This window comes from Magnolia sinica, chromosome 5 (assembly GCF_029962835.1).
Source record: "Magnolia sinica isolate HGM2019 chromosome 5, MsV1, whole genome shotgun sequence".
In the NCBI taxonomy this organism is placed as follows: domain Eukaryota; kingdom Viridiplantae; phylum Streptophyta; class Magnoliopsida; order Magnoliales; family Magnoliaceae; genus Magnolia; species Magnolia sinica.
In genome coordinates this window covers 20585929-20646876 of record NC_080577.1, presented here as the reverse complement: position 1 = coordinate 20646876, position 60948 = coordinate 20585929, and the positions used below count along the sequence as shown (strand labels likewise).

Here is a 60948-nt window from a genome sequence, read left to right as displayed (position 1 = left end):
TGGACCACACTACAAAAAGTATGTGGGGATTGAAGGTCTATCATTGAAATTTTCTTAGAGTGACAGAAGTTTGGTTTTCCCCTTCATCCAGGTCTCTATATCACCTTAAGAATAAGTTGGATGGCAACTAATAGCTAGGTTTCAACGGTGGAAATCATTGTCCCCATTGTTTTCTGTGGTGTGGTTCACCTGAGCTTTGGATTTGCCTCATTTTCTGACTCAGCATCCTAAAATGATCCTGCAAAATGGTCCACCTGAGTTTAGATATAACACACATTATAGTGGGGCCCACAGAACTTAGTGACGCCAACACACCACGCAATCCGCTACCGGCAAAGACAGGTGATGTACCACTACCAACGTTGCACATGGGATCCTGACCGTTCATTAAGTGGTACCGATCCGATTAATTTCTGGACATGGGTCCATTCAAGGTGGGGCTCAACAGACCAAGGGTACGGATCACTGAACCCATTTGTACAGAATAGAATCACGATATTTGCCATGATTCACCAATAGTCACACACGCGACGCAAAAAAAAAAAACGAAAAGAAAAGAAAAAAAAGAAGAAGAAGAAGAAAAGGAACAAACTCTATAGCAGGAAGAGATTTGATTTCCACACTCTCTCTGTCATTTAAGCAAAAGCCCTGCAAACAAAAGAACCACAAAACTGTAGAAAATTGCATCACCTGCCATCATCATCATCTCTCTCCTCGTCTCCGTACAAAATCGCAAAATACCTAAAATAGTCCAAAACCCTAGCTCGAATCCAAACACTCACCGAAAGATAAGTACCGTGGAACCACGCTCGTGTGTGATATCGCCCACGTGTCAACATCAATAAGCAGGTCCTACATCTGATGAGCGTGGCCGGGGGCTGCCTGACGCCCCCTCGAGAACCAGATCAGCGAATTAACTCCAATAACGAAGCTGAAGGACCAAGACCCACGCGCCAAGAGAAACACAGCTCTGGTGAAGAATACAAGGCCCGTAACGATGGAGAGGGCGAACATTGCTTCAGAAGTCCTGGCCTGAGGGAGGAAACCAGCCCAAATGGCGAGTGTTAGTTCTGCGAAGAATCTGGTGGCGCAGAAGGCGAAGCTACTCAATGTTTCTGCAGCATCTTCCAATCCCTCTGAATATGCATACCCTATCACAGAGACATCCAAGCAGAAGATGAAGAGATAGAAGAAGATCTTGAGAGTCTGGCGAACCATTTCTCTCTCTTCTACTCCATTCCTCCTTCTTATTCGTCCTGCGGCTACCAGCTCGTAGAGGACCTGCAATGGCATTCTGTTATAAGAGAGAGAGAGAGAGAGAGAGAGAGAGAGAGGATTCCGTATTCAGGGAATAAAATAGGAAAACTTTGATACTCTGGCAGAGTATGTTGATACGCTGCCACTATAACTTTTTACACGTGGAATTCTGTTTAATAAATTAAACCGCATAAATTGTGGGTCTTAATTTCGATTATTGATTTATTATAAATATAGATTATTTGATTGTACATAAATTCCCGATTGACTGGAAGTCTGGAATGAAAATATTCGGAGGCTGTTTTCTAACCGTTCAACAAGTCTTACTTTGGACTTAAATCTTATTTGCATTGGTTTCCAAAATTTGAACCGTTTGATCTGAATTACTTTATGCCAAGTGTACAACTACTGAGTGCCTGCGTATCGACTATCACGGCCTGGCCGAGTATCAACTATTAAGTAACTACGCATGAAAAACTTCAATGCTCTGGCAGAGTGGGATGAAGTATGCGCATGCACACAAAAGTTCGTACGCATGGGAAGGTGAAGTTAAAATTAAACCGTTCAGATAGTGAGACCCACTTTTGGTGGTCTGTAAAGCAAAGATTACACAGAAATGGTACCCTAACTGGTTGATAATTTGGTATATCGTGGACGGTCAAAATAAAATATAATTAATGGCTGGAATCCTCCAAACAAATCTCGTCCATCCATTAGGATCTTAAACGCCTAAGGGATTCACTGCCTCTGGAGGCCTGGCAAGCATCATGGGGTCTCAGCCGTTGATTGGCCCCTGATCAGATTTTGTTATGACCAGTAGGAATACCGCACTGGGGTCACCAGAAACCCAGCTATGAGGAATGATAGCATTTCTCTCTTGCAACTTTTCACATGCACACCACGTAATATTCGTTCGGTGCAAGCCGTACCAAAAGATCATCTGGTACGAAAATCAGACCAATCCACTCCTTGAGTGGGCCACCCCATACAATTTCGTATGATTGGATGTCCATTGATTTTGATGATTTGTCCAGTATTCCATCCAACCAGCGGACAGGCTTCTCTGATTTCGGCATTCGACAGTCAATTTTCTCCGATTTCTCCCTTGGACGGTCAATATTCTCCGATTTCCCCATCGGACGGTCGGTTTCCAGACACGCAATGCAAACCTCAGGCTCCAATACACCGCAAACAGCGACAAGATGATAAATACGGTCAGACCAACGTGGCCGCAGATGAAAAGGGAAAGAGACTGCGTGGTGTGCCACACACCACCGACCTCCATGGTGGGTTGATGTCACCAAGTAAAGTGGGCCCACAATGATGTATTTGTTATATCCACACCGTTAATGGCATGCGCACAAAAAATGAAGTAGATCTAAAACTCAAATGGACCACATCACTGGAAGGACCGGGGACAGTCACGCCCACCGTTGAAACCTTCCTCGGGCCAACCATGATTGTTATTTTACATCCAACCTCTTCACGAGGTCACATAGACCTAGATAAGGGGAAAAATCAAATATCGGTTTGATCCAAAAATTCTCTAGCCCAACAAGTTTTCAGTGGTAGGTGTTCAATTCCCACTTCTTTCTGCAGTGTGGTCCACTTGAGAATTGGATCTGCCTCATTTTTGGGCCATGCCGTAAAATGATCTCGCAAAATGGATGTACGGTGTGAATATAACACATACATCATGGTGAGGCCCACAGAACGCGGTGACCTCAACACACCACCAAGGTCGGTGGTCGGTGGTGTGGGGGCACACCACGCAATCCGCTTCCGATGAAAATTGAAAAGGGCCCTACAAAAGCCAGCAAGAGACACAAGGCGCCAGACCGCTGGGGCCAGGCCACTGCTCGGCTCTTCGTCCAGTAGACTGCAGAACCCAAAGAAATCAAAAGACCCGCCCTCAACATACAAATGCTTCTTCAATGGCCATCCATCCCATGGCCTACAGAAATCCAACGGTCTTGACTGGAGGGGATTAGCTGCGACGCCGACCTCACCCAAGACGGTGCGTCCCTTACGCGTGGCGCCTACCTTGATGTATGTATTCTACATCCAAGCTGTCCAGGCTTCAGTTTGGTTGCCTCTCTACAGTACACGCGACATTCATCCAGTCAATCTGGACCTTCCAAATAATGGGCCGTGGTACAAACACCACTCCATTTGAATTGAATTAATAGATTTTCCCTCACAAAAATCGAAACAGTAACGATTTTCACTGTGATAATCCATTTAATGCCAAAAGAAAAAAAAACAGCTGTGTGATTTTTTTACCATGGATCATCCATGGTGGGCCCCACCTGATGGCATCGACGATGCAACTGTGTACCGTAGAGGCACATGACAAAACGTGTCAGAGCTACGCATCAGGAATATGGACGTACGTTCATCTGATCGATGGCCCAAAATCAGGTTGATCGGTCCCATCATCATGTGGGCCACTACGCACCTGAAGAAAACAAGCAGTTATGAAGATTGACCAGCAACCCACTAAACACGAGTGGACCATCTAGCAACCATATTAGCCTGGTGTTCGAACCACAGAAATATACAGTGCGGCCCACCAGATGAAGGGAAGAGATAGAGATCAAAACAAGAATCCAATTCCAAACTTTTTACCGTCCGTAACCATGCCAAGTGATGGATGAGATCATCATCTTGGTGTATTTTCCAACATGGGTCATCATCGGCGAGGACCCACTAGATATACGGGTCTGGACCCACCAGCCGCACCTTCTATGGGTTCCATGACACATACCCCTCGCCAAATCAAACACTTCACTGTTAGCCACCTCGCTAGGGAATCAATATGAAGACCTAGCGTTGAAACGAGGTATCTTTCACTCAGTCTACCACTTGAGCTAGGAATCGATACGAAGACCTCAGCATTGAAACGAGGTATCTTTCACTCAGGCCACCACTTGAGCTATGGATGGTGTTAGTGACAGGGAAGTCCTGTATGAGTAACGAACCTATATATATATATATATATATACACACATCCACTACCTCTCCATTTGGTGGGACCTCTACCACGCCCAGGACCCTGATGCCACCGCCTTTGAATGGTCGGAACTCCATGTTGTCGTCTGATTATCTCCTAGTAGCTGTCATCTATATCCACGCAAGCTAACCTAGGTAAGTATTTTCCCGAACAAAAGTTCATCTCTTACACTTGTATTTTGATAATTATCAATGGTTAGATATTGTTTTCTATGGTGTTGTCCACCTGATGTGTAGATAGGGCTGATTGTTGTAATAAGTCATCTTCATAGTGGGGCCAACCTATTGGAAGGATAGATTCCTCGTGCACTTAATAGGTTGGCAGCTATCCACTGAGGGGACCGTACCTTGTGGTCCAACCAGTTGGACGTAAGACTTCCATAAAAATTACATTTTCAGGTCTTTAATGTCAGGATCTATACATGAAGGGCCTTTGAGGATGATGTGATCTATATAAAAATTAGGTCACACAGACCTCGATAAAGGAAAATACAAATATCAGTTTGATCCAAAACTTTTGTGACTTGAGGTAAGTTTTTAACGGTGAGAGTTCAATTGCCACTGTTTCGTAGTATGGTCCACTTGTGATTTCTATCTGCGTCATTTTGAGCTCATGCCTTACAATGATCCGGCAAAATGGATGGAGGGCTTGGATAAAAATACATCATGGTGGAGCCCGCATAGGCAGTCTGCGTCCATTCATCAAGTAGGGCGCACTGAAAGCGAGGGTAACGCAATAATCAAGAGAGGCTAAAGGCCATATTAACATCAGAATAAGGACACATCATATCAAGATCGAGGGAAAGACCAGTGGCGGATGACGCTTGATGGGAAGGAATGTGGCATTACGTTAATTCAAGAGAAAAACTTCAATACTCCGGCAGTGTGATGGATGATACGCGGGCACTTATAAATTACTTGGAAATTGCGCATGCGGCATACAAGTGGTAAAACACCATCCAAATTATGGTATCCAGTATAGATCTATCATGAAAAAAAAAAAAAAACTTATTCAATTATTTAACTATTAGATTTGTGGACATTTATTGGACGGTCAAAATTGAGACAAAAAAATAAAAATCCAACGGTTCTATTTTCGAAAAAAAATAAAAATACATAACTAGAGGTTAGGATCGTTCAACCAATCCGACCTTGGGACTGTGACTTGGTGACAGTGGACTACACGATCTAGTCGGTTTTATTAGAGTAATATAGGCCGCATGTGCAATTTCCGAGTTCCTGCGTATCAACATCAGGCGCAGCCTGAGTATCATATAACTCCTCGGAAAACAAAGTTAAAGGTATAAATTGTAGAAACCATTCTGACTGAGTAACAGCTCCTATAGAAAAAAGAAAGTAACAGCTCCTGAGGGCTCACTTGGATACTACCAAGTAGCTAGTTTTTCTAACTTAGTTAATAAGTTATTTTTTTTAAAACTTACTCGGTATTTTTAACAAGTTACTTTTCTTAAATAAGTTAGTTTGATTGTTAAACTTAAATAAATAAATGTTTAGAAAATATTAATTTATTTATGTAAGTTATTATTTGTTGTTTTTTCACTTTCAAAAATAACTTATTTCCTTCATTTTCATTGATAACCATTCAGCTTCGAAAATTATTTAAGAAAATATGCTATTTATTGCCATGAACTCTTAAATACATAAGATTGTAAAATCATCCAATGAATGGATAGATGATCTACTGGGCCCCACATGATGACGGCCCACATCAAGGTAGCTCCACATGATGGACGATCCACATCAAGGGTCCGCTGCTAATGACGAATAACCCACATCCAATGTACCCACATCCAAGGTGAGCCCTACATGATGGGCAACCCACACAAAAGATAAGCTCCACATGATGGACAACCCACATCAAAGGTGGACCCCACATGATGGATAGTCCACATCAAAGGTCAGCCTAATAATGAGTGGCCCATATCCAAGGCAGGTCCCACTTAATGGATAGCCCACATAGGAGCTGGGCCATATGATGGATGGTCCACATCAAAGGGGGGCTCACATGTTGGATAACTAACATCAAAGGTGGGCTCTATCTAATAAACCGTGCACATTGAAGGTCGACCCCTAATGATGAATGGCCTACAACCAAGGTGGGCCCTACATGACGGACGACACACATCAAAGGTGGGGCCCACACAATGAAGGATCATCATCAAAGGTTGGCTCCACAAGATGGATGGTGAATGTGAGGTGACCAAATAGACTATCAAATTAATTACTTATAATATTGGAAACCAAATATACTTTTCTACTTTCTAGATGATAAATATATTATTTACCAAATATACTTATCCGTTGATTCAATATAAAGTAAGTACATTACTTACGGCATAAATAGCCTTTCTAAAATAACCTACTATGCAAATCAATCCGAACTTTTGATTAGGGGTGTACACGAACGGAGCTACCTCGGTTAGCTCGCTCGACTCAACTCGAAAAAGCTTGATTCAACTCGGTTTGAAGCTGAGTTTGAGCCGAGTCGAGCTGATTTTTTGAGCTCAAAAATGAGTTCGAGCAAGCCCCAGCTCAACTCGACTCGGATCGATTCCAGCTCGAATTGAACTTGGATCGAACTAGTTCGGTGACTCGGTTACTTTGCCATTGATGTTGCTCACCAACTGTTTGATAAAATGCCTCAACGAAATATGGTTGGTGGCAAGGAAGGTATGTACATGAAACAAATACCCTTTTTTTTTTTCTTTTTTTTTTTAATGTTACTTAGAAGGTGTTTGAGAAAATACCTATAAAACCATTGCTCCTGTTTGTAAAACAGTAGGATCTTGAAGTTGCAGTTCAAGTGTTTGTGGAAATGCCTCAATGGTGAACTGGGCTCGATCTTGGCTCGAACTCGGCCCGAGTTGGCCCCCTGACTGAACCGAGCCGAGCTGGCCAGTCAGGCTTGAGGACCGAGCCGAGCCGAGTTCGAGCTGAGGTCAGTCACTGTTCGAGCTGAGTCGAGCTGAGGCCAGCTCGACTCAGTTCGACTCGATGTACGCCCCCACTTCTGATTCGTGAGCCACACTTTCTTTCGTATACAATGCCTAGTCAGCGGACCAACATTACTGTAGTTCCACGGCATGTCGACAGCGTGTTCTGCCTGATGAGTGGCTCAGATTCCTGACACGTGTTCCCTACCTCATCTCTGACACCTTGACACATGTTCCATTCCCATGCAAAACGCAAAACTACGGGCACCTGGAAACGTACATGCTGCGTACAACAATCCACTGCGTATCACTAATCACTTTCCAAACATGTTTATTGAGAATCAGTTATGCCTGAGCAATTCTAATTAGGGTTTTCCCAACGTTAGACAACTTCTCCAAAGCTTTTAAATGATAGACAGCCTCCAATCAGCAATCTGAACAGTTCATTCAATAGTAACATTGGCCAAGCCATGGTGCAAAAATAAAACACATAGGATGACCCTAAACGACGGATCAATAGCATTAAAAATGAAAAGCCAAGATTAAGCGCAAAACAAAATAGGTTGAACCAACATCTTGAAACATCTTTTTTAATTGATCTCTTTGTATTGTTTATGAATCTAAAGTAGCATTTTGGTTTGATGATTCTAAGTTTGAAATCCATTAAAAATGAGATGGTCATAACAAAATTGGACCCATTCAAAGGGTTAGATCATCTGCTCAGTGTGATTCTTGCACCATGGGCTTGCTCCCTCTGATACCATTGAATGAGCGGTCCTGATTCATGATGGAACACCCCACGTGTAATTTAAAAGGTTCAGGGTGAATGTTTGAGGACTATAGCCAGAACCCTTTTTTTTTTTTTAATGAATCCAAATACCATTTATTGAATCCTTCATTCTCTGATAATCTAAGGGGCCATTTGTATCATAAATTACTTTCCCTAAGCTATTTATGCCTCAAGTAACTCATTTTGGTTTCTACTTATTCAGTAGATGAGTTTATTTAGTAAACAACATGCTTGTCAGCAAAGAAGTAAGAAAGTATGTTTGATTTTCAACATCACTTGAGTACTTATCCCTCAAGTTTATTTCATCCACCTTTAAAAAGTACCTATGAGGATAAGTAATTTTTATCACATAAGTTACTTTTATAATGATGCTTACCAAACTAATTTAAGTTAAAAAATTAACTTACTAAAGTTAATAGATTACTTATTAGGTGGTATCCAAATGGGTTGGTACTACAAAAAAAAGTATATTTTTTAACTCACGTAAGTTAATAAGTTATCTTTTTTTAGTTTGGTTGTTAAACTTAAATAAGTAGTTTTTAAGAAAAACTATTTTTTTTTTAATCCTTTTTTATTGCTTTTCTGCTTTTAAAATTACTTATTTTCAACGTTTTTTGTTTTTAATGGGTGAGGCGGCAACTTAGAAATATTTTTAAGGGAACATGCTCTCTGTAGCAATGAAGCCCTAATGAGATGGGAACCATTCATTTCAGGGGTATATTCTAATCATTGCCTACAAGGATGGTAGGATCAAAAGGGTCATCAGATGGTCTAATCAATGGAAATTTCAACTCCCCCGGTAGAGCGCACAAGATCATCCCATCTATGAAAATTGTGCCATTTGAACGGTTAGAAAATCTTGTGTACGTGTAGCACATCCATGAGCTAACTAAGACCATTTATCTGGAGGGTCATCATGTGCATATTGTACTGTCCCAAAATAAATGCAATCGAATTACAATGGTTGTCCAACCGGTGGGGACTATAATTGGACAGTTGACATACTTGAACAAAAGGCAAAGCAACAATCAAGAACTAACAATGAAAAACCACACCAATGAGCACTACAACCAACGACCACCACAGCCTATCCACATACGACCCATTAGATCAATGGCCTAAAACAAAGTTGTTACTTCCATTGAATGGCCCACACATATGCATTGATGTGGGCAGTGGACCAACCTGATCTTTTGGACCAGGGCACATGACGGGCCTGCTTGATGAATGGAGAGATCTAGCACATTTGGGTTGAGTCCCACCAGAAGTGGATATGGATGAATGGATGAGATCTCTACCTGTGACATGTTGGCACTTTGTCACGTTGTAGATTTATAGTTGACAAATCCATAGATACAAATGATGAATGGCCCGCATCCACGGCTGGCCCCAAATGATGGATGCCCCACATCGTAGATGGGAACCACACGATGGACAATCCATGACAAAGGTGGGCTCCATATGATGGTCGGTGGATATTGGAGGGTCCCGCATGATGGACAATAACATTGATGGTGGGCCCTACATAATGGACAGTACACATCAAAGGTCAGCCCCTACCGATGAATGGCCCACATCCAAGGTGGGCCCTGCATGATGGACGGCCCACATCTAAGGTGGGGCCACAATGAACGGTCCACATCGAAGGTTTTGCCCACATGATGAACAGTGGATGTGAGGGGCGGGCAATCATACTCGAGACATAAATACTAATGATATTGGAAACCAAACATGCTTTTCTACTTTATGGCAGCTAAGTATGTTATTTACTAAACACATTTATCTCCTTAACAAGGAGAAACCAAGATAAGTAACTTATGACGTAAGTAGCTTACCTAAAGTAACTTACAAACCAAAGGCCCTATAAGAGACTTAATGCTACATGTATTGCCCAAACACAAGCCCCCATACCTTCACTTGTTACAGCATTATAATTTATAGGAAAAGAAGTTGCATTCACAATTCAATTCAGTAGTGAATCCATACCTGATGAGGTTATCAAATCCCACATGTGAGTCTGGCCTCGCCACCACATGTGGCATTTAAACCCATACATCATGTGAATCTCTTCAGGAAGATGCCCTGGAACAAGAATCATGCTGGTCCTCATTCAGTGGGCCACACATCCACGTTGAATGTTGACTTCTGTTAGTCTGCATTTTTTCGACTGTCAATTTTTTTTTTTGTGGATTTGGGGCCCATATTATGAGTGGATCAAAGATGGCTCCAGATTGCAGATGCATTAATTTGAAGTTATACTTCAAAGCAGATGCAATTGCATTAATTTGCAACTGCATTGATTTGAAGTTGGGCTTGAAAGAAATGCAACAACCACTTCTTTTTTATTTCTTTTTCTTTTCTTTTCTTTTTTTGGAAAGGTAAATGCAAGTACCACTAGAAGGCTCTTTTCCTCATTGTGGATACTTGGAGACATCAACAGCCGTTTCAGTTGTGATTCACAATTCAATTCAGGCCATGCATCTTAAATAGGCCACTAGACTTCATTACTCAAATCAAACGGTCATTGCTAATCAAGCACCTAGTCATGATGTACTTTTCTATCGATTTCAAACCCCTGAAATATAGATAAAATAATGAATTTGCAGGATGTAAAAAAAAAATAAAAAAATGCAACAACAAAGACAAATCCAACGATTTCTGATTGTGAAATGGATGCTAAAAAGACCCTCCTAAAATGCAGTGCTTGTCTCTGATCAGGCATCGATTGAGAGGACAATATTCCCCAGATCAATATAATAGTTTGACATGAGAACCCCCCCAAAAAAAAAAAAACCAACAGAGAGCGAGAGAGAGAGAGAGAGAGAGAGAGAGAGTTGGGCATACGTAAATCAGCCTACCCTTTAATTTAACCAAAACAAAAAACAAAAAGGGCTGATTACCTGGACGACCCATTTCTGAGAAGTGCTTGCACAGCTTCGATTGCCCACCCACATCAATAGCTCATGTCACATGTACATTTCATGCAGATCAAGTGATAGATGACTTGCAAATTGGACACGATGTTCTCCTTCTGAGCCATGGATCAATGCACTGCAATTCCAAGACACAACATCAGATACCTAGCAGCACAAAAGAGGAACTATCAACTACTGGCTACAACCATTTGGGTTCGAACTTCACATGCAGCCTAGCCCAAGTACCAAATATCCAAGTGTGGGACATCTGGAACATGCATTAGGTGGGTCCCACAATGATGATAACCTCGTACAAAAACCCAACCAGTCCACTTATAAGCTGGGCTGCATGTATATGTTGAATCAGACTGTCAGCAGTTACGATGCAGATTGACTAATGTTTTTGTACACAGTGGCCTGCCAGACAGGTGGGCTAGCCTGATCTTTGTGTGGTGCAAATTGCATGGCTCTGCTGTCCTACAAGATATGAAAAAGCGTGAGATGCACGTAACGTGCAACAGGTTTTAGGTGATCATTCCTCCAAAGCAAAAGTCCAATTTCATGTTTGCAAAGATGATAAGTTTCCACCTCTTTGTGAAATTTATGTAAGCATGGTAAATGGCGGATCGTATCTCCAGTGGACGGGGTTTCAAGGCAGATAGCACATGCTTCTTCAAAATTATCAGTCTGCACATGACATGACAAGCAGTAAATAAATAGATTTAAAAAATAAAAAATAAATTTAAAAAAAAACAAAAAATAAAAAAACATATGATAAAAATGACCTTCAACTAATGCCTACACAACACAAGAAGCAATTATTACCTGGATTGTTGACTCTGGCAGGCTGTTGATCTGATTGAGAGATGCACCAACATGCTGATGGTTGTCATCGTCAAGAGCCAGTAACATCTCATAGTCATTCCTGCAAACGCAAGAATAACCTAGATCCATCAAACAATGCTTCACAAAAAATCGATCTCTTCATTTTGGAGAATCATATTAGTTAAAAATTTAAAATTTAAAATTTAAAAAAAAAATTTAAAAGAAACAGTTCAGCATAGTCATATTGATTTAGTCAGTCATCTAAAATTTAAATTCTTGGATACAATGCCACACTGCCAAACACAACACGAAGTAACAGTGGTAAAAATAAAACATAGATGTGGGGTAGTAAGAGAACAAAGAATTTTGGTGACCATGATTACTTTGTGGTAGTAAATATGAGGCTGTGACTCCAGCTGCAAGAAAGTTGGGAGTTGTTGTATCTGAGTTGTTATGAATGTATCTTCTATCCTGGGCCCCCCTTTTTTTTTGTTCCCAGGTTTTGAATTAAACGTGCTTCTTTTAATACAATTTTGTTAAATCATTGCTCAAGGGGAAAAAAAAAGGCCCAAAACAAGCATAAAACGTGAGGGAAGCACCCATCCTTTAACCAGACAATCAAAGTAAAAGAATCATTTTAAATACAGAGGATTCCTACCCTTTACCAACATGACTTCATCTTATAATCTTAAAGTTCCAACAGTGTCAATCTTGCCCAAATATTTACAAGAAAAACAAAGCTGACAATAGGGTCAGCAGGTTCGAGATCTGAAGAAAAACATGAGCAGCGGGATATGTAAAAATCCATCATGGCAATTGATAAGAAGAGCCAGTAAATAAACTGGTTCAAGCAATATCTGCTTTTAAGCAAAACATCTGCCAAAGAATTAGCACCCTTCAACACATGCCTAAAGGAGACCAATGTCAAAATTTTCATATTCTTAATCTCATTCACTACACATGCACAATTCAACTGCACCAGGCAGTTCCCAGGAGCCTAAACAATGGCAATCTTAGGGTTGCCTTCAATAATCAATATTTTTGAAGGGAAACCAAATTTATTTAGCAAATGAAGGATGATAAGGCATCATCTGAATACAGAAGAAAGGGGTGACCCCCCAACAACCCTTCAAAAGCCTAAAGAAATGCAACGCCAGATTCAGCCCAATCAATTACAAAACCCCTTAGCTTTTACAAACACCACTTCAGCCTGACTGGATTTCTCCCTGAAAGTAAGATTGTTGCATTCCTGCAACACCGTCCAAAGGATGGCCAGCAGTACATGTGAGCCACACTAATAAGCTCCTCTTTTTCTCCATCTACAACCATACCAAGCATTTAGGAGGTCCCCAACTGATTGTGGCATTACCCACTCCATTTTGAACAGAGAAAGTAACTTCCAGCAGATATACAAAGAGAAGGGACAGTGAATGAGCAGATGATTGATTGACTCTGCATCCCCAAGGCAAAAGACACGAGCATTCACAGTAGGGATATTCCTTTTTCGGAGGTTATCCATCATCAGCACTTTCTTCTTCCCCACCAACCAAGCGAAAGCAAAGACCCGAGGAGGAGAATTGGACACTCCCGGAACATGTATATATATATATATATATATATATACCAAAAACTAGAGTCGTGGGGGAACCTAACTGCATTAGGGAGAGGTAGGCCGATCTCTAAGATGTGATTCGGAGGTGGGTGACAAGTGGTGCAGGGTTGGCCGTTCTTCCTCAGCCAAAAACTGATAGCTTCTTCACCTTTGAACCTCCAAATTAAAGAAACAGGCTCTGGGCCTTGAGTGATGAAGTACTCCATGCAAGCCAAGTAGAAAGATTTCACCGAAAATCTTTCCATGTTGTCTACTTGCCGCACCCAATTGTCCTGATTTGAAGGAACAATGTCCACTTTCTGGATAATTGACATGAGAGTAGAGAACTCTCCTGCACTGGTCAGATTACAGCATAAAGTAGAAGCCCACACCACATTTCCACCCATAACCAATACAAGAAGAAGAGATGAACACCCATCTAGCTAGCCAAAAGTTCTTCCACGTTTGATTTGGCAAACAAAAGAAAACACTTCTAAAAATCCAATTGAAGAATCTGCAGACAAAGTGACCTTGATTTGGATTTAACAGTGTAGGAAATACAAAAAAGGATCTGTCCAAATATCAAGTAAACTTGAACTCCAGAAATCATCAAGACAGGTCAGGTCAAAAACTCACCAAATAGACACCCATTCAACAAAGAACACATACCTAGTTTGCTAAATTAAAATAGCAAAACAAGTCGTTAATAAATTAACAATCTTCAATTAATCCGGGACCATGTCCTTTCTTAAACCATAGGTCATCAAAACTTTTTTTGCTATGTCCACCTGCATCCTTTTGACCTTACCCCTTGCCCTTTTAGAGCCTTTAACTTGAACCAACTCACTCCTAATAGTAGTTCTTGGTCTCTGTTGCACATGGCTAAACAATCTAAGTCGACCTTCCCTCATCTAATTACCTATTGGTACTTACTCCTAAGTTCCCCCGAATGCATTCATATCTAAGTCTATCCTTCCTCATCTTGCCACCCATCCATCTCAACATCCCCATTTGAGCCACATTCATCCTATGAACATGTTGTTCCGTGACGGCCAAACATGCTAATTAATGGTTATAGAGCAAAAACAACCATCAATTCCACTATGAGAGATTACCATGAGAGCTAACCCAATAAATGACAGGCTCCTAGGAGAAATTACAAAAAAAAATTAAAAATTTAAAAAAAAAAAAAGAAAAAAAAAGACCAGGGTAGGATTTAGTGGCAATATTGTCACAGAATGGATTGCACAACTACACCCAAATAGGAATCTGGACTCTGGAGTAGGTCCACGTTCTAAACCAATATCCTGTTGGCTGTGAAAAGAAAGCAAAAACGGCTAAGAGACTCATCATCGAACCAGATGTTAATGAAGTCCACTGTATGGATTGGCTGGCTGCATAATGAGGAACTAAAACAGGCATGTGGGAAGAGGCCCACACCACAGTCACCAGACATGGAAAATGGTTACTGGTTCAGGGATGGAGTCATGAAAAGGCTATCTGATATTGTTTTTTTCTTTTTTCTCTTTTTTGCTAGAAAACATAATTGTGGGATTAATTCTAACATCATCATCATTATAGTAAGAAGGCAGGTTCCATGGGGACGACCCATGCTTGAAGGGCTATCAACGATCTGGTCTGCATGCAACAACAAAATGTTTTTGCAATAAATTGAGAAGGCCAGATGAGGGTGGTTGGTTGGGCTCAGAAAAGAAAAATAAACATCTTAGACAAAAAGAGAAGTGACTTGGACTGGGAGTTTTGAGACGGGAAAGGCAGGGCTCAATCCAGGAGAAAGGAAACATAGAAGGCTTCTTGCTTCAACGGGCTCTCTAGCTGCCTCTATCACTTAACTCTTGTCACAAACATTTGCTCACCAGCATATGAATCAAAGTCAGTGATTCCTTTCTCACCTTCCAATAAATTACCTTTCATCATCCTCATTATATAAGCCTTATCCCAATTACTTAGGGTCAGCTTCGCTGTTTTCAAAAAAAAATTAATTAGGTCAGATACATGAATCCATGCTGCCATTCCACTCTATCAAAGATCATGCTTTCAGTTAGACCATACAGGTCAGTAGGTCTTTTCTTACTACCTCCATCCATGTCCTTTGGGCCTTCCTCTTGCCCTTTTAGAACCATCAATTTGTATGTTGTACCCACTCACTCCTCCTAACCAGTGTGGATCTTGGTCTTCGTTGCACATGACCAAACCATCTAAGACTACTTTCCCTCATCTACCTATTGTTGCTACTCCAAAGTTCCCTCAAATGCATTCATTTCCAATTCTATCGTTCCTTGTCCTGTAACTCATCCATCTCAACATCCTCATTTCAGCTACACCCATCCTATGAACATGTTGTTCCTTTACTGCCCAACATTCCTTCCCTATATGCATGGCAAATCTTATAGCTATCCTATAAAATTGCAAGCATTCGAGTCATCCCCCATCCTAAGAAGGACAATCCCCAATCAAATCATAAATACATGGTCCTACACACACCAAGATTCTGCCCAACATTCCTTCCCTATATGCATGGCCGATCTTATAGCTATCCTATAAAATTGCAAAGCATTCGATTCATCCCCCATCCTTAGAAGGACTATCCCCTATCAAATCATAAATACATGGTCCTACACGCCACGAATCTTGCAGGTAAGCAACATGTATGTTTGCCAACAAGCACAGCCCATCAAGTGTCCCGTTGCGGTAACAGTAGGCGTAACAGTGCCCACCATTACATATACGGTGTAACGGCTGTTACGCCCCCTGTATCGGTCAGAATTATTTTTTTTGTCAAAATAATCTAAAAAAATATCTATTAAATCCAAAAAAAAATCTGAATATTCCAAATATGCATTCATTTATGATTTTGAACATGTTTATGGTAGTGTAACGGTCCACTCTTTGGTTAGAAAGTTGTATCGAAGAGAGCGTATGGTAACTAACATCTCCATACAATCTCAGATAGACCACTAGTGGGTGAGGCCCTGAACGTGGAGCCCACCTTGATGTATGTGTTGTATATCCATGCCGTCGATTTGTTTTGCTAACTCATTTTAAGGCATGGTCTAAAAAATGAGGCAGATTCAAATCTCGGGTGGACCACACAATAAGAAATAGTTGTTATTGAACGTTCGCTATTAAAAACTTCCTACGGTCCACTTTAATATTTATTGGCCATCCAACCTGTTGATTATGTTATATAGACCTGAATGAAGGGAAAACACAAATCTCAGCTTGATCTGAAACTTTTGTGGCCTCCAAGAAGTTTTTAATGGTTAGCGTTCAATCACCACTGTTTCCTGTGATGTGGTCCACCAGCCTCCTTTTTTAGCTCATACCAAAAAATGATCTGGCAAAATGGATGGACGGCATGGATAAAACCCATACATCATGATGGGGCCCTAGGCAATCTGTGGGTGAGGCCGTGAGCATAGGGCCCACCTCAATGTATGTGTTGTAGATCCATGTTGTACATCTGTTTTTCCATCTCATTTTATGGCATGGTCCCAAAAATGAAGCGAGTGCACATCTCAGGTGGACTGCACCATATGAAAAGGTGGTCGTAGAACACCCACCATTAAAACTTGCCAAGGTCCAATGTAATGTTTATTTGCCATCCAACATGTTGATAAGGTCCAATGGACCTAGATGAAAGGGAAAACACAAATAGCAGCTTGATGCAAACCTGTGGCCCCCAAGAAGTTTTTAAAGGTGAAAATTCAATCCATGTGATCACTTGAGATTTGGATCTGCTTCGTTTTAGGGATTGTGCCCTAAAACTAGCTGGAAAAATTGATGGATGGCATGGATATACAACACATACATCAAGGTGGGTCCCACAAAACAGTGCGTGCATTTAGCATGAAATACCACCAGTTTTTTTTTTTAAAAAAAAAAACATGGCTGTTTCACGTAGCCTCCTCTCGTTTAAAGAGGACGCGGATTGGCTGGTGTACCACACACCACCGATGTGGCTGGTGTGTTGATGTCACCAAGTTCTGTGGGTCCCGTCATGAGGTATGAGTTATATCCAAATCGTCCGTCCACTTGGTGAGCTCGTCATAAGGTTACGCCGAAAAATAAGACAGATCCAATAATCAAGTGGATCACACTGTGAAAAGCAGTGGAGGATTGAACGCTTGCCATTGAAACCCTTTTTGGGGTCACAGAAATTTTGGATCAATATGATATTTGTTTTTTTTCTCTTCATCCAAGTCTGTGTGACCTTATGAACAGATTGGATGGAAAGTAAACGTTACAGTGGGCCCTACGAATGTTTTAACGGGGAAAATCATTGTCCCTACTGCTATTTGTGGTTTGGTCCACTTGAGCCTTGGAAATTGCTCATTTTTTGGATCAAGATCTAAAATGACCTCTCCAAATGGACGAACGGTGTAGATATGATAAAATATATCATTGTGGGGCCACTATAACTTTGATCTCCTTTGAACCTCGTGTCAGTGCGTCTTCGCATGACACGTACCCACACTAGCCAATCCGCTTACGTTTAAAGTGGAGAGAGAGAGAGAGAGAGAGAGAGAGAGAGAGAGAGAGAGAGAGAGAAAACGAGAAAAAGAGGGGGGAAAGAGGAGAGAGAGCCAGAGAGGAAAAAATATGAAAAAGAAGGGGAAAAAGAGTGGGGAGAGAGAGAGAGAGAGAGAGAGAGGGCATCACAGCCAGAAGAAGAAGAAGCGGAAGCGGATGAGGATCCGTAGCTGTAGTCGTAGCAACAGCATGCACAGCCACAACAGCTACAGCTGTAGCAGCAGCATCCGCAGCCATAGCCGTAGCCGCAGTAAAAGAAAAGGAAGTAACAAAGAACGTAAGTTCTTTTTTTTCTTTTTTGGATTTTTTTTTTAGTTTATTTTTTTTTCTCATTTTCTTTTCAGTTTTTTTATTTTTCTTTTTTCTGAAAACACTAATACGGGGTAATGGCCGTTATGGTCTATATCGGCTATTATGGTTTGCTTGTTCAAGGCCACCCCGTTTCAACCCCGTAACGCGTAATGGTATATGCCATTACTGTTATGTATCGGCTGATATGTAACCGATTTGGCACACCTTGCAGCCCATACTTTCTCTTTTCCATGTATCCCCAGTAGATGAGTTCATTGACCAAATTACAGGGCCAGACAATCTAATCCATGGGGCTGGCATGATGCATGGTTTGGCTGTCCTTTTCTCCAGCCAATTGGCACATATGTTTGCATGTGGAGGTGCTTCTGGGCAAAAGAAAACAAATTCTTAGTGAAAATCCATGTCCCACGAATTACAGGGTTCAACTCATCAATAAACGCATGGTTTTCTGATGCACAAGATTCCCTATATGTGGACCCTGTGGTTCTGAGATACAAACCATTAATATGTTTGGCCACTAATGGATGACTGATGTTTCAGAAACCTTCCAAGTTTAATGGAGCAAATCCTTATTTTTGCACCCAACAAATAGACGGTTAAGATAAAATATATATCAATGAAGCACATTAAACAATGGATGGGTCAAATATGCAAAGGCCATGCCCTTCTGATCTAGGAGATTTTCAGGGCATCCAAAGAAATCTGATTTTCTTTTAAATCTGATTGGGGCTAGTGGATGGGGGTTGTTTTGGTAACCTTCTTATTGGTGTTATACCAACCATTACTTTTGTGGACAAAAAAGTCAGAAATGATACACATACAATGAAGGGAAAGGTAAAATATATAGGGGTTATGATCTTCAAATCTGGGATATTTCCGGGGAATTCCCAACAACACATACTTTCGATGATATCAATGACTTGGATCATCCCAGCCAAGAAACCTGCGGACAGCAACCTGTATGTTTGCTAATGAGCAGGACTCAGATTTGTAAAAACAAGTGGTTAACTTCCCCTTTTGAAAACGAGAATGCTATTTGAGTTGTTGGACTCAGTTTCTTTTATTGAAGAGGAATGCTAATCCTAGATAAGATCTTCAAGCACCAAACCCAAACAAACACATGTAGCAATCGGGATCCAAGACGTTCATCAGATGGATACTTCAATGGATTTGTCCTATCCTAAAAGAAACAGCGAGCCCACTTATCAGGTGAGATACACATGTATATCAAGTGCAGGCCCTTGGGTGAGATACACACATATATCGAGTGTAGGCCCTTGGTTATCAATATTTTAACTATCGATTCTACTGCATTCACGTGTACCTGGCAATGGACAGGCAGGTAGGGCTCTCAATGGGTGCCCATATCCACGCGCAGCTAAAGTATTCGGCCTGATTTAATCAGATGTAGATCCAAATTTCAGGCCCAATTTTCTTTGGGAAATGGGAAACTAATCAGGCTCTGGCAGGATATATGGGTAGGAGATCAAAGGTTGTGCGAGGTATTCCCACAGCTAGTGGGGATCGCTTTGGAGGAAGATTTAAGAATGGATAGATGCTTCTCGGTGCAAGGAGGGGAAGTCATTTGGGCTCTGCTGTGTAGAAGAAATCTCACAGATGATGAGATTGAAGAATTTCTGAATTTGATGGGTTGCTTTCTAAGTTGCATCTGGTAATGTCAATGATGTGGAGAGAAGAAAAATCTGGTACTTTCTTGGCGAAATCCTTCTACAAGCACTTTAGTGGGATAGGGATCAATGAAGAAGAAAGTCCGACATGTTATGGGGTTCCTTCGAAGGTAGCAGCATTCACTTGGCTTGTAGGGAGAAAGAAGGTGCTAACAGTGGATAATCTTCACAAGAGAAAGATGATTCTTCCAAATGTTTGTCTTATGTGCTTTCATGAGGAAGAATTGGTGGATCATCTTTTTATCCATTGTTCGTTTGCTAAAAGGTTGTGGGATTGGTTCTTCGAGTCATTTGGTGTTGTTTGGGTTATACCGGATTCTATTGATCACCTATTTTTTATGTGGCACGGAGCGGTATAGGAAGATTTGGGAAAAAAGTATCGCGAATGAGTTTACTAGCAGGTATCTGGTTCCTTTGGTTAGAAAGGAATGATCATTGTTTTTGGAATCAGAAAGGGAAAGAACCAGAGGTCTTCCGTAGGGCTAATTATCGTGTGATGAAGCAGGCGATATCTTCAAAGGCGATTGACCATTTTCCAGATAGTTGGATCGAGTTGTGATCTATTTTCTCTTTGGGCTTTCGGGTTGTGTAGTTTTTGGCTGCAGCCTCTTTTAATAAAATCATTAATGTTCAAAAAAAAATCAGGCCCTATTGATAGTCAGCTTGTGTTCATCTCCATAGATTCAGTAAGGTCAGGTACCTTTCAGTTACATTTATTATTTGAAACCATACAAAAGGCATGTTTCTACTTTCTAGCATGCACCAACATGGGTCTGGCCTCAAACATAATTCTGAACCCGACTTCCTAGACCCAATTCCAGATACAAATTCAGTCTCAAATTCTAATTTGTGCTCAAAACTAGACTCCACAGGAGCAGATGGGGTACCCTAATCCGATCGGATTCAGATCCAGCATCTCATATATGGTACCCATGTCTGAACATGACATCCGACACTGATTCCCTTGGTTGGGATATGGGTACACCAGTGTTCGACCCAAACTCAACCATTGACAGCCCTGTGGCAAAGATTCCCGGCTCAAGAACATTCACATTGCGGATTATAAAATGAATGCTCCAGATCACACTCATGTGCACCATAGGAACATGTGGGTTGTTTGTGTGTGGATCATGAAGATGAGGCATCTGGAATTAGGACTCATCTACCATACAGGTGGTGAACACACGCATCAATCCAGACCATCAAAATCACAAGACGCAATATGGATAGAGCATAGCCAGAAAATCATGTTGATCCAGCATAGTTATTCATCCAATTTGCAGCCATCAAATGGACGGTTAAAAATACAATGGTAAACAATCCAAACTGAAGGATTGACTATAGATGATCAGTGCGACTTTTGAGGCTATGCACCATCCACTATAGAGCCAACAAACTGGACGCCTATATTGAGGTACATATGCCACATGCAAAGCACAGCTATGATGTCGCACTTGATTGGTTGATAGAATAGGGGTAGTTTTGTAATGTAAATTAATAGAGGCATCTTAGTCATGTAAAATACTGATTAAAAAAAATAAAAAATAAAAAATAAAAAAAGAAAGAAAGAAGAAGAAGAAGAAGAAGAATGCATTATTTAGAAAAATAGAAAATAGGAAACTTTATTTTGCCTTTTTACAGTAGCATAGATATGTGTGAAATACAGAAACATGTATCATACATGTACAAGGCATGATGACAAAGGAAACAGCTATAACAAAGCCCATATGGAGTTCCCTGGTAATTACTCATACTGAAAGGGAGAGTAATCTTTGACATCACATGCATTAACTGATCAAATCATTAAAAGCACCAGGAGTAAATAAAGATGCCTGAATGAGCTTGTCAATCAAATATTCACTGTAAAAAGTTGTCAAGATATCAAGAGAACTAAAAAATTGCATAAAATAGTCCAAGTCGCCAGTTATTAAAAGCCACATTCTCCAATATAAGTTAAATTAATAAATGAGCAAACAAACAAAATAACATCTTACTCATTAAAATCACGCTGGACTTGAAAGAAGTGACTGGCCATTGTCGCGCTATTCCTGTTGGCAACTGCTGCTTCCAATGCTTCCAGGAAGTCAATTCTCTGTTCGACACAGAAGTTTTGAATTAATACGCAAAGGAACACAAAAACAAGCAAATATTTCTGGTTTTAAGTAAACGTCATGGTAAAGGCAATGAACAATTGAGCAAGAATGCAAAAAGAAAGTCAAGATTGAGTAAAGAGAAACAATATCAACAAAGTAAAAAGAAGTAGAAGCTGTTTAGGCAAGAAACCACCTTACAATGGTATCTACAACCTGACCCTCAACAAATATGGATATGACCAAATAACAAACACCAAATGTTTAGTAATTATCTTGTCCCATCTGAAACCTTAGAGTAAGTATGGAAGGATATTCGACCACTAAAATGCATCAGGACATGCTAAAATCAGCTAAATGCATCTTGAATCTTGCTAAAAGATAGTGTTGCATGTTCAAGCTTCAGGTGCAAACACGAAAATTTCATCGGCCTGAACCTCCCACCGTAACGTGACTCATTTAGTTTTACTTCCAAAGAAAAGAGCACACGTGTGTTACACCAGTATGCAGGAGATTGTGTACCAATTGCCCCCACCCCTCCCATTCATGGTGGCACTGAAGCTATAGGCACATTAAAAGTGGGATTCCCACCCAAGCCCACTTGAATGTGCATCGAGATTACCACCCACCATGAATGATGGGCACGAACGATTGCCAAAAGAAAATCCATGCCAACCCTAAATTATGCATTTACTAAGACAATAGGGATGTCAAATATGTAGAACAATTTTATGAGAAAATACAATGGATTGCCAACAGAATAATTAAAAGCAACATTTTAGCAGATGGGCTTGTAAAGGCTGGATCTCTGGCAACTTTGCTTGAAGCACCTTTTGGACTGATAATAAAGTTGTTCAGTATGAACAACAAGGAGCAAGTGATGCAGGACAAATAACCACTTGCTCTAAAAGCTCAAACTAATAGCATGGTGAATCAATCCCTTTATCTCATAGCCCAGGCCCCACATCGCATGGGTTAGGACCTTGGCCAAACCCCCCTCGTGGGCCCCACTTCACATGGGTTCCGCCTCACACGAGCCACCCACCTCACACGGATGGGGCCTGCCTCACACGAGTCACCCACCTCACACAAATAGGGCCCGCCTCACATGGGCCACCCACCCTGAGCGTGCCCCTGCATCCCACAAGCCACCCACTCGAGTCCGGTGTGATAATGCAGGACAATTAACCACTTGCTCTAAAAGCTCGAAGTAATAGAGCATGGCGAATCAATCCCTTTATCTCATAGCCCAGGCCCTGCATCGCATGGGTTAGGACCTCGGCAGAACCCCTCCCTCGTGGGCCCCACTTCACATAAGCCACCCACCTCACACGCATCCCCCCTCCCCTAAGTGTGTCCCTGCATCCCACAGGCCACCCCACTCGAGCCCGGTGTGAAAATGCCCCTACATCAGCAAGGGGTATGATCCCATATTAATTATTGTTATCATTGTACGGCATAAATTCACGCATGGGGCCAAGTGGACCCACCCATGATCATGGTAGTCCACCATCTATTACACATAGCCCCAATATATTCACCCTAATTGGAGATCACAAGCATTCAAATAACTGACTGTAGAGTGGACGGAAAGACCAATTTTGGTTTTATTGTCCATTTTGCATGCCCCGAATCATATGTTATCCAATCGAGGTTATTTTGTGCAACTGATGGCGGGCCCCTCTTATCCGATCGTCCAACTGTGTGTTCATAGTGGGCCCACTTGTATACTAGGAATGGACTCCTTGAGAGCACTTCAAAGATATGCGAGCCTACTTTTGAGTTTTAAAACACGCATGCACCCACAAACGCATACATCTACTTTGAGCATTGACAATTATATAGGAAATTTGTATGAATCTCACACATACACATGTGCCCTTATGCCCGAGCACACGCACGCATATATTCTGTGCTTCCTTTTTTTATTGCTTGCAGCTTTTTTTTCTTGACATGTAAAAAAGAAACACATGTGCCCTATGAATCACAAACACGCATATGGATGCATGAAATAACCCAAAGCCCTTTGTTTAGCCGCTTTAGCTACAAGTGAAGAATTGAATCATCATGCTCAAATTTCAAATATCTGAAAAGATCAGTTACAGTGTAATGTTACTATGCAAAAAAAAAAAGAAGAAAGACTACATCAAACAATAAAGAGAAAATCAAGTAATGAAATCCTTGTTTCAAGATATGCCAAATGAAAGACAGTCATAGAAAGCATTACCGTCTCTAAATTCATATGTGGGGGAAATTGAAAATTCCTTCCTCTAGAAGATGCAGCAGGAGAATGACCATAAAAATTTCTCCTTAACTGTTGCATTCGTCTAGAGGTATATGCTGGAGCACGATTTGTTGGCCGGGCTGAAGAACTAGGGAAAGACTGTGACGAGTGGCCTCTATATGAATGTCCAACCGATGAGTCTCTCTGCAAAAAGCCAAATCAAATGAAATATTCATTATTCATAGAACCATTTCTACAAACTTGAGATAGGTAGTTTAGAGAAGTACGTAAAGTACAAGGTATATAAAATATAAACAAGAGACACTCAATATGGACATTTGACTTTACAAAGATTCATAGGACGGTAATTATTGAAGATATATTTTCCATTAGAAAAAAATGTTTCAAATATTTAAAGTACATGAGGTCGAGCTCTATGGGCCCCACCGTGATGTGTGATGGACATCCACGCCATGCATTTGGTAAATCCCCTCTAGTTTATGGGATGTGACAAAAACTAGCTGTAATCAAAACTCAAGTGGGCCACACCATCTGAAACCAGGGGAAATCATGCCTAAAACATCTAAAAGTACTTGGTGGAGCCCACCTGAGTTTTCGAATGGCCTAAAATTTGGTGTGGCCCCTCATCCAAGTGGGACACACAAAATGGATGGGCTGGATGTGTGAACCATATCTCATTGGGCCTTATACACAATCAGGAAGGTTTCAATGGGTGGGCATCCACTCTCAACTGTTGTCTGTGGTGTGGCACACTCTGTCATGGATTGGCCTGATTTTTAAGCCCATGGCCCACCATGGAAGGGTGCATCTGAGTGATGGGGTGGATGTCCAACATAGATCATAGTGGAGCCCATAGAGCTCAACCTCATGGGAAGTTTGGGGCCCTCCATAATGTGCAATGGACATCCATCCCGTTAATCAGATGCACCCTTCCGTGGTGGGCCAAGGGCCTAAAAATCAGGCCAATCCATGACTTAGGTGGCCCACATCACAGACGACAGCTGAGAGTGGATACCTGCCCATTAAAACTGACATGATCATTTATAGGGCTCATTGAGACACGGTTCACACATCCAGCCCATCCATTGTGTGTGTCCCACTTGGATGAGGGGTCACACCAAGTTTCAGCCATATCCAAAACTCAGGTGGGCCCCACCAAGTGCTTTTAGATGTTTTAGGCATAATTTTATACGGTTTCAGATGTTATGGCCCACTTGAGTTTCACATACGGCTGATTTTTGGGATATCCCATAACCTAGAGGGGACCCACCAAATGCACGGTGTGGATGTCTGGCATAGATCACAGTGGGGCCCACAGAGGTCGACCTCATATTACCATTTCATATATATTCTGGGGGTCAGTTATATTCTGAAACCCAAAGGCCCTTCTCTTGCACGCAAGGGATCTATTTGTAGGCCTTGGGTTAGGTTTTTTGGTAATTTTGGTGAACTAAAAATCATTTTTAAGTGGCGTGACAAACAGTATCAGAGCATGCAATAGGGGGTAAAAACATAATTTAGGATGGCTTAAATAAATGGGGTTTAAAAAAACAAAGGCTCGAAAAAATTGGGCATCATGCTTGCAGAAATCCATTAAAGGGTTCAATAGGGGGTAAGAACATAATTTAGGATGGTTTAAATAACTAAATGTAGTTTAAAAAGCAGAAGACTCAAAAAAAATTTGGGTGTCATGCCCGTGGAAATTGGATTTTTGGGATTCTGGAAAACTGGAAAAAATAATATATATATATATATATATATATATATATATATATATAAGGCGCAGAAGTTTTAATTTTATTTTTTTTCCGCCATGCTTTGGCAAGGCTGGGTCTCACACTTCTTATCATTTTAGGGCACATTTTAAAATGTTTTTTGTCTGAAAAAAGGGTTCAGGGTTATAGTTTTTCCAGCATAAGAGTTAATCCCTGCATTTTTATTTTGAACAGTAACAAAAAAATCCATTAAGAATCAAGCCCGGCGTAATCCGACTTGGTTAGATGATCTGGATAGTCTAAATTAGGTGGGGTGTCTACAAGTTGGCTTCATCTAGGGGCTTCAGAGATGTCCACTAACTGAAGAAATACGCAAAGAGTTTGCTCCATCTAACTAGCTCTTCATTGAGGAATTATCTCCTCTTCATCAGCTTTTTATTATCCATCAAACCATTTTCTCCCAAGCCCAATGGATATTAAATCTTCTCAAGCTCAATGGATACAGTGTGATGAGAATATATACAGTTTAGAAAGTCTTTAGGATAGTAATGGGCAACTAACTTTCAAGCTTAATGGATATTAAACCTCCTCAACTTGCAGATGATTTTTTGGCTGTTATATTTCATTAGTGAAGCTCAGCATGTAAAGGGCCCACTTACAGGATGCAATAGGTGACGATTCCCAATAGAAGTAAGACGCTGCGCATCTTCGTCATGTTGTAGTGTCCATGCTAGACTTGCATCCATCTATTGATTGGCAGACAGCAGCATTTTGTCAGAAATAAGTCCTTTTTTAAGGCTTGTCAGATATCTCTTAACATCATGAAAGAAAGTAGCTATACACATAGTACATTAGAAAGCAGGAGTCAAAGAGACTAACAAAACTTTGGAGCTGAAATGACCTACTTTTTCTTGAACAGACGTATATAAAAACAAAAAGGAAACTCCCATGGGTAAATTGAGCACAAACCTCTCCACCTTCCATTCCTGGCGATTCGGAATAGAACTGCTCTTGGAGTTGACGAGCCAATATCTCATCTGCTTCAACTTGTCTAGCCCTTGTGCCAGAGTCATCATTAACCAAGCGACCTGCATCTTGTTGGTCTATAAATATTGCCTCAGGAGAACATGGCTCATCAACTTCTATAACCGGTATCAAGTTGCCACGTCGCTGAGAATTGCGAGTTCTGGTTGGTTTCACATTTGAGGGTTTCACATTTGAGGGTTGCCCAGACGATCGGACAAATGAGACTTCTGGGCCATCAAAAGTCAAACTAGAGCATTCGCCAAGATTATTGCATGATGCTGGAGTCTTCCTTTGTCTTTTCATTAGCTTTTGCTTGCCCTTCTGTCTTTCATTATTTTCAGGGTTTGACTCAGAGATAACGCTTGAAGATGCTTGAACTAGACGTGTATTAGGTCCAACATGCTGTAGAATGATGGGATCCCCATCTTTATGAAAGTCAAATTCAGGGCTAGCATTTACCTCTGTCAAGTAATTCCCATCTTCCATTTTGCCTCCATGGCTCTGATTAAATGAATCACAGCCACCATTATTTATCGTTGAATGACCTCCAATGTCATGAGATGAGGGCAAATATGCCGCCTTCAAAAGATTACGAGTGTTTCTCCACCCTCCGATTTCTTCAGCAGATCTAAAAATATCATCAATGGCATCATCTCCAATGCCAGAATCCTTCTCCCTGGGAATCGAGAAATTCCTGCAGAATAGTCGACTATCAAAGGAAGGACCGCCATAGGCCATGCAATCAGGGTTTAAATGCATCCATATATACAATTAGTGTACTGAGAGTATCACAACTACGATAATCAGTAATAAATAAGAGAGTGGCTAGAAGGAGCACCATAAGCAATGGATATAGAAAATTGATAATCAACTAGGGTGAATGCTATTCACTATTCTAATAGCCAACAACTAGACAACAGGGCCATAATACTATACTGCACATCCATTAAGCAGATGAGGTGGATAAAGCACTACAAAATACAAATCAACTCATGGCGCTACAAAAAGTAAGGGTGCATTTGGGAATTCTTAAATGGTTTTAGGCCCAATTTTCCATCAAGCTCATTCTTTGTCCAACAAGACACAAGCTCAATGGCAATTATTGGCCATTCCGCTTAATGCAGAATGTGCCTTCCGCATTTTCCGAATGCAGTGCCTGCCATTATATCATGTGGGCACAATTTTTTCCTCTTTTTTTTTTATTGTTTTTGAAAGATAACATGATTTTTTTAATATTTCAAAAGCTAATATGAATTTTATTGAAAAAAAAGAAGAAAAAAGGGCAATGATGAGGAATCAACACCCCGCAACATCATAGAACAACAGACCAAAAAAAAAAAAAAACCCTCAAAAGGGCAGCAGCAGTCAAAAGACTTGAGTGACTTGGCCCAATCCAACCATGTCCAATTTAGCCTTCCTAAACACCACATGAGCTACGAGCACAATCAACGAAGCATCTATTGTTTTGCTCAGCCCAAAATTGACCACAAACCCACGAGAAGAGTCTCCACAGAATTCTCCCTTTAGGGCCTAACCTGCCTATGTGCCATGCCATGAAAAAGGAGCCAAACGAAAAATGCATCACCCAACAGCACTCACATCATACAGTCTCCCCTCATATGGCCCTAGCAAAACTGCAGAGTAGAAATAAGTGATCCAACAACTCAACATCCCAAGGACAAATGCTACATGCATTAGTTATATTCATGTCTTTTCCAAAGACCATCAACTGTTAGTACTTTGTTCTTACCCACCAGCCATACAAAAGCAATGACCATGGGTGGGCCTTTATATGACCAAATAAACTCCATCAGGTTTTGGGACTCTCTAGGATAAAGATTGCACAGTAATTCATAGAAGCATGTGGGCAGCTTGCACTGGAACAGAAATCTGTGAGCTCCTAAGGAGCCAGCTTACTTTTGATTTGTACATCCATTTTTATGTCTGGCATGTCATTAGAGAGTTTGAGTTGTAATGATGACGTTCCCTTCCCAGTTAAAACAAATGAGCATTCATGTCAAGGACTACATTGTCAGATGAGGTATTTTGCACTTAGAAAATCCAAAAATAATGCTAAAGAAATAGAAGAATTTTCATGTGAATCGGAAACAAATTTGCTGAGAGCAATACTTGAAGAGTGAAGAAAATAACAGTTGAAAAAATTAAGACATGAGAAGTTGCCAGCTACCTGCTCGACAGAGATTTAGTTCTAGCATCACAATCGTTTTCGGGCATGTGTTCGTTCACTATCCCTTTTCCCTTCATTTTATCAATCTGGTTGCCTTCAGAACCAGGACTGATGATATGTACCTGACATGAGGAATTCCCATCAGGAAGGTCGTTGCATGTCCTTTTGTCATTCTCATCTTGTTTATCATCCCTGGCATTCCTGCCGTAGTCAGATGTGCTTTTGCTCTTCGCTATATTATATGGAGAAATACACCCATTGCGTACCAGCCGCCTCTGCCCGGTTTTCCTGGGTGAAGCGACAGTCAATGATATTGATGCGGATTGTGCAGTTTTAGGTGGAGGTTTGTGGAACAAATCAATCCCTTTTCCCTTATCATTACCCATCAATTCAGCATTAACATTTACATGATTAATACTTACACCAGCTCCATCTAATGTACCATCTGTTTCTCTTTTACGGGCATTACCAGATGCTTTAGAATAATTGTCAGCATCATACAGAGGAAAAAGACCATGGGTTGCTTGCGACTTGCTTCGTGATTCTCTGATTGATCCAGAAGAGATAACTGATCCTGTATCCACCTCTTTGGCTCCAACTTTTTCAAATCTGCCAATGGAACAAGGCCTTTCAGGTTTTCCAGTATACTCGTGTCGCTCAGAACTATCCAAAACATGATCGGCATCCTGCCAAGTGAAAGATCGAGGAGGAATCTCAGTGCAAAGGTCCTTTTCTGAACTAGAGTTTCCATGGCATGGAAGCATCCGACGTCTCGCATCTCTAATTTTAGTGGGAAAGAAACTATCAGAGGGAATCTTCTGGCTTAAACCAATCTTTCTTCCTCTATTTCCACCATGAATTTTGACATCAGAGGCTGAGCTACCATTGATATCAGAAGTGCTGCTGCAAAGCTTAGATCTGTCAACTAGATGATCAGTGGACCATTGTGAACTGGAAGGAATGCGTAACAGAGGTTTGTTCTGATAAGGCGCAGACTCTGTATGTTGAGTTTGTGCGGAGAGTTTAGTCTCATTCCTTTTGGAAATCTGATCAGCCAATCTCATTGTAGACTCATCGAAACCATCAGAAACAGATGCACTATCTGCAGCAGAATCAATGAGTGAACTGCCATGCTTAATTTCGTTATGATCATCAAGATCTCTCTGGCGACGAGAATATGAGTTTTTGCTATTTCCATTATTGGTGTTTAGCCTGCGGCTGCCCCTGAGCCCATTGAGAATTCCCCTATTGAGTAAGTCACCATTTGCAGCATCGCCACTAACATTCAAACTAATCTTCTGCCGTGAGGTCAGTCTATCAGGAGTGTCAGGAACATCCATCACCTGATCAATGTCCATAAAGTCCATATTCTGCATACGACGATTAAAGATCCCAAAGAATCAACGCCTACCAATAAATTCAATTAGAGATCAAAACCCAGGAAGCCCACTAGAAAGCAAACATCATTCCCCATGATGAAAGTTTCTTTCTGTTTTCTGAAGGAAAGGGGATTATCTCAAGATCAGATGGTGATGGGCAGTGGGCCCCACTTGCTTCAATGTTGTGGGAGGCGGTGGGAACAGGTGGCCCATTTCCACAAATGAATGGATCTTGATTAGATGATAATAAGATTCAACTATATCGAATTCCACAACAGATCATTCCCTTTAAATGATAAAGCAAAGCATTTATCAATTATGAAATCACAGACCCATTCCTCTTGGAGTTCATCTGGCCACCCGTTCCACCCCTTGAATCTGTAATTCACCCAATCCAATATCTGAAGTGCTTGGAACTGTTCGATATGTGGATGCCATGGCAGATAGACCATGGCTCAATAGGACAATAATAACCATCTAATCAATGTAGTTCCGAAGCCCGTGGAGCTGAAGCCCAACATATGAACAGTTCTGATCACCATGCTTGGGTAACATGTGGTGGAGATCGGGAATAACAACCATTCAGGTGGCAAGGCACGCAATCAAAAGTATCCACCTGAATGAGGAAGAATTACTGGGTTTGATAATACGGACATATACGGCATCCAATGCGCACCATCTGTACAAATGGGACCATGATTCAATGATCGAGACCGTCAATCTGATGGGATACCCCGTTACAAGGGATAACCAAGAAAAACTTTCCCGTTGGAAGATCCTAGCCATCAAATCACCGGCTTTTTCCGGACCGTTGCTATCTTTTCTTCTTAAATGTCTACTTGTAGGTTCTCGATCCGGGAGAATTTCAGGGCATACCCCATCACCAGAATAACCAATCAAGATCAACGGTCTGAATTGCCAACGTGGGTCCCACTTGTATCAACCGGCCGCAGCAGTAAACTATACACGTCCAGACCTGTAAAAATTAATCTGAAAACAGGTAAATGAAACAAGGAGAAGCTCTCCTGGATGAAACCCTAATCAATTCCATGAAAAATATATTTATATCATTTTTAAAAAAAATAATTTAAAATGGAATAGAGAAATCAATACCAGATTGGAATCTTGAAACCTCGTTTATTGAAACCTCGTCGAGTAATAAAAACCCTAGGAAATAGGAGAAATGGAAGAGATGGAATTTAAGAAGAAGAGTACCTCTGGCTTCGGTTCGAACAGATCTAAGCCGGCGAAGAGCAGGGAAGTAGAATCAACGGTCGAGATCTCTAGAGATGGAGGACGAGCCATACAGCAACCACATACGGTGATGATGAGCCCTCGACGCTCTCCTCTTGTATATCTGTCTTACCCAAAACGGGCATCTGCAGACACAAGGAACTGCGCATTATTGCGGAGTGCACGATAAGGGCGCGTGCAACGGCCGCGTACTTTAGATTCTGGTGCGACCGCCGTGTGTCTGGATTTTGGAACGGCCACGGGCTCTTTTACATGGGCTTGGGCCCACGCGTATGGTCATAGGCCAAGATATTGCTGGGTGAGTGGAGATTTTTTGTTTGAATTCTTCACCGAGATGGTACACGTGTCAGGTGCAAGGCTCACTGCTTAGCTCAGTTAGGGGATGGATATGATACGGTAGGCCCCAGCACGGTGGGCCCACCAACATAGGGCCCAGTTGGCTGCAGGGATATGATACGGTAGAGACGGTAGAATCGAAATATGGTATAACCACCTTTCCTGGATGCATGTGGTAGGGACTCTTAATCTATCTTTCCATCCATCAGTTACCTCAGATCGTGTTAGTACATAGCCAAGAAGCAGATCTAAAGCTCAGGTGTCCTGTTCTTAGTAAACCGTGGGGATGGAAAGGCCCACCACCGTTGAAGCCTTCCTCAGACCAGCCTTCATGTTTATTAGCTAACCAGCTCAGGTGATTCCTAACTGGATGAAGGGAAAATCAAAACCATCAGTCTCATGAAAAACACCTGCTGCCTCGAGGATATTTCAATGGTGGGATTCTATTCCCGCTGTTTCTTGCGGCGTGGTCTATTTGGGCTTTGTATTTGCCTCATTTGCGGTCTCATGTCCTTGAATAAGTCTGATGAACAATGTGGATATCACAGGGTCATCTTGGTGGGCACACAGAGGCTTAGAGTCCCTGCTAAATGCATTGAAGAGATGGTTAAGAGATAGGTTATGCCATATTCTGGCTCTTGGTGGGCATGTGCTTAGGGTTACAACGTTTTAAGACTCGGATTAGGCAGTGACCCCTCCACTACCCAAGTGGGTCATGGAAAATATGTAGACCCACCATGGTGTACGAGTTTTATTCACTGAGTTGGTCTATTTTGCCCAAGTTGGGCATGCAGTTGAGTTAGACCGAGTTCCTTTGCCTGGAGTGCGCATCGAGTTAAGTTAACCTGAGTTAGAGCTGACCTAACCTGGCCTGATTTTGAAGTAGGCATTACTCGAACTCGGCTTGATTCAATATTGAGTCCAGCATCCCTGACCCAATCCGAGTCCGGGTCTGCCCTATACTAACTTGGACTAAGTCCGACCGGTCACATCAATCGAGTCAGGTCGAGTCAGTACCAAGCCAGGTCAAATTGATTTTTTTTATTTTTAAAGTATTTAGGGTTTAGAGTTTAAGGTTTAGAAATGGATCGATTCGAGTCAATTTGGTCGCACCCGATTCAACCTGGATTAACTACAGTCAGCTCAGACTAAATATAAGCACCTGACTCATTCCAATTTATAGATTCAACCCTACCCAATCCCAACTTCATAAAACCTCCAAATTAAAATACTTTAGCATGATGTATTTCACAAAAATAAATGAAGATCATTAAATACAAGTTTTCCCAAATACCGCCGAGCGAGTTGGCCGAGTGGGTGTAGACGAGTTGCTCAATCGAGACAAATGGGTGAGCTGTCGAGCTAGTGGTTATCGAGTCAGGATCGTCGGATGCAGGAGATGGAGGGAGTGGAGGAGACAGAGGAGGGTGGTTGTAACGCCCTGAAATTCAGGGGTCGAACACAACTCAGCTCCCGAGTTTCAAAACATCACTTATGCAACATATGTAATGATGAATGTATGTTGTCTGTATTAGTACATAACACATGAAGTAGATTAAACCAAACTGCAAACATAATCCAGGGATAGGTGAAAGACGCGGGTAGAAGACTAAAGAAATATATGTGTATATGTATAAGTCCCTGTGATATGTATGCTCTGTCAGGTCATAATTACAAGTGTTTGTCTCAAAAGATAAGTATCAAAATACCATTACAAAATAAACCCTGAATCCCCGTAGATCGGGACACGGCTCACATGAACCCGCCTGAGAACTGCGTAGAGGAGAACGCCTCCTCATCATCCTCATACTCCTGCTCTGCCTCGGGGGTCACATCATCATCTGCATCTATGACAGAGTCTGATTGGTGTCAAAACACCGTCCCAGAACGTAGGAGAGAGTGATCAACTCAGTGGAACTATGCAGTAAAAGTTAACATGTTATCAATTCAATCAAGCAGTAATGATAAGACAATACAATCAAATATGTCATAATTACTCTTGTTAATGCAAGGATGTATGTAGCAATGATGTATGTCATCGCATGCACTCCCTCAGCGTCTTCATCTTACGGTACGCATGACAACCTCTCGCAGTGCTCTACGACACCAAAGCACATGCAATGCGGTGCATGCATATGATTACCAAGTTGTTATTAGTCTTTTTCATACAGCAGGATTGGGAAGCTAAGGTACCTTCCTTATATCGATTCCCACACAGTGATCCATTCTAAGGTCGTCAGTTCTAGACAATCTCATATGATCATATGGTTCTAGATCGCTGCAAAGGGCTCATCACCAATCAATGCATGCCTAGTCATACCTTAGTTGCTACACTAAGGCTCATCACCTCAATGCAATATCAAGGTATGCTCGAGGGCACTATAAAGGGCTCGTCACCAATCAATGTAGGCCGATAGCGCGAATATAGTGTCTCATACCACCATAATCAGCTCACGAGTCTGGTTTGCTCACTGGTCACTACGGGGAGGCTCGTCGCCCCATCGTAGGCCGACAGCTCGATCACGGTGTCCCATACCACCATGCCCGGCTCATGAGTCTTAGCGGATCAAGGTACAATGGTTAACGGGATTGCATTGGTAAGTTTGGTACCCTAGATTCAAACAGTAGCGTCCATACATAGTGAACATCCATCGGGCCAATCGGGTTGCTTGACGAGCTCGACTAGCACGAGCGCACGTTGAGTTGAATGACATGAAGTGCGCAAACACTCCGTGTGGCCAAACCACTGCTGACAACCCTAATCTGACTCGGGTTCGTCAAACACGTCCTACGTGGCGAAAACAACCTTAGCCACGAACTCAAAATTTATTACCGATTGCCTGGACTATTTCATAGTCCCACACCTTCAATTATAACAGATATTCATACCAGCAATTCAAAACAGTAAAAGAGCAACAATTTCAATCATACAAGCATGTGAGCATTTGATGGATTTCAACTTAACATGAATTCACACCTAAGTAGTGCCTGAAGTTAAACAACAAAGAATGTAAATTGCATGTAGGAAATCATACACATCAATAAGATAGTTGAGAATCTCTTCTCAACGCCCGTAAACAGGATAATATATTACACACTTGATCATTCAAACATTTCTACAAACACTTAAACTACATATTCCAACATACATGACGTATGTTGGTGATAACACACATTTGGACAATTCCTTTCGCCAAGGAGTTGACACACGTACAACTAACACAAATACACGACAATTAATCATGACAAACACATGCTCGTATTTCATACGTATACGATACTTTCTACCTATACATGGAATACACAAATCTCAATATAGTTCATATATATCAGAAACGCAATATAAACATCACACTTAACATGTGAAATTTCACCCACAACAATAATAAACCATCAACCGACTTTGAAAGCGTTGAAAACCATAACTTATACGAATATAGTTTGCACCTTAAACCAGAAAGTGCGCAACAGATCTGATTTAGACAAGAAATCTCCGTCAACGGCGAATAGGTAACCTAAAGCATAAATTAGGTTAGCTATAACAACACTTAGACCATCATAAGTTCTAAAACAGATTAGGGTTTGATTGACTTACCCAAGAATGAGATTAGAATCGTCGGAATAACGATTCAGATAAAATGGAGTAAGTACGCCGATTAACTGGAAAGAATATCAAGATGATTCACCAACTTCTCTCTCGCTTTCTCTCTCTTTTCCTCTCTTTCTTTCTCTTAGCTAGGGTTAGAAAAATTCATATGGAGTTGAGACTGAGGGTTTAAGGTCTTTATATAGGCCTAAATTTGATGGAAATAGCCCTAGGTCCAAGGTATACTTAGGTTATAATCAAATCGGGTCTATTTCGATCTAAAAGAGCGTTTCTAGAGGTCCTTTTTCTGAGTGTGGTCGGACTTAAGCTCACTAATATTGGATCTTAAGCAAATTAAATTTTTAGTCCGATCGGGTTTCCAGACCGCTCATGGCGGACCAATTTCAATTCAACGGTCACCGAAACTCGATCAGGGCCACAAGCACTTTGACATGTGTGGGTCATCTTTCCTGATCCGAGGGTGAAATTGGGTCAGAATCCAACGGTCAGAATGCTTAAAATCGGCGCGCAAACGACACGACTCAGATTTCATAAATTCATATTTAATTTCTCACATTTCTCACACTCTTTACTCCAGACTTAAGCAAATCGCCTCAGGACATCATCTGGACTTGATTTTAGAGGTGATTGTCAAGCCCAACAAGATGATCATAATGGTCTAAGATTATCACTATCGGACTTTTGACGTGCGGTCCAGGTCCGATACAAAGTTTTCAAGTACTCCCGATAGCAACTGGATTTGGCGTTGAATCCTAGATTTCAGGGTAACGTAGCGCTAATGATTATACAAGTTTTGAGTCTTACAGATCGAATTTAAAGTGATTGGTGCTAAGTTTACAAGTAATCGAGTTTAGCGCTAGTTAACCCACATTTAACTTCTAAAGAATTTGAGGTAGTACTCGGGTCTTTGCACGAAATATTACAGGTCATTACAGTGGTTATCGAGCTCGGGGGAGAGAGAGAGGAATGCTCACATGCGCACCTATGAGAGAGAGAGAGAGAGAGAGAGAGGAATGCTCACATGCACACCTACTTAGGTGAGCACCCACGCGCACCTTTGCACATGTGTCCTAGGCACAATATTTGCAGGGTCAACATGATGCGGCACCCCTTTAAATATCACCGGCCCAACTTTTAGCCTGACACTAAACTCTAGTGGGCCATGGAAAAAGGAAACAGTTTCCTCCCTCGATTTGCATTTCTCTTTACTGTGGCCCACTAGAGTTTTGGATCAGGCCGAAATTGAGCCAATAGAGTTTCAAGGGGTGCCACATTAGGTTGACCATTTAGATTATGTTCCCATAACACGTGTGTAAAAGTGTGCATGGGTGCTCACTTAAAAAGGTGCACAAGTGAGCATTCCTTATATATATCAGCTTGATCCAAAAATTTTGTAGCCCAGTGAAGTTTTTGGAGGGCATTCAATCACCATTGTTTCCCGTAATCTGCTTTATTTAATATTTAGATCTACTTTATGTTTTTGGCCCATGCCCTAAAATGAGCTTCTAAAATAGATGGACCAATAAAATACACACATCATGGTGGGGCCCACAGCACCATTTCAGTAGTGGAGGGGTAACCACTGAGTCCCAATCCATAAAACACAAACATCATGGAGGCCCCACGGGGCTTTTCCGCCACCGACTTAGGCAGCGGAGGGGTCGCTACTCGCTACCAATCCAAGTCCCTCCTTATAACCCAGGCCACCGGAATTTCGCGTCAACCGACCAGTTAGGGCCTTTGGTTCAATAATCCAAACCATTGATACAAAGGATCCGTCAGGATGGCCCATGCAGCAAAAATCTCCCTGGTGAGGAAGTCCTGACACTTTGGTAGGTGCCCCATCGATACATGGCTGAGAAGAAAATACACAATGATTCATTTTCAACAGATTTTTAAAAAAAAGACCAAAATATGCTAGCTAGGATGAGGCCCATCTCATCAACGGCTCTGATTAGTGAAGTGACTGAACCATGGGCCCCATTTGTTACAAACTCTCAGCGCCCCGTATACATTGCACACAGATGACTCTACCTTGTCATCTATCAGTGGTCGCAATGATCGCAACCGCCCTTATGATAGCCCTACTAATTGATGTTTTTGACTTTTAATTAAAAAAAACAGTGATGGGATGATCCAACCGGCCCAATCCTTGCTGATTGACCATGTGCCATTGGATTTACTATAATCGTCTCGTCAAGACCGCGAATCTAGTGACTTGGATTGTATAATAACGAGGTTTCTTACAATGCATCCCAAACGTATTACCGTAGGACACACTGCAAGTTTAGCCATTGGATTTGAGTCCTTTTCACCGACGGAAACTGTTCACGTGGGAGTGCTGCCCTCGCAAGTAGGACGCCCAAAGAAACTCTCAGACCGAATATCTTAATAGTTAATTATAAAATGGTTATATTAGCCGTCCATATTCAAAGTTTAAGAGCCAAGCTATCTGAGGGTGGAAATGATCCTAAGTTAGAATATTTTAATTATACGTATGAACATATAATGTGAGACCCACCGTATAAACGGTTTGGATAATTGAAAGATGACCCCAATTGAAAGGTTAGAGTCTTTCTCTCTCTCAAGATATCTTTAGACTGCTAGTCAGATGGAGGGGTGCACATCGAACCGGTAGAACCGTGGAACTGAACCTGAATTGACCAAACGGTCCGGTTTGGTCCGATTCTATAGTGCATCGGTTCCAGTTCTAGTTTTAAAAATTAAAGAACCGTTTAGTTCGGATCAATTCCGGTTTAGGGTATGTAGAACTGAACTGAACCGTGAATCCGAACCATGGAACTGAACATAGAACCGAACCTAGAACTGTGAGTTTACAATATATTTTAGTTGTATATTTGACTCACGATTTATGGTTTACAATATACCTTTTGATTGTTTTCATAAATATATTTTTTCACACCATATACAATATTTAAACCATTCATCAAATGGATCACAACGCAAATAGACATGGGCTAAAGTATAAAACAGAACATGCAATTGGGCTATATTATAAAAAGCTCAGAACGGTGGAACCAAATTGGTTTTCACGGTCTGGTTCCGGTTCCAGTTCGGTTCTTAGGTGCTAAAGGTCCGGTTCCAGTTCTGAAAATCCTAAAACCGTAAGGAACGATTCGGTTCCGGTTTCACCTCGGAACCACATTGAACCGAACCGTGTGCAACCCTAGTCAGATGGCCATGCCATACTTAAAAAATGTAGTACATGTGGCCATCACATGGGCTATTCGGTAAATAGATGAGTTTTCTTTTTTCTTTTTCTTTTTTTGTAATTCTTAGAAATGAGATTACTTAAATAAGAAAAAGTAAATGAAAATAGTCAATTTCAATGTAAGTGAGGAAAATGAAAATGACATTTTCTAATTAAAAAAATTACAAAAATATAAAAAGGAAACTATGATTTTATTGAAACCGTGTTTCCTCATTTTCCGTTTCAAAGAATCCAAACAGCACTATAGTTACGTTGAGGGACTGATTGGTGGACTATTATTAAAATCGTTGGGTCTTTTCATGACTTGACATGCATGTGGGGCCCACCAGAAGACTAGTTAACCCGTCAATGTTAAATAAGCTTGGTGGGCCAACTCTACTGTCTGGTACTTCAGGCAAATCCAACTCCACGGCAGCCCAAATGGACCAGGCTGGGTCAATGAGCCAGCTCCTTGGAAATTTGGGGCTCTGAGAAGGAAATGTATGAGCTCAAGTTTTTCTGTATTCATGCAAGGCTGCCCAGCCAATGCAGCTCTGCGCCATCTGGGCCATTCATCGTGTGGGGCCACGCTGATCATGATCTGGAAAAAAAATAAAACACGCTGGGAGACTCATAATGCGGCCATTCAAGCATGGGAAACATGGATGTCTATAAAAAAAGATGGAAGATGTTCTATGTTTGGTATTGTCTTGGAAATTACAATGTGCAGTGAAGTCTCCCACGAAATTCATTTTAACATACGCCAATTAATTGAGGTAAGGCTTTTATGATTTCTAATGACAGCATTGAGTGCACTGATCCCAGCTGCTCATCAGATGGGCAGGTTGTTATGGCCCACACATCATGACAAGAAGGCCCAATAAAAACAAAGCAATTACGAACACTCAACATTCATACACTGTTGCGTCGAAAGCAACTCCTGTTATTGAAACAATCTCTTTCCATCCTTAACAGAGAGAGAGAGAGAGAGAGAGAGAGAGAGAGAGAGAGCAAACATTACAAGCGTCCTTATGAGTTCATTTTAAGTAAGATATTGGCAAATCTAGATTGGGCTGCCAAACCCACCCAAGGTTTCTCCATCTTTCCTCCATTTCCTCAAAAGCTCTTCATACTCAGCTTTCTCCAATGCTCTTGCTCCTACTCTACTTTTGCAAACTTGGGTTGCCTTCAACACCTCATTTTCAGCTGCCCTCAACACTAAATCCAAATCCAAATCAAAACCCAACTCTAAATTCAGTTTCTCTCCCAGCTCTTTCATTTCTTTCTCCCATGGCACCATTGCATTCGATATTATTTCAAATTCCTCTGTTTTCCCCTGTTTCTCTTCTAACATTCTGAGGAACTCATCCTGCACCTGATCAACCTCAGATTCTTCATAAAATTCAGACCAAACACATGGGTTTTCTTTCTCATCTCCTTCTTCCGAACAACTTGAATTGTCTGATGGTGGCCTCCATGATTGCGTGCACACTATTCCTTTCTCAATTGTTATGAAACCTTCATCATCGTCATTGGTAGCCCGGCAGCGGCTCTCTGTCGAATTCTCAATTGTGATGAAGCCGAGATCAGATTCAAGCGACGCAACTCTTCGGGTGGAGCCCGCTAGTGACCGGTTCTTTCTGTATTTTAAATCAGGAAGACAGGAGAAGCACTTGCTTTTGTTTTGGTTGGGGCCTACATTGCATTCGTAACAACGGTTAGATGAACAATGGAATAACATCAGAAAACAAAGTCCAAGAGAAATCACCGAAGAACAAATTACATATTTGATATACTGTCGATCCCCTTTAGTTCCACTGTGACCATTTCTACCTTCCAATCACCACAATTGCCCATTGATCTGGAGCATCCAATGGAGGAGCCATGCCCAGTATCAGATTTTCCTAGTAGTCTAATCAATTGTCTGGTGGAGATCAGCAAAAGTTGAGGAAATTTCATCAAGAGAAAAGTCCATTGATCAATGATCATTTGCCAATTGAAACCATCTAAGAGGTGAAGGGTTGATTGGATGGTCTTTTATCTTAGGAATTTGGCTTGATGATGACAGTTATTTCACTTCAAATTCCAAATATAAGATGAAAAAGAAAGCATAGAAATTTTTTAGAAGAAGCTAAATACTCACCATTTGAATCGCACTGCATCTCCTGGAATCCGCGGGTCTCCGTGTCAATGATCGTGTAGTAAAAGCTCACACCGAGTATTGCTCCAGCTGCAACTCCACAAAGATTGAAGCTCATAGTCTTCCCACTGAATTTCGAATTCGAATCACCCGCCGACATCAACTCACTCAAATTCAAAGTGAAAGTTCCCAAATCAGATTCTTTTGCTTCAACTAAAGAAACCCATATGGTAAAATTCTTCATAGCACAAGGCATTTTGATATTACAGTAGTGTAGGAATATCTCATCAAAGCTAGCCTTCCCTTCCAATGCAGGAACTGGCAATGTTTCCTCTCCTTCCCACCCTTTTGTTCTCCATCCCACAACCACAGCTCTACCATTCATAGACACTGGTAAGTCCTTTATCTGATGAACTTGCAAGCACACCAAGCATCTCGATCTCCGCCGTCCAATTTCAGGCAGGACTTGGAATCCTTTCCACTTCCGAAAGCAAAACACCCGTCTTTGGTTCTTCATCGCCTTTCTGGATGGAAGCCGATGAGCTGGCATCGATATGTTTTCTCCTTCATTTCTTGGTTTGGTCGATGGATGTGAACCACGGTCGGATTCGTCTCGTCGATGCTGTCGGGCCTGTTGGAGGAGGTGTAGCTCCTCTGGAAGATTAGCTCCATGTTGGGATTTGCTCTTCATTTTTTGAATTTGAAAAGATCTGCTGTGGGAAGTTCTCGATAACAGATTTCTTATAGGAAGTCTTGAGTTATTCCATTGTCCATATGAATGGATATGATGCATCTCACTCCTTCAACTACAGAGAAATGGACTAGATTATGGTGTGCGTTTGCCACAATTTACTGTCGATCCAGATCATCCAAGCCATCAACCTTGGTGTGGATGGACTACATTGACTGAAATCATCCAATTAGTGGCCATTGAGATGGACGTTTGGAAATAAATTGGCCAACGGTCCAATCCAATGGGCGAAATCAGACGGTTGAGATTGTTGGGTGAGTGCGATTTTCGGGCTATGGTCCAACCACAATGGCCCACAATATTTGGACGGTCTAGATTGGCACATACACATGCCACGTGTAATATGGATGGTTTGCCACACTCGTTTGCCAAAAGAGATTGGATTAAAGAACTGTGAAAGCAATGACTACTGTTGGGAAACCGACCTGTAAGGTGACTGATTTGATGAAAAAATTAAAGAGGAATGGTTGGTTTTGCCACAAAAAGAGGGGTGTTTGGAGATTAAAAAAGACACTGTTTGGTAACATAATCATGATTTCAAGTGATGTTTCGGTGAGCAGGAGATGATGATAGTTTCCAACATGAATGGTATATAATTTTGGGTGCGGCTTCGGTGGATCCCCGGATCCACTGCGGTGGGTGAATCCCTGACTGTGGGGCCCACCTTGATGTATTTATCTTTGATCCATTCCGTCCATACATTTTTAAATCTCATTTTATGGCATTAACCCAAAAATGAAACAAATCAAATTCTCAGGTGGATCATACCATGGGAAACGGTGGTGATTAATAATTAAAAACTTCTTGTGGGCCATAAAAGTTTTAAATAAAGGTGATATTTGTGAAATCCCTTCATACAGATATTTTTGACCTTATCAACAGGTCGGATGGAAAAAAAAAATTCCGGTGGCCCCCAATAATTTTTAATGGTGGGTATTCAATCATCAATGTTTCTTGTGTGTGGTTCACCTGATATTTAAATATGCTTCATTTTTGTTATAATATCCTAAAATGATATTTTAAAACATATGGACGGCGTGGATTTAATTTACAGACATCAAGGTGGGTCCCACAATCAGGGATCCACCCACTACTGTGGATCCCGGGATCCACCGAAGCCGCGCCCTGTAATTTTATGCTGTGAAAGAGTTCGTGGTTCTTACACATACAGCACGCAATTGCACTCGTGTCACACGTGTAACTCAAATTCAACCGTACAAGTCGTGGAGTGCACTGTTGATATATCATAACCCAAAATCGGATTAATTGAACCATGCCAAAATCCATGGAAATTTGTTTGTTGCATTTGGAACGCTAAGTATTCTCATCTTAACGGTCCATTATTTGAGCAATGTAATATCTGGGTTATGATTCATCTAAAATGAGGCATATGATTTGGACGTTTTACATACGCTATCCAGGTAAGGGTGTCAATGGGCTAATCTTGGGCCTGCCAAAATTAAAATTTCCAATAGGCCCAGCTCAAAAAAGCTTAAAATCTGTGCTGAGACCAACCCACGCCCGGCCCATTGACGGCCCTATACTAAAGCTCTTTTAATATATCTCAATTCGTCCGGGGCAGGGCAATAGGGGAGTGGATTAGGTGCGGCCTCGGCCTCACCCAACATGGTGCGGGCCTGACCAAGGGGCATATCTTGATGTATGTATTGTATATCCACTGTGTCCATCCGTTTTTTTCCGGCTCATTTTAGGGCATGAGCCAAAAAATAAAGCAAAACATGTGTTGCACACAATTCAATTAGATTAGGTCGCATGTGTGAGCGGGTGTCTAAATTAGATACACATGTAGGAGTATGATGCGCGGGCGTCTTAGAGTCTGTTTGACTCAAGGGTTATTAAATTGTTGGTGTCCCCAGGGCACCGAGATGTTTGAGCAATTTGTATAAGGAGATGAGGTTAAGTTTGATTCTGATTTCTCTATTTATAAATAATAAGTTTAGTATTTATAGTAAGTCGCAAATTCTAAGAGTTTTAGTCGAAGTTTTATTATGATTTCTCTCCCATTGCTTGGTATCCCTTTTTAAAGGGTTGTGAACGCGTTTTTTATTTTTCATTCATCAATCAATTTGCAATTTATTAAAATTTATTTCTATTTTTTTGCTTTCTTTCCTCGTGGATTCGAAAAGTCTCTGTGAGGAGTCTAGAGAAGTTCCGTGGATTTAGAGTATTTATCCTCTTAAGGAAGACGGTGCTCGACCTCACGTCCTCCCCTGCATCACTATTGGTCCCCAATCCACCTCGACTTATTTTGTTGTATGGTGTGTTAATGTAATGTGCGCCATAGATGCATTCCTAGTAAGTTGGAGCAAAAAAAGCCCAAGAGAAAGCGGAAGTACTCCATCAGAATCGGGCTCATTCCTACCTATGACATGACGTAACTGGGCCCTAGGCATGTCCGATTTATAAAAATTTATATCAGATATAAAGAAATTGCCGTTTAGAATATTGACTATAAATTAGCCGTAACTTTTGATTCGAGCATCATTATAAAATGAAAAGCCTATCAATCTTTATGTAACAATGCTTTTGAGGTCAATTGACCCTCTATGCCAGTCAAATTCATCTGTTTTGCAATAAAACACACTTTTTATTCAAAAGTGTGATTCTAGAAAAAAAAATATTATTTGTTTTCATCGTACTTCCTTATTCTTATTTTTTTAGGATTTTCATATTTTTAAAAAAAGTTGCTTATAATAATGCTCGAAATGATCCGATAAAATTTATTTAAATGTGTAACGCCCTGAAATTTGGAGGTCGAGCAGCATGACTTCCAAGTTCCTGGGTGTCACTTGTATCCTAATTATAGTAATTTTGCATATAATTCAATTTAAAATGAGCAATAAAAGAATCGACTAGAACATAAACTACAACTACAACTAATCTGTTGAAATAAAAGCAGCTAGAGAATACGAGTCTACAAGAACTATCAAACGGGTCGCACAAGGCGTCGCCTGGCAAAATATATATATAAAATGTCCAAAAGAAATGGTGCCCTATATCTCCTCGCCCAACAACCCATAATCAACCTACACAGTCTATGGGGACTCACCCATAAGCTGGAAATAGGAAAGCTCATCTTCCTCGTTTATGCTCACCTCGCTCGGCTCGTCGACCTCCGCCTCACTTGCATCTAATGAAGTGTCTGGTTGGTGTTTTAAAACACCATCTCAAAGTGGGAGTGAGTAGCTAACTCAGTGGGTGTCATTAGCTATAAGTTACATCAAATAACAATTCTATGATAAATTTACTGAAAAGCATACATTCACAAATCTTTAACTAATATTTGTTAATGCGTATGCATGAATTATGTATGATGCATGACCTCACCAACAATACTCCCTCAAGAGACTTTGTCTAACGTTCGCACATGACCAACACTCCCTCATTACGACCTCGACTGTCGAATCGCCAACCTAACTAGTGCGATTCGATCATAGACGTGTTAGCTGAGTGTTTAGTTAATTCCGTTCATCCAACAGATTTGAGGAAACTGATACACCCCTATGATATCAATGCCCTTATCCATTTACAAGGCTAGGGCCCTGCGATCCTTGATCCCATTGAGTTCCTCACCCCCGATGAAAGCACGTGAGGAGTGCTGGGAAATGGGATCGCTCGCGGTCACTACGGAGAGGCTCGTCACCGCAGTGCAGCCCGACAGTTCGAACATAATATCCCATCACACCATGCTTGGCTCACGAGTCTGTGGATCAATTCTAGCTGTTGTCAGTGGGCGTCAATGGGCGAGGGGTGTTCTAGGTTCCAAATAGGCATGAGCAAACATGGTTATCGAATATGGTTGGTCAGTCGGTAGACTAAACCGCCTAAATTTAGGCGAACACGTAACACACGACATTAAGCGTAAGCAACCCACAGTCCTACTAATGTCATCCATTCGCATCCGCCCCAAATCAGTTAGTTTAGTCACGAGACGGCTCGACCTACGGGGCCGCCCTCATAAAATGCGGATTCCTGACCAACCCAGAGAATGGGCTATATTCAATAACATTTCTAAGCAGATACGATCCATCCTCAAGTACAGATGGAAGTAAACATATAATGAATCAAAGCATAAATTTCAAGATGTTAAAATGAATACAAACTACTCTTAGTAGTTGAAATTAGACGCGTGTGCATGCAGTGTGGGATTGCCTAAGAGACAAAAAGATCACAAGTCATTCATATTGCAGGAAAATAGTTTTATGCATGCAACAAGGAAGAATATGCAGGAAATGAGATGCAAGAACGAACATACAACATGGTTTCCAGGTCCAGACAATTGGAAGACTAATCTAACATCAATGAATCAGCGCATGCATGTCAGGTAGACTTATCAGACAGAACCCTAATTAGAATTTCCTCTAAGTTGCACATGCACATCAATCTAGCATCTACAATCATTAAATTTATCTTAGAATTGGTACTTGACCACCTAAGGATAATGGTCCGCACTTATGGATCGTTGAGAGCTTGCGGAATCGACTTAGTGATGCCAAACTCGCGAGTTGATTTGCTGAGGTCCTGAGTCAAATGCATCCGCATGTTAGGGCACATGCAAGGGTCTAGCTTAATAAAATAAATTTCCTAGAGAAAATGGGTGATTGCCTCCCAATCAGGTGGAATTTGCTTTTGTGGTTGTGGATGAGAGATTCTTTGGGGAAGAGGAAGGAGATTCTCCAAGGTTCCAAGTCTCTTGGACCCCACCTCCTACTACACTCTCCTTCTCTCTCTCTTCTTCCTCTTCTCTCTCACTCTTCTCTCTCTTTTGTTGCTAGAGCTTGTTGTGGGAGTGAGTGAGAGAGGGGGTTTTATTCCCTGGATTTGGGCCAAATGGTCTTGAGTTATATTATTTCCCCTTAAATGGCCCCGTGGGACCCAGTTCTGACTATTGGGGCAGCCCTTATTAGGGGTACACATTTAACCGTTGGAACCATGTAACCAGACTGGAACTGTTGGATCGGTCCGGTTCCAGGGTGCTAACGGTTCGGTTCCGATTCCCAAATTTTCTGAACCATTGATTACGGATCGGTTCCGGTTTAGGGTCCTGTAGAACTGAACCGAACCATTGATCTGAACCATTAACCGAACCGTATATCCGAACCGTAGAACCGATCCATGACAGGAACCGTGGATCCGAACCGTCGATTCGATGTATTTAAAACTTTAAAAAAAAAACCTAATGCCTAAGTCGTTTAACGCCCTGCCCTCTCTCTCGCCGCACTCCCTGCTCTCTGGCCTCTCTCTCGCCACACTCCCTCTGCCCTCCCTCAGTCCCTCTACTCTCTCTCTCTCTCTCTCTCTCTCTCTCTCTCTCTCTCTCTCTCTCCGTCCCGGTCCCAGACACCGACACCCCCTAACCCGAAGGCCGTGCAGCGCGTCTGAGCTCTAATTATCAAAAACTAGAGGGGAGTTGAAAGGGGATTGAATCCCCATGATACATCAATGAGCAGACAGCTCCTTCCATTGCAAGCTAAGCAGGCAGGTTTTCCAAGCAGCCTCTTCGTTATATCGTCCCTGAGCTCATTTCATGCAAATGTTTAACTTCCATGGTTTATGATCTCTACTGTTTAGCCATGCATGAAGATTTCTCATATCACCTTTGGCTCAGAAATTTCTACAAGTCTGGGAACAGTCTGATCCCTTCCCTAGGGCTTTTGTTTCTATGTCATGTGTCCTTTGCCTTGACGCTCTGGAAAATACTGCTATAATTTTATCCTTGTCATCCAGAGAAAGCCACCGATACTGAAGCAGCTCGAAGACGTATCCAACTGGTTGTCCAAAACTTGAGCTTCCACATGTTGTTAGTCAACGTTTTCACCTAGAAGTGATTTTTATTTTTATTTTTAAGCTTTTGGCAGACATGTTCAAGATCCATAAGCTCAGAACCGTTAGATCAAAGCTCTCTGTAATTCCATAAGATGGGCTGGATTTTTAAAAGCCCATAACCATGGATTTGATTCACGGCCGAACCATTCTTCATGGTCCGGTTCCGGTTCGGTTCTAAGGTGCTAACGATCCGGTTTCGGTTCCAATAGTTGCAGAACCGTTAGGAAAGGTTCGGTTCCGGTTTACCCCAAAACTGGACCGAACGACCCGTGTGCACCCCTAGCCCTGATGGCCCCCTGGCCATGAAATTTGTAGGATAGTTACCCTAGCCCGATGAAGGGCTGTGCAAAGTCTGACAGCAAATGGATGAGGGATTTTATTGCAAGGGGCTGATTTGCGATCAACGGTCACCGTTCTACGATCGGGGTTCAGATTTTGTGGACGGGTGCAGAGAAATGTATTCGGCCTTTGATGTAAATTTAGAAGAGATCCGACAGCTGAAATGCCTCATTTCTCTGTTTCAATCAAGAGGGCCCTTGATTTAAAATTTCAAACTTTTAGCCAAGGCTGGGGTGAGTCGCGCTTGGCAAGTGCCGACTAGATAGTATGAATATTTTATTTTTAGGCACTCTCTGGGGGTCCGTAATTCGTGTCAGACCACAAGCCCAGCGGGGTCCACGACCTTCCGAAGTTTTAGATTTTTTTACTCTTTCTTGGGTGTTGCATGGCGGCTACAGGCAGTTGCCAAGTACAATTAGGCGAACCGGCTTTACGGCTCACACTCGGTCCAAACATAATCAAACTCGACTGCATTAATGGGATAACCCGGGTTAATTCGTTGGTGGTATTCCTCACACGAGTGGTCCTTCGGCAGTTCCCACATGGACGCCTTAGGACATTGTTCTGGTTGGGTCAGGTGTTACAATTTACCCCCCTTATAAATAAATTTCATCCTCGAAATTTGTACCTGTCTATATTGCTGGAGTAGGTTTGGGTAATGCTTGCGGACTTCTGCTTCCGTCTCCCAAGTGGCCTCCTCTTCATCATGGTGTGTCCACAATACCTTGACTAACGGAATGACTTTGTTGCAGAGCACTTGTTCCTTCCTATCAAGTATTTGAGTGGGTTGAAGGATATATGTGGCATTTTCCTTGAGCTCCACATATTCCCACTTGATGTCATGCGTAGGGTCGGGGACATACTTCTTTAACATTGAAATATGAAAAACGTTATGCACTCCGGCAAGCGATGTGGGTATGTCACGCCCTGAAATTCGGTACTCGAGTTGGCTAGACCCAGGTCCGAATCTCAGGTCATGATTCAATTTTAAACATTCACAACCACACTTAATTAAAACTCATTACAATAAACAATATTCATCAAATACAATCTTTAACTATTACAGCCTAAACTCACTTCTAAGTTCTTATTATACATTTTTTTTTTCATCGGTACAAATAAAAGATAAGTAAATTGATGATTGGATCTTCACTCCACTTTGCCTTTGACTAAACTCTGATGCCCTGAAACACTGTTATTATGGGTATGAGCACAACCGCTCGTGGGATCTTATCCAACCAAATATGAATTTCTAGATTTATATCAAACGAATAAATAATAAAAGTACTTTCTGAAATTCCAAAACATGAATCAAAATATTAAATATTTCATATGACATGAATGCGATGCTAGAATCATAAAGACGTACTGAATGCCACACTATCATGAATTCAAGAATAAAATTAAATAATCATCACATCTTACAACACCGTACCTAGGTGTATGACCACGTTGCATTAACGCCTACACACCAGTACCTCATGGTGAGGGACTCATTTATACGTTAGCTAGTCAGACTACTGCTCCAGTTGTACCTCTGACGTATGTCCGCGCACACAATTGTACTCATACGCCGTACACAAAGGAGACTCCGAAGGATCCAACGGGTTCTAGGGTCTTTCACCCAAGGGACACGATTGCCCTACTTGCTAGCTTTAGGGTCTCTCACCCAAGGGACACGATTGCCCTACTTGTTGGCTTTAGGGTCTTTCACCCAAGGGACACGATTGCCCTACTTGTTGGCTTTAGGGTCTTTCACCCAAGGGACACGATTGCCCTACTTGCTAATACCACAATCATTTCCTCATTTTTCTTTCTTTTTCTATAATTCCATAATCAGTAGAGATGAATGCATGTCATGAATTATTCCAAAATCAGTAGCGAAATAATTTAATTATTTAAATCTCGATACAACAATGCAAGTTCTATACAAATGTGCAGAAATTCGATGCCGTAAAAATTCAATTCTTAAAATTTACTGAAACATCAAGATATTTTCTTTGCCCATTTTTTTCTAAAAGGAAAACCAAAATTTAGAATCAAATTAATTAATATTATTTAAACCAATTAATTTAAATCAATTACTTTAACACAGATTTAAGGTATAAATCTTAACACCAAATTTCAGAAATAAAAGTTAGATTAAAATCTAACTCTACAAGTTAATCAGATTCAGTAAATGCTAAAATTTAGAAAAGTAGATATTAGGTATAAAGGAATTTGACAATATTAATTTGAAGTCATTATATCAAATAAATAAATAAATAAATAAATTTTCTAAAATATATAAAATCAGAAAGTTCATAAATGGAGGAGAATCACCCACCTGATATTTGGACCGTCGATTTCTGGACTAAACCATACGCCCACGACTTACTTAGCGTCGCATGATAGACCTGACCCACGCTTACGCTCTCAACGAGTTTCTCCCACTGACGCAACACATGGCATTAACTTGCTGTCTACACTCGCTGGATGCATGAGAAGTTGAGTTTCAGGACACCATCTACCAAAAGAAAATAACACCTAAGTGGTCTATTTAATGAATGGTTTGGATTTCAGGTTAGTCTATTTAACCATAGCTGTTTCCAATCAAGGTTTTCTACTGTTTGTGTTGTTGGGCTGATATGGTATATAAGATAAATTACTGTTTTACCATCTAAAATATCAACAATATAAATTTTTATTTCTAATTAATAATTTTAGATATCATTTTATTAAAACTTTAATAATTTAAATACTTAAATAAAATATTATTTTTACTATTATTTAATTTAGGAATTACACTGAAATAATGTATAAGAAATTTTATTTAAATTCTAACTTTAATTAAATTATTTTTTTTACTTAAATAATGTTAAATATTAGCATCAAAATATTTATTATTTTTATTCACTAAATTATAAAATTAAAATTTTTATTTTATTTATCACATAAACTTGACAAATACACACACACACACACACACACACACACACATATTGAAATAACTTGATTATTTTATAACAATTTTAATTTCTTTTTGATAATTCATTGTGAATGTATATTTAGGTTTAATCGATAAATTATTTAAATTTTAATTTAAACAAAAATTTTGAACTACAAGGAAAAGGTATACATATATTTTTTTTAGTTAAAAATCTAATATTATACTTTATAAAAATTTTAATTTAATAAAGTTTTAAATATACATTAATCACTAGAATTCCAAAGTATAAAAATCTAATCAATTTAGTTTTAATTCCAAAAATTTGAAAATTTTCTTAAACTTAAGTTCATTTAAATTTAATTTAATTAACTCTTCAAATTTTAGAAATAAAATTTGAATTTTAATCTTTACATAACAAAAATTATCACACTGATTTATATAATATAACATTAATAATGTAATTAAATTATTATTTGATAATTTAAAATTTATTTTTATTATTATTATTTTATCTAACTATTTAAACCTAAATTCAGAATTTTATTATTATTTATTTTTAAATCTAAATTAAATAAGGTTAAGAAAGATATTAATTTGAATTTTGAATACTATTATTATTATATAAATTATTTGTTATAACATTATGTCAGTATGATTAACCTTGTTTTATAATTGACTATCTAAATTAATAAATTTACTTTTGTTTGATACATTTAATATAATTATTATATTACTTTTATGTTAAATTATTAATATCATCATTTACATAATTTTTTTTTTTAGAAATAATAAATTATATTTATTACACTTTTATATATTATCAGATAAAACTTTTTTTTTACTTATAACATAATCATATAAATAATATTAAATACTTATGTATTAATTATGTAATATAATATTATCTTACATATGTTTATTTTAATTATGTTATATATTTTGTCATTATTTTTTTTAACCTACAATTATATTGTATTACTAATATATTATTATGTAACATAATATTTATATTTTACTATACATTAATGATCTTATAAACCTTTTTATTTTATTTTATTTTATTATATATCTTATTATATATCATATTAATACTAATTACATATTACAATTATATAATTTATAATTTGTTATTATTATTATATATTATTATTTTATTTTTATAATCATATTTGCTTATATATACTTATCAATCTTACATCACTTATATTCACCATTCTATATAATGAATTATCAATACTTTAAATAATTAATTATATATTCTATTTGTACTGTAAAATATTGTAGGATATTATAATTTATTTGAAATTTAATTTAATAATTTTTCCTCTTAACAAAACATTTAAGAATTAATAAAATAATCTTAAATAAATTATTTATTTTATTCTGTAAATTTATTTTATTTTATTTTATTTATGTATAAATTATTTCAGTATTAAATATTTAAAATAGAATAAAATAGAAATTTCTAAATGCGTAGATTCCCTACATAAAAAAAAAAAAAATTAAATTAACTAACAATAATATTTCTACGAAAATTTGGATTAAATAGATATAATAAAATTGAAAATGGTAAATTTCAGGTTAAGATCACCTACCTTAAAGTCTGACGATCCGGCCTCGCTTTAATCTCTCTCTCTTGATTTACAGCGCTCTCTCTCTCCCACTCTAATTTTGATTCCTTCGATTCTTTCTCCTTTTTTTTTTTTTTTTTTTTTTTTAATAAAAGAATGCGTAATGGAATGAATGAGTGAAAATTATGGGACGGTTTCATTTAGTGGGAGGTTCGGCAGCCATTAAACGGAAGGAAAGTGGAGAAGGTGGTTTAGTCGTGCGAAAGATGTAACTTTCATTTTTTATTTTATTTTTATTTTTTAAGATATAGTGGGTCCCATTAACAATAATTTAAATCTAATCCGTCCATCATCTCGGCCTGGCCAAGAGAAGATATAAAGCAAAAAAATGAGGCTGATCTGAAACTCAGGTGGGCCACACACAAGCGGACGGTGGGGTTGGTTCCCACAAAAAAATGGGTTGTTCTCGATTTTTATTTTATTTTTTAACAACAATCTAGTGGTTAAGATCAGATTAATCTAGTGCATAATCGATAGTTGATGTTTGCTATATTTGGATTAGTTAATAATTAAACACGTGGTCTTAAGTATATGAATTGAGAGAGTGCATTATAAATAAACTTAAATATATTCTACCAAAATTATGTAATCATTAATGACATTAATTAATAGTTCACACTAAGCAAAACGATCACACATCAACGGTCACAATTTATATGAGCCGATAGATGCATATGTGCATGGGTGCGTGGATGTATGCATGGGTCTATGTGTGTATACTCCAATGAAGGCAATTATACATACATGTATGTGTACGCACGTGTACCAAAATTCTGGGTCATTACATTCTACCACCCTTACAAGAATTTCGTCCCCGAAATTCAAGCACACCCACCAAAAGGGCTGATAAGGATACTTTTTATAATCGGTTATGTGTCTATATGTTTACTACATTCCATGTATAGTAGTTTTGTGTGAGTAAAAGCGTGTGTAAATTACTATACAAATTTGGGTTATTACAATCTACCCACCTTACGGGAATCTCGTCCCCGAGATTCGATCGTACCCACAACCACACTTTCACTGCGCACTCTGATGTGCTTAAGCGTATGCAACTAAAAGGATATACTAACAACATACACAAGTTAAGAACAAACAACATTTACATCACAAGCAATAATATACAACAAGGATAAACATAAGTTGCACCCTATCGTTAGTATGTTTAGGTTTGTACAAACAAATATAATTTCAGGTTCTCTAAAATCCACTCGTAAGCTCGGTTACAATCTCTATTTAAACTCATAAAAACTTTAATTAAATTCTATTTAAGCACAGTGATAAAAGCTAATATCGATTTCTCTAAAATTCATACTTAAGCACTAGTGTAACCCATACCTAAGGTCCTCAGTATAGATCTAATCCCTAAGCTCTGATACCAATCTGTCACGCCCTGAAATTCGGTACTCGAGTTGGCTAGACCCAGGTCCGAATCTCAGGTCATGATTCAATTTTAAACATTCACAACCACACTTAATTAAAACTCATTACAATAAACAATATTCATCAAATACAATCTTTAACTATTACAGCCTAAACTCACTTCTAAGTTCTTATTATACATTTTTTTTTTCATCGGTACAAATAAAAGATAAGTAAATTGATGATTGGATCTTCACTCCACTTTGCCTTTGACTAAACTCTGATGCCCTGAAACACTGTTATTATGGGTATGAGCACAACCGCTCGTGGGATCTTATCCAACCAAATATGAATTTCTAGATTTATATCAAACGAATAAATAATAAAAGTACTTTCTGAAATTCCAAAACATGAATCAAAATATTAAATATTTCATATGACATGAATGCGATGCTAGAATCATAAAGACGTACTGAATGCCACACTATCATGAATTCAAGAATAAAATTAAATAATCATCACATCTTACAACACCGTACCTAGGTGTATGACCACGTTGCATTAACGCCTACACACCAGTACCTCATGGTGAGGGACTCATTTATACGTTAGCTAGTCAGACTACTGCTCCAGTTGTACCTCTGACGTATGTCCGCGCACACAATTGTACTCATATGCCGTACACAAAGGAGACTCCGAAGGATCCAACGGGTTCTAGGGTCTTTCACCCAAGGGACACGATTGCCCTACTTGCTAGCTTTAGGGTCTCTCACCCAAGGGACACGATTGCCCTACTTGTTGGCTTTAGGGTCTTTCACCCAAGGGACACGATTGCCCTACTTGTTGGCTTTAGGGTCTTTCACCCAAGGGACACGATTGCCCTACTTGCTAATACCACAATCATTTCCTCATTTTTCTTTCTTTTTCTATAATTCCATAATCAGTAGAGATGAATGCATGTCATGAATTATTCCAAAATCAGTAGCGAAATAATTTAATTATTTAAATCTCGATACAACAATGCAAGTTCTATACAAATGTGCAGAAATTCGATGCCGTAAAAATTCAATTCCTAAAATTTACTGAAACATCAAGATATTTTCTTTGCCCATTTTTTTCTAAAAGGAAAACCAAAATTTAGAATCAAATTAATTAATATTATTTAAACCAATTAATTTAAATCAATTACTTTAACACAGATTTAAGGTATAAATCTTAACACCAAATTTCAGAAATAAAAGTTAGATTAAAATCTAACTCTACAAGTTAATCAGATTCAGTAAATGCTAAAATTTAGAAAAGTAGATATTAGGTATAAAGGAATTTGACAATATTAATTTGAAGTCATTATATCAAATAAATAAATAAATAAATAAATTTTCTAAAATATATAAAATCAGAAAGTTCATAAATGGAGGAGAATCACCCACCTGATATTTGGACCGTCGATTTCTGGACTAAACCATACGCCCACGACTTACTTAGCGTCGCATGATAGACCTGACCCACGCTTACGCTCTCAACGAGTTTCTCCCACTGACGCAACACATGGCATTAACTTGCTGTCTACACTCGCTGGATGCGTGAGAAGTTGAGTTTCAGGACACCATCTACCAAAAGAAAATAACACCTAAGTGGTCTATTTAATGAATGGTTTGGATTTCAGGTTAGTCTATTTAACCATAGCTGTTTCCAATCAAGGTTTTCTACTGTTTGTGTTGTTGGGCTGATATGGTATGTAAGATAAATTACTGTTTTACCATCTAAAATATCAACAATATAAATTTTTATTTCTAATTAATAATTTTAGATATCATTTTATTAAAACTTTAATAATTTAAATACTTAAATAAAATATTATTTTTACTATTATTTAATTTAGGAATTACACTGAAATAATGTATAAGAAATTTTATTTAAATTCTAACTTTAATTAAATTATTTTTTTTACTTAAATAATGTTAAATATTAGCATCAAAATATTTATTATTTTTATTCACTAAATTATAAAATTAAAATTTTTATTTTATTTATCACATAAACTTGACAAATACACACACACACACACACACACACACACACACACACATATTGAAATAACTTGATTATTTTATAACAATTTTAATTTCTTTTTGATAATTCATTGTGAATGTATATTTAGGTTTAATCGATAAATTATTTAAATTTTAATTTAAACAAAAATTTTGAACTACAAGGAAAAGGTATACATATATTTTTTTTAGTTAAAAATCTAATATTATACTTTATAAAAATTTTAATTTAATAAAGTTTTAAATATACATTAATCACTAGAATTCCAAAGTATAAAAATCTAATCAATTTAGTTTTAATTCCAAAAATTTGAAAATTTTCTTAAACTTAAGTTCATTTAAATTTAATTTAATTAACTCTTCAAATTTTAGAAATAAAATTTGAATTTTAATCTTTACATAACAAAAATTATCACACTGATTTATATAATATAACATTAATAATGTAATTAAATTATTATTTGATAATTCAAAATTTATTTTTATTATTATTATTTTATCTAACTATTTAAACCTAAATTCAGAATTTTATTATTATTTATTTTTAAATCTAAATTAAATAAGGTTAAGAAAGATATTAATTTGAATTTTGAATACTATTATTATTATATAAATTATTTGTTATAACATTATGTCAGTATGATTAACCTTGTTTTATAATTGACTATCTAAATTAATAAATTTACTTTTGTTTGATACATTTAATATAATTATTATATTACTTTTATGTTAAATTATTAATATCATCATTTACATAATTTTTTTTTTAGAAATAATAAATTATATTTATTACACTTTTATATATTATCAGATAAAACTTTTTTTTTTTACTTATAACATAATCATATAAATAATATTAAATACTTATGTATTAATTATGTAATATAATATTATCTTACATATGTTTATTTTAATTATGTTATATATTTTGTCATTATTTTTTTTTAACCTACAATTATATTGTATTACTAATATATTATTATGTAACATAATATTTATTTTTTACTATACATTAATGATCTTATAAACCTTTTTATTTTATTTTATTTTATTATATATCTTATTATATATCATATTAATACTAATTACATATTACAATTATATAATTTATAATTTGTTATTATTATTATATATTATTATTTTATTTTTATAATCATATTTGCTTATATATACTTATCAATCTTACATCACTTATATTCACCATTCTATATAATGAATTATCAATACTTTAAATAATTAATTATATATTCTATTTGTACTGTAAAATATTGTAGGATATTATAATTTATTTGAAATTTAATTTAATAATTTTTCCTCTTAACAAAACATTTAAGAATTAATAAAATAATCTTAAATAAATTATTTATTTTATTCTGTAAATTTATTTTATTTTATTTTATTTATGTATAAATTATTTCAGTATTAAATATTTAAAATAGAATAAAATAGAAATTTCTAAATGCGTAGATTCCCTACAAAAAAAAAAAAAAAATTAAATTAACTAACAATAATATTTCTACGAAAATTTGGATTAAATAGATATAATAAAATTGAAAATGGTAAATTTCAGGTTAAGATCACCTACCTTAAAGTCTGACGATCCGGCCTCGCTTTAATCTCTCTCTCTTGATTTACAGCGCCCTCTCTCTCTCCCACTCTAATTTTTTTTATTTGATTGATTCTTTCAATTCTTTCTCTCTCCTTTTTTTTTATAAAATGATGCGTAATGGAATAGAGGAGTGAGAATCATGGAACGGTTTCATTTAGTGGGAGGTTCGGCGGCCATTACCGTACAAAACGGAAGGAAAGTGGAGAAGGTGGTTTAGTCGTGCGGAAGATGTAACTTTCATTTTTTATTTTATTTTTATTTTTTAAGATATAGTGGGTCCCATTAACAATAATTTAAATCTAATCCGTCCATCATCTCGGCCTGGCCAAGAGAAGATATAAAGCAAAAAAATGAGGCTGATCTGAAACTCAGGTGGGCCACACACAAGCGGACGGTGGGGTTGGTTCCCACAAAAAAATGGGTTGTTCTCGATTTTTATTTTATTTTTTAACAACAATCTAGTGGTTAAGATCAGATTAATCTCAGTAATCAATAGTTGATGTTGGCTAGATTTGGATTAGTTAATAATTAAACACGTGGTCTTAAGTATATGAATTGAGAGAGTGCATTATAAATAAACTTAAATATATTCTACCAAAATCATGTAATCATTAATGACATTAATTAATAGTTCACACTAAGCAAAACGATCACACATCAACGGTCACAATTTATATGAGCCGATATATGCATATGTGCATGGGTGCGTGGATGTATGCATGGGTCTATGTGTGTATACTCCAATGAAGGCAATTATACATACATGTATGTGTACGCACGTGTACCAAAATTCTGGGTCATTACAGGGTAGGGCCAGCAACTGGGCCCACACGATCTAGGATTTGAAAGGGCCCAATGTATCATGCCGTGAGCTTTCCTTTCTTACCGAAACGCACAACTCCCTTCATTGGTGAAATCTTGAGAAATACGTGATCCCCTTCTTCAAATTTCAAGTCTCTGCGCCTCGTGTTGGCATAGCTTTTCTGTCAGCTTTGGGTTGCTAAGAGGTGGCGCCGGATGATCTCAATCTTCTCGGTAGTCATTCGTACTAGGTCCGACCCTAGCAAGTTTTTCTTGCCAATTTCTACCTAGTAATGTGGAGCCCGATACGAGCGCCCATACAAAGCTTCATAAGGCGTCATGCCAATGCTAGCCTGTAAGCTATTATTATAGGCAAATTCAGCGTAAGGGAGGCAATCATCCCAACTTTCCTAAAAATCCAGCACGCAAGCCCACAACATGTCCTCTAATATTTGGTTTACTCGTTCGGTTTGCCCATCTGTCTATGGGTGGAAGGCGGTACTAAATTTTAGCTTTCATGGCTTCTTGGATGCGTGTCTAAAAAATCGACGTGAATCGGGTATCTCGGTCTGACACAATTTCTAACGAGATGTCATGAAGTCATATTATCTCCTTGATGTACAACCTGCCTAAGTTATCGGCGGAGCTAGAGGCTTGTTTTGGAAGGAAGTGGGCTGATTTCGTTAACCGATCCACAATCACCCATATTGAGTCATGTCCCTTCCTTGTTTTGGGTAACCCGAAGATAAAGTCCATGAATATGAAATCCTATTTCCATTCAGCCAAGGGCATGGGCTGTAAGAGACCTGGTGGTCGGTAGTGCTCGGCCTTGACCTGTTGACAAGTGAGACATCGAGATACATAATCCGCTATTTCCCCCTTCATGTTGTCTCACCAATAGTTTCTCTTTAGGTCCCGGTACATCTTAGTGCTACCCAAGTGCATTGCCAGTTTGGAGTTGTATGCTGTATTCATGACTTCTTCTCATAGTCCATGAAGATTTAGGACACAAAGACGGCCTCGATACCGTAACCCTCCATCAGAACCGACTCTCCACTCGGATTCTGCCTCATTCCCCACTTTGCCTTTCATCCTTTTTAGCAACTCATCACCTTCCTGGGCTTTGATGATTTTATTATCAACTAGTGGTTGAACCTGAATGTGGGCTATGGTTTCGTATGGTTCTTTCATTGTTAGCTTCATGTCAAAGTCCCATAGAAATTTCATCATATTCCATTCTTTCTATCAATGGGGCCGCAAACTCTAACGCTCTCTCGCGGCTCAAGGCATTCACCACCAAGTTGGCCTTGCTTGGGTGGTAGGAGACCTCAAACTTAAAGTCCTTTAATGTCTTCATCCAGCGATGTTGTCTCATGTTCAAATCCCTTTGGGTGAAGATGTACTTAAGGCTCTTATGATCACAGAAGAGTTCAAATTCCTCCCCACAGAGATAGTGTCTCTATATCTTTAAGGCAAAGACAACCGTCGCTAATTCGAGGTCATGGGTAGGATAATTCTCCTCATGCTTCCTTAGTTGCCGGCATGCGTATGCAATTGCCTTGTCTTCTGCATGAGTACGCAACCCAAGCCCACTCGAGAGGCGTCAGTATAAACGGTGTATTTGACTCCTTACTCAGGTAACACGAGTACCGGTGCCGATGTTAATTTATCCTTCAACTCTTGGAAAGCCGCCTCTGCCTTCTCATTGCAAGCGAACTTAATGTCCTTTCGCGTAAACTGGGATAACAGCCGGGCTATTTTTAAAAATCCTCAATGAACCTTCAATAGTAGCTTGTAAGACCGAGAAAACTTCTTACTTTTGTAACTGAGACCGGTTGCTTCCAATCTTGTACGCCTACTACCTTGGCGAGGTTCATGGATATGCCTTCTTTAGACACCATGTGACCCAGAAATTTAACTTCTTCCTTTCAGAAGTTGGATTTTCGAAAATGCGCAGACAATTGATTTTGCTTAAGCATTCCGAGGACCGTCGTAAGTGTTCCTCATGTTCTTCATGACTCTTCAAGTATACCAGTATGTCGTAAATGAATAAAATGACAAACTTGTACAAGAAAGGCCTGAAGACTCTGTTCATAAGATCCATGAATACGGCTGGAGCATTGGTGAGTCCAAACGGCATGACTAGGAACTCGTAGTGCCCAAAACAAGTTTTAAAGGCTGTTTTCTACACATCCTCCTTCCTGACTCGCAACTGGTGGCACCCCGATTGTAAATCGATCTTTGAGAAGTATTGAACACCTCTCAGTTGGTCGAACAAGTCGTCAATCCTAGGCAATGAGTATTTATTCCAGACCGTTACTTGGTTTAGTCTCCTGTAGTCTATGTACAATCGCAAGGTGTCGTCCTTCTTCTTCACAAATAGGATTGGGGCTCCCCATGGCAAGACACTGGGTTAGATAAAGCCCGACTCTAACAAGTTGTCAATTTGAGTTCTAAACTCTTCTATCTCATATAGAGGCATGCGGTAAGTCGGCAAGGAGATGGGTGTGGCACCCAGAGTCAAATTGATTGTGAAGTC

At 39.4% G+C, this 60948-nt stretch overlaps 1 protein-coding gene across 9 annotated transcripts; it reads right to left on the bottom strand.

Moving 5' to 3' along the window:
• Window positions 1–572: 572 nt before the first annotated feature.
• LOC131245696 (uncharacterized) lies at window positions 573–32018 on the bottom strand. 9 transcript variants are annotated; one of them, XR_009170952.1, is made up of 10 exons: window positions 31757–32017; window positions 29163–30532; window positions 26918–27668; window positions 26608–26694; window positions 24216–24416; window positions 21893–21990; window positions 11754–11853; window positions 11517–11615; window positions 10914–11064; window positions 573–1281 (listed from the first exon to the last, which is right to left on the bottom strand). XR_009170952.1 is itself a non-coding variant. In XM_058245319.1 (10 exons), the coding sequence occupies exons 3-10, from the start codon at window positions 30527–30529 to the stop codon at window positions 11307–11309; spliced, it is 2802 nt and encodes a 933-aa protein (XP_058101302.1). In that variant the 5' UTR covers window positions 30530–30532; window positions 31158–31517; window positions 31757–32018; the 3' UTR covers window positions 11087–11306. The 9 variants fall into 9 exon arrangements, 5 of the variants coding, with proteins under 5 accessions (XP_058101298.1, XP_058101299.1, XP_058101302.1 ...); XR_009170949.1 differs by lacking the exon at window positions 573–1281 and adding an exon at window positions 7324–7506; XR_009170950.1 differs by lacking the exon at window positions 573–1281 and adding an exon at window positions 8836–9311.
• Between the last annotated feature and the right edge of the window lie 28930 nt (window positions 32019–60948).

Bases quoted from the DNA above. Each gene is read 5' to 3' on its own strand.
- LOC131245696 (XM_058245314.1), bottom strand. From the start codon at position 31,846: ATGGCTCGTCCTCCATCTCTAGAGATCTCGACCGTTGATTCTACTTCC. The intron at 26,695-26,917 runs GTTTGTGCTCAA...GCCAATCAATAG, and splicing joins CAGGAATGGAAGGTGGAGAG to ATGGATGCAAGTCTAGCATG. The intron at 21,991-24,215 runs GTAATGCTTTCT...TGTGTCGAACAG, and splicing joins CACATATGAATTTAGAGACG to AGAATTGACTTCCTGGAAGC.